General features: G+C 35.5%; 4 protein-coding genes, 1 long non-coding RNA gene and 1 other non-coding gene across 11 annotated transcripts in view; 3 read left to right on the top strand and 3 right to left on the bottom strand.

Annotated features, from left to right (window-relative positions):
- The first annotated feature begins 29,638 nt into the window (after positions 1–29,638).
- LOC145010308 (uncharacterized) lies at positions 29,639–30,088 on the top strand. The gene has a single exon (XM_078968867.1). It carries the CDS (start codon positions 29,639–29,641, stop codon positions 30,086–30,088), a length of 450 nt encoding a protein of 149 aa, XP_078824993.1.
- Positions 30,089–35,268: 5,180 nt separating this feature from the next.
- Positions 35,269–40,303, bottom strand: LOC145011798 (putative WRKY transcription factor 2). 3 transcript variants are annotated; one of them, XR_013664263.1, is made up of 9 exons: positions 39,729–40,303; positions 39,451–39,572; positions 38,398–38,846; positions 38,124–38,329; positions 37,251–37,340; positions 37,094–37,181; positions 35,806–35,888; positions 35,624–35,694; positions 35,269–35,458 (listed from the first exon to the last, which is right to left on the bottom strand). XR_013664263.1 is itself a non-coding variant. In XM_078970533.1 (5 exons), exons 3-5 carry the CDS (start codon positions 38,815–38,817, stop codon positions 38,163–38,165), a joined length of 492 nt encoding a protein of 163 aa, XP_078826659.1. In that variant the 5' UTR covers positions 38,818–38,846; positions 39,451–39,572; positions 39,729–40,303; the 3' UTR covers positions 38,055–38,162. The 3 variants fall into 3 exon arrangements, 2 of the variants coding, with proteins under 2 accessions (XP_078826658.1, XP_078826659.1); XM_078970533.1 differs by lacking the exons at positions 35,269–35,458; positions 35,624–35,694; positions 35,806–35,888; positions 37,094–37,181; positions 37,251–37,340 and having other exon boundaries at positions 38,055–38,188; positions 38,284–38,329; XM_078970532.1 differs by lacking the exons at positions 35,269–35,458; positions 35,624–35,694; positions 35,806–35,888; positions 37,094–37,181; positions 37,251–37,340 and having other exon boundaries at positions 38,054–38,329.
- A 3,653-nt stretch (positions 40,304–43,956) lies between these two features.
- Positions 43,957–44,059, bottom strand: LOC145013735 (U6 spliceosomal RNA). Its single transcript, XR_013665255.1, has one exon. It is a non-coding gene; the product is annotated as a U6 spliceosomal RNA (small nuclear RNA).
- A 2,937-nt stretch (positions 44,060–46,996) lies between these two features.
- On the bottom strand, positions 46,997–49,483 carry LOC145013227 (uncharacterized). The gene is made up of 3 exons (XR_013664880.1): positions 49,299–49,483; positions 49,181–49,226; positions 46,997–47,278 (listed from the first exon to the last, which is right to left on the bottom strand). It is a non-coding gene; the product is annotated as an uncharacterized LOC145013227 (long non-coding RNA).
- A 14,232-nt stretch (positions 49,484–63,715) lies between these two features.
- On the top strand, positions 63,716–68,973 carry LOC145010307 (disease resistance protein SUMM2-like). The gene is made up of 5 exons (XM_078968866.1): positions 63,716–63,812; positions 64,970–65,043; positions 67,119–68,076; positions 68,172–68,254; positions 68,914–68,973. Exons 1-5 carry the CDS (start codon positions 63,716–63,718, stop codon positions 68,971–68,973), a joined length of 1,272 nt encoding a protein of 423 aa, XP_078824992.1.
- The window catches only part of LOC145010960 (disease resistance protein At4g27190-like), a 6,267-nt gene continuing 2,348 nt past the window's right edge, over positions 68,171–72,089 (top strand). For 2 of the 4 annotated variants that reach the window (XM_078969554.1, XM_078969555.1), the window contains exons 1-4: positions 68,172–68,254; positions 68,788–68,818; positions 68,914–68,986; positions 70,180–72,089. The exon at positions 70,180–72,089 is cut by the window's right edge. In XM_078969554.1, the coding sequence (XP_078825680.1) occupies positions 68,974–68,986; positions 70,180–72,089 (1,923 nt within the window). In that variant the 5' untranslated portion in view covers positions 68,172–68,254; positions 68,788–68,818; positions 68,914–68,973. Of the gene's footprint in view, positions 68,255–68,787; positions 68,819–68,913; positions 68,987–70,179 lie in introns of all 4 variants that reach the window. The other 2 variants (XM_078969556.1, XM_078969557.1) reach the window with 2 other exon arrangements.

Genomic DNA, 72,089 nt, shown 5'->3' with positions numbered 1-72,089 from the left:
TTATATCTTGAATGACATCTAAGAACTCATTTTATTTCATAGAACATTTTGAGTTTTCTTAGAACCTTCTTTATCAACAAAATAAAAGACCAAAACCTAATTTTATTAATTTTAAATTAATAAAGCCTTTAACTAATAAATTATCTATTCAAGACAAAATTACAAAAATGGTCTCTATAGTTTACCAAATGTTAGAAACTCAGTTCCTGTTAAATTTTTTTGATGCAAATAGTCCCTGTGGTTTGCAAAGGTTGCATGGATAACCCTTTTTAGTAACCCCGTCAATATTCGGTCGTTAGGCCATATCACGTGCCTCCCATGTGGGGGTATTTTGGTCTTTTCAAGTGTAACAGGGACTGAATTCATAACATTTGGTAAACCACAATAACTATTTTTGAAGTTTATTTTAAAAGACAAATAAATGGCTGAAGAAAGGGGGGATAACCAATTGAGTTGAATGCTCACTTGGTTTATTTCTTCTTAAAATTAATTTATATGATAACAAAATCGATAAAACATATTGACCAAGTTACTAAAAAGGGTCATCCGTGCAACTTTTGCAAACCAGTGGGACCATTTCCATAAAACAAATTAGCAGGGACTGAGTTTGTGACATTTGGTAAACCATATCGACCATTTGTGACATCCCCAAATTCATGTTCATTTTAAAAATTTTATTTATGCTTATTTGAAAATCAGAGTATTCAATTTTAAAGAATAATATTGCGAAATTTGTTCCCAGAAAACATGATAAATATATTATCAAAGCATTTCCGAAGAAATGTATTTTGTTTATATTAAAACTTTGGGATGTCATTGTCAATACAGAAACATAAGCATAAATAGATCATACATTCATTTACACTAGTGATTTACATCTCCTTTAATCTCTTAGTGAAATGTAGCTTCATATCGACACTTGTGATATGAATAAGCTGAGCAGGTCAGGTTGGGAAACCTGGTGAATACATAGGGTTTTCAACCCACAATAATAAAGTTATTATGTTTCATCATCAAACAATTAACTCAGTTACCCATCCCCATTATCTTCTTTATTTCTTAAGGATCTACCCTAAGAATTATCAATCATTTACTCATTCATTCCTAAGGATTCTCCTAAGGAATAGGCATGAAGTCTGTAATTGCCAATGGCACTACTGCCAATATTATCTATTAGGCACAACTGTCAATATTATCATTTAGGAGCAGCTGCCAGGATTATGACGTTCTCTATTAGGCGCAGCTGTCGATATTATCCTTTAGGCGCAGCTGCTAGGATGTTTAGAGTACATCGTTGTTCAAAAACATGTACAGGTTATGGCGAAGCTGCCAATGTTCATCTATAGGGCACTAAGTCCATAGCTGTCAATGTTCATCTATATCATCTTTCATCCCTCATCATTCATCTGCCCATTTTTACACAATATTTTTAATGGTATAAAATACATATATAGTTTACATCAACTAAAACATGTAACTTCAGTTCATCCAATATATATATATATATATATATATATATATATATATATATATCAAGAAGACATATAATATGCACACATAGCACATAATTTATATTAAATACTTCATATCTATGTCTAAGATGAAAGTAATTATGCACTCACTTGTTAAGGTGATGAGTCCAAACCCAGGCAGCGCTTCGCTTCTATCAATTATAATTTTCTTCGATGAAACCTACTATCATTACCACTAGTTTTTAGTCTAATATTTATCGCGACTATTTACAAGCAATATTGTTTTATAAGTGTTAAACAATACATTTCAATCACTATGTACAGACAGGGGCCAAACATGAAACACCGGAAGGCATGACCATTTTGGCATTATAGCACTTCTGAAATCCAACAACCCAGACGACCCTTCAAACCGGATTCACCATACCGCGAGTAGTTAATAGATATTATAATAACACTTTTTATATCATAATTTATAATATATATTGTTTATAAATTCCTAAAAATCATAATAAATTTAAACATAAGCTATTCTTAAAGTAGGGTAGACATATCTCACTTACCGGGGGTTTGGCTAGGAACCGGGCTCTACGGGGGCAGAACTTCCGAGCCGAAAAACTCTTCTTCTCGGAGCCTTCGGGCGCTCCGGGACTTGCCTCTTAGCACTTGGGAAGTACTAGGGCTTGGGAGAGGTTTAGAGAGAAGTTAGAGAGAGATAAGGGTTAAGGTGTGAGGAAAATGAGTGAGCCTCGCATGGTATTTATAAGTTGAAAATGGGTCAACTCGGCGAGTTTTGAGCCTCCAACTCATCGAGTTGAGTGCTAAGTGTCACAAGCTGGTGGCAAGGCATGGGGAGAAAGCAAGGGCCAGGATTTGGCCACGTCACACCCTTCGCAGCATCACCCTTCCGACTTCTAAATTCTGTAACTTTCGCATACAAACCCCGTTTTTGACGTTCATTATATCCACACGTAGGTGACGACGTACTCTATAACTTTCGTTTAGACTCCGTCGGCTAATTCTCGACTAATTTTAAATTTAACAGTATAAGAAGATTACACTGTTAACGACCATGTAAAATTCAAAACTTTTACATACGAACTCCGTTTTCGACTGTCTTTTCATCGTTGAGATCCTATTAACGAGATCATCAATTATCGTCTAGATTGTGTCAGCTAAAAATCGATCGATCTAAAATTCGAATTTTGGGTTGTGCACTACTATGCTAAATCTTAGAAAATCATAACTTTCTCATACGAAGTCAGATTTGGGCGTTCTTTTTACGCACGCTCTCGGTTTAACGTATACTACAACTTTCGTTTAAATCGCTAAGACGAAAGAGTAATTTATCAAAAATTCACTTTTTAAGTTACACAGTGTCATGTCGGTTTAACCGTAAAACTTCGACGAGTCATAACTTATTCGTTATAAGTCGGATTTCAGCGTTCTTTATATGTATAGAATCCTTATAGCATATACTATAACTTGGTTAAGATTATTATTCTAAGTAATATTCAATCAAAAAGTCATTTTTGACGCTTATTGTCTCTAAATTGACTAGTCCAAATCTGCGGGCGGTACACCATTTTTGTAATTTTGTCTTTATTCAATTATGAGTAAATTACACGAATGGTCCTTATGGTTTAGGGTAATTTTCATGTCTGGTCCCTAACTTATTTTTTTAACTCAGACAGTCCCCAAAATGTATTTTAATTGTGCATTAGGTCCCTCACAGGCATAAAAAGACACGACTGCTCAAGCTGTGCTCTGATACCAATTTGTAGCGTCCCAAAATTTTCAATAAATTTAAACTTTTGAAAACATTTATATTTATAATAAAAACCGTTAAATCCATTAATTAACCAAAACCGTTAAGTTTCAATTATTCATGTAACACTCTAAAAATTTCAACCAATTTAAAATTTTCAAAAACAACCCAGTTTCATAAAGTTATTATAAAAAGGTTTTCAATACAATTATTATCAGAATCTTCCCAGAACCACATCATAAAACATGATCATGAGGAGCGGTACGATCATGCCTTTGCCTTGCTACGGTCTCCTGAAGAACCTGAAAAACATTAAACCACAACTATAAGCCCGAAAGCTTAGTGAGATACCCCCAAAATACCAACCATATATACCATACACGCACAACATGCCATATCATAACAGTACACAGAACAGCCATACACTTCGGGTCTACTGTGTGACTGGTCCGCCGTACTAAGTCTACAATGTGATTGGTCCGCCCACACTGGGCCTTCAATTCACCTAGTCCACTCTCTGAGTCTACAGTATGACTGGTCCGCCCGTACTGGGCCTTCAGTCGGCCTGGTCCACTCTCCGAGCCTCGGTACGTCTGGTCCGCCCTCTTGGGGCCTACAACCTATCTGGACCGCTCGCTGGGCCTTCAGGATAACCGGTCCGCCCTGGGTATGTTGGCCTACAACACAAAGCAGGACCCGCCTCAACCCAACCCCAATCAACAACCATGTGCACATAAACATATAATCAAATAACAACAAATCAACCAATCTAGCAGGTCACAAACGCAGCACATCCCTACCAGGATTCCGACCTAACCGGTCACTAGCATAGCATCATCCTATAAACTAGGATACCGACCCTAACCAGGTCTCTAACATATATTATCCTAACTACCAGGATACAAACATAACAAAACAATAACATAACAAACAACTACCCGGATTTCCATCCGATCAAGGGTCGGCCTTGGTGCCGTAGACCCTGTCGATATAGTGAGGGTAACTCACCTCGCAACTGTCGAAACTCTGAATTGAAGAAACAGATTCCGGAACCACCGCCTCACTAAAAATCCCGAACTATCTGAAGCAGCAAAACAATCATTAGTCCAAGCACAATATCCTTCCAAGGGTAAATTGACCAATTTACCCTTGACTCAATCTGGTCCAAGACTAAGGCCCACAATCAAAATATGAAAGGTCCAATACTAGACAAGCTCTCGAGCCCACTAATGGCCCAATTTGCTACATTGGGCCCATTCTCCTTATTGGGCCTTACCCAAAGCCCAATACACATACTTGGACCATCTTCCCTGACTCCTGATGGCCCATTAAGGCCCAAAGACCCAAAGTCTAAAGCGCAGCCCACACCGTGGCCCAAATACTCAAAGCCCAACTGGCAGCGTTACGCGGGGCGTAAGTCGATGTACGTTTAGCGTACCAGCTCCATGACGAGTACGCTGGGCGTACCCTCATTTACGCGGGGCGTAATTTCACTGAGCTATAACTTCTCATAAGGTCTTAATGGCTTAAGCTCTTAAGCCCAAACTTCAGATCCATAGACCAAATATGCCTAGGATTCATAAAGTCTCAAACTTTATTACTTGGGATGTCCATAAAGCTCTCAATCCAAGGTCTTAATCCCTTAAGACCTATCTTTATCACATATGGGACAACCAAAGCCTTTGGGACCTCATTTTTCTTACTCAAGACCTCTCCTAAGGTCTAAAAGGACAGCTAAATCTCAACCAACTCGAAGCATGCATCAAGATGAGGTTTTGGGACAAGAATGATGTCAAAACTTCATAACACCAAGATCCACAAAAAATAAATGTCAAGCAAGAGACTTTATACCTGAAAAGGGCTCCAAAAGATGATGCCTTTCCAGATCTATAAGCTCCAGCCTCCCCACTCCTTCCTTGAAAACTTCCTCTTTCTTCTTCTTGGCTCTCCTTTACCAAAACAAGCTTTCCAAGGTCAAACACACCCAACAATAGGGGTGGGACAGCTATCTAGGGTTTCTGAGGATAAGAGGGTGTTCATGGAGGCTAGGGTGAGAACGATTATGTTCCTTTTATAGTGGTTAACCCAAAAATTAGGGTTTTGAGACTCTGAGCGTACGCTGGGCGTACCCACGCGCTCCCCAACATGCATGCATGGTCTTCCATGCAAACTTTTCTCTATAAGGGCCATTCTTGCGAAATCTTCAAACTGTCATAACTCCTTCATTCTAGATCCGATTCTGATGAACTTTATATCCATGGAAAGGTGGCGAGAAGATCTTCGCTTCTAGCAACACACCCCGATCCGGAACCTTCCCGAATAATAACCCATTGCTCATGAAAGACCGAAACGCCCTTACTCTTGATCTCGGGAACCCATAGATCGATATTTCAAGAACGGGGTGTTACAATTCTCCCCCACTTAAATTAGGCTTCGTCCTCAAAGCCTGCGGCAACACAACTTCCAAACAACCCCTGCATTGCAGATTCTGATTACCCATCAACTCAGGTTCTTGCAACCTTACTACTGCGTCTTCTCTATCATGGTCTCTAGGCCCTTGGCCTCCGACCGAAATCCTTTATATCGTGTTTAGCATTGGTCCAACTACTCCCGAGTTTGTAAATCTGCTGCCTCACCTTCCTCTGTTCCAAATCTCCACTCTGGGGCCACTAACCTCCTCGTTTTCCAAGGAGACTGAAAATATGCCTGAGCATCACTCTAAATTGCCGCTACCTCAACGAGCAGCCAACCCGCAGGTACTTTCGTATATCCGGTACAATCTAGTACCTCCTACTAATGACTGAGGCACGACGTTCATCCATTTACTCCACTTCCTCCCCTCACGGAGGACCCACGCTCCTCCCGGAGCTACTTACGTTTTCCATTCCAGGAAATCCACTCAACAACTCTTACGCGCCTGCGCGTGCTGCTAAGCTAAACTCCACTCTACACTATCCATGTAGAGCAACTACTATTCTCAAACTTTACTTATTCTGATTCTGCCCGCATGGACTCTCGGGTCCATGCACTGCCTTCCACTAACATAATCAATACTTGGGGCCAGACCATATCAATTACCATATCCTGGCGACATATTCCCTCATTCTCTTCATACAGATCTATCAAAACATGCAGAGTCTTCAGCATGATTGGACCGCCTTACCAGGCCTTCAGCCAATCTGGACCACTCTCAGAACCTTCAGCAGGTCTGGACTGCTCTCCAGGGCCTTCAGCATGTCTGGTCCGTCCTCTGAGCCTTCGGCCTGACTGGTACGCCCACTGGCCTTCAGTCTATCCGGTCCGCTCAACTAGCATCCAACATCCCGAATAATCCCTCCAGGAAAAACTCTCCCATGCATACTGGTCTAGCCCTCTAGGGGCTCCGAACTCTGACTCCATCCTACATACTCAAACCCAGCCTGATCCCAGGTCTTCCACAATCAATCACCCTTTCTCCGAAACCCTTGGTCTGTATCCCGCCCTGGCTGCCTATCACTTGCTCATACCAGCCTACGCTCTTGGCTGACCAAACCGCTGCTGAATCCCCAATAACTAATCGACTACTCATGCTTATCGATCTTCTGGAGAATTTCCAATTCTCCCCCACTTAGAGAGTGACTACTAACCACCGGTCGCCATCACAAACCTCCCTTAACAACCCTACACAACATAATCCCTTACACGCGAACTGATTCCCACTAGGACGAGCAACCTTCACAAAATTACATATCAACACAGATCATCTCAGACATCGAAAGAAACCCGACATTCAGCAAACCATTCCTCAGACTGAAGATGTTACCCGACTTTCAGACCAAAAGACGGATTTCCCACTAATAATCCTCATGAATGATAACCAATGGAATTCCCATCACCAAGCCCTCAACCATACCATAACCCTCAAGGAACAACAATTACAATACCATAAATAACACAACGAGACTAAAAGAAATACAATACTCCATAATAATCACGACATAACAAGACATCAAGAAAGAAACATACCCGCAGCTGCATCCAGCAATGCTCTGACCTCCTCTACTGTAAGCTAAAAAGCACGACCCTGAGCCCTTGGGGGCTCTGCTCCACCCTGACCTCCACCCGTAATCCTCAAAGTGGCCGGTGCTGGAGCCTGCACCGGTCCTGCAGCAAGCTGTGGACAGTTGACTCTCAAGTGTCCAACCTGATGGCAGTAATAACAAATCCTCAAATCCTGAACGGGGGCTGTTTGCCGACAATCCCTCGCATAATGCCCCTCCTTTCCGCACTTTCGGCATGCACCACCAGACCTACAAACTCCGGTGTGACCCTTCCCACACTTCCCACAAGCGCGACTGCTCTGATCTCCCAATCTAGAATCAACGGTCTTGGACCGTTTCGGTGCCGGCAACGACTATGTCGGGGCCTGCCTCTGCTCTCTCAACTGCAACTCAATCTCCAACTTACGCCGCCTGGCGCCCTCCTGCAACTCTAACAAGGTCTCGCACCTTTTCATAGACACAAACTGCCTGATAACCCTCTTGAGCATACTCAGATATCCGGACATCTGAGCCTGCTCCGAAGCAAACTCAGGGCAAAACATCGCCCTCTCAGTGAATATCCTGGTGATCTCCGGTCACCGACTCCGAATCCTGCTTCAGCTCCAGGAACTCCTGAGCCAACCTCTCTCTCTCTCTCTCTCTCTCTCTCTCTCTCAACCCTCGGAACATAACGAGTGCTAAACATCTCCCGGAACTGATCCCATGAAACCGCAGCCCTCTGCGCATCCGAAAATGACCCCGTGGTCAATCTCCACCAATCCTTCACCCCGACCCTCAACAGGTTCAGAGCACACCTCACCCTTTGATCAGCAGGGCATGAACACGTGAAGAAACACCCCTCCACGTCTGACAACCATCTCATATCAACAATCGGGTATTGAACCCCATCGAAGTTAGGGGGCTTCGTATTATCGAAGTCTCGATATTGAAAACCTCGACCGACTCCTCCCCCTGCCGCTGCTACAGCCGTTGTAGCCGCCGCGGCAGCCGTCTTTGTTACAGCCGCATAGCGCTCATCAAAATACTCAACCATGGCGGTCTTGATCGACCCAAACAGTTCCGGAAACTCATCCCGGAACAACGCAGCAACCTCATCATGCAGGATCTCACGAATCCTAGCGTCCAACTCGCCTGTGCTCATCTGACCAATAACCTCGGGCAGTACTGACCCACCCTAACCGCCCTATCCTGCTCCCGATCCTGACCCGGATCCACTCCCAGCATGCCTCGTAACCACCATACTAAAAAAACATTGCGAGATCTCAAATACTTCCCACTATCCCGAGAACCAACCCCCAACCCAACCCTAGAGGTTGTGGCTTCTTTGATACGCGTATGGGTCCTGTACTTTCAGTAGTACGGGCCCATACTACCTTCCACACCTACCCATATTTATATCAATTATCACCACAACACCCTACTGAAGAACATACATAATAAACACTAAACCCTCACTCCTAGAGGAACACTGGAAATCTCCCACAGAAGAAACCCTAGGCTAGCAGGCATCATAAATCAGGCAACATAATCATGAAATCCTGAAGATCCCTATCCAAAAACAAATATCATGTATGGTATTTTGGGGTTACTTATTGGCTCCGACTAATCGTACCTCCGCATCCTCTTTTACTCCTTTGAAAACCATTTTAAAATTTCTTTTGAAAACTCTCCTTGGTTTGAGACTGGATTCACATGAATGTTCCTCCAATTCACTCAAACCTGGCTCTGATACCAACTTGTAACACTCTAAAAATTTCAACCAATTTAAAATTTTCAAAAACCACCTAGTTTCATAAAGTTATTACAAAAATGTTTTCAATACAATTATTATCAGAGTCTTCCCAGAACCACATCATAAAACATGATCATGAGGAGCGGTACGATCACGCCTTTGCCTTGCCACGGTCTCCTGAAGAACCTGAAAAACATTAAACCACAACTGTAACCCCTAAAATACCAACCACATATACCATACACGCACAACATGCCATATCATAACAGTACACAGAACAGCCATACACTTCGGGTCTACTGTTTGACAGGTCCGCCGTACTGGGCCTTCAGTCCACCTGGTCCACCCTCCGAGTCTAGCCATATACATCGAGTCTACAGTGTGATTGGTCCGCCCACATTGGGCCTTTAATCCACCTGGTCCACTCTCTGAGTCTACAGTATGACTGGTCCGCCCGTACTGGGCCTTTAGTCGGCTTGGTCCACTCTTTGAGCCTCGGTACGTCTAGTCTGCCCTCTTGGGGCCTACAGCCTATCTGGACCGCTCGCTGGGCCTTCGGGATAAACGGTCCGCCCTGGGTATGTTGGCCTACAGCACAAAGCAGGACCCGCCTCAACCCAACCCCAATCAATAGCCATGTGCACATAAACATATAATCATATAACAACAAATCAACCAATCTAGTAGATCACAACCGCAGCACATCCCTACCAGGATTCCGACCTAACCGGTCACTAGCATAGCATCATCCTATAAACCAGGATACCGACCCTAACCAGGTCTCTAACATATATCATCCTAAATATCAGGATGCAAACATAACAAAGCAATAACATAACAAACAACTACCCGGATTTCCATCCGATGAAGGGCCAGCCTTGGTGTCGTAGACCCTGTCGATATAGTGAGGATAACGCACCTCACAAGTGCCGAAACTCTGAACTGAAGAAACAGATTCCCGAACCACCGCCTCACTAAAAATCTCGAACTATCCGAAGTAGCAAAACAATCATTAGTCCAAGCACAATATCCTTCCAAGGGTAAATTGACCAATTTACCCTTGACTCAATCTGGTCCAAGACTAAGGCCCACAATCAAAATATGAAAGGCCCAACACTAGAAAAGCTCTCGAGCCCACTAATGGCCCATTAATAGCCCAATTTGCTACATTGGGCCCATTCTCCTTATTGGGCCTACCCAAAGCCCAATACCCATACTTGGACCATCTTCCCTGACTCCTGATGGCCCATACCGTGGGCCAAATACTCAAAGCCTAACTTGCAGCGTTACGCGAGGCGTAAGTCGATGTACACTTAGTGTACCAGCTCCATGACGAGTACGTTAAGCGTACCCTCATTTACGTGAGGCGTAATTTCACTGAGCTACAACTTCTTATAAGGTCTTAATGGCTTAAGCTCTTAAGCCCAAACTTCATATCCATAGACCAAATATGCCTAGGATTCATAAAGTCTCAAACTTTATTACTTGGGACGTCCATAAAGCTCTCAATCCAAGGTCTTAATCCCTTAAGACCTATCTATATCACATATGAGACAACCAAAGCCTTTGGGACCTTATTTTTCTTACTCAATACCTCTCCTAAGGTCTAAAAGGACAGCTAAATCTCAACCAACTCGAAGCATGCATCAAGATGAGGTTTTTGGGACAAGAATGATGTCAAAACTTCATAACACCAAGATCCACACAAAATAAATGGCAAGTAAGAGACTTTATACCTGAAAAGGGCTCCAAAAGATGATGCATTTCCAGATCTACAAGCTCCAGCCTCCCCACTCCTTCCTTGAAAACTTCCTCTTTCTTCTTCTTGGCTCTCCTTTACCAAAACAAGCTTTCCAAGGTCAAACACACCCAACAATAGGGGTGGGACGGCTATCTAGGGTTTCTGAGGATAAGAGGGTGTTCATGGAGGCTAGGGTGAGAACCATTATGTTCCTTTTATAGTGGTTAACCCAAAAATCAGGGTTTTGAGACTCTGAGCGTACGCTAGGCGTACGCCTTGAACACCCGCGTCCAACTTGCCCCATTACGTTGGGCGTAACCCAGCTTACACTGGGCATACCCACGCGCGCCCCAACATGCATGCATGGTCTTCCATGCAAACTTTTCTCTATAAGGGCCATTCTTGCCAAATCTTCAAAGTGTCATAACTCCTTCATTCTAGATCCAATTCTGATGAACTTTATATCCATGGAAAGGTGGCGAGAAGATCTTCGCTTCTAGCAACACACCCCGATCCGGAACCTTCCCGAATAATAACCCATTGCTCATGAAAGACCGAAACGCCCTTACTCTTGATCTCGGGAACCCATAGATCGATATTCTAAGAAAGGGGTGTTACAATTCAATTAATATTTCAAATCATACTCTTAACAATATCAATCCATTCATAATTCCAAATAAACAGCGGAAATACTAATGAGAAAAATCTCATATCAAGTGTTTGTGACAAGGAACTAATCTTTGAATAACGCCTGTGTACAGTCAACCTTTGGCCTTACCCTTATTCATACCTGATGTACCTGTAATAATCATTTTATAAAGGAAAGGGGAAGGACGAAGCTTAGTGAATTCCAACACAACATAACAAGAAAAGCATTTTACCGTACTCCTACTTATCATGCCATCATCAAATATACAAACATTCATATAGTATAAACATCAAGATCATGTAACTTGTTCCTATTTAGGAACACATCCTAAACAACTCCCAAATAAGGACTCAGTATTCAACCGTCGAATCCACAGACTTGGCGTTTCTGCCTTGTCCCCTAACTTGACATAATAGCCTTCGGTTAGTCAGCTCGGTATTCAGCCGTCTAGCCCAAAAATATCATGCATATAAATTCCACATAAAAAATAATAACATCAAAGATAACTCATGCAACAAGTATTACTTTTTTTGGGTTTTGAGCACTATAACAACCTTATGGTGCACATGCAACCCTAGATGCTTTGGATCTAAGTTTTCTCTAATTATACATGCAAATAGATTTTCCAAAGCATACATCCTAACTAGCATACAATATGACAATTTGAACAATACAACTAGCTAAATGACTTACCTCTTAGTAGGACTTGTAGTTCTTGGCCTTTAAAAGCTTTAGCACCTCAAATGTGATGTCTCTAATGTGTCACAAACACCAATATGCAAGAGGAGGCTTGAGAGAATAAACTAGCTATCACCAAAATCGTCTATCTCCCTCTAAAGAACACATAGGGCCGATTTTAGTGCCTAAGGGACTCCTTTTATAATGTGGCAAAACTAGGGTTACATCCATGCAAACCCTAATGCCCATGACCTTTCATATTACTTGGGCTCCATGGGGTAAACCTCCATATACTATCCATAGACTACCATATTAGTTTAGCCCATTCCAAATAATCATTGGTCCACATTATAAGAATCATTGATTTACTTAATCAGTCCCCATATATTTAATTATATTTAATCAGTCTCTTTTGATCACTAAATTAATTCTTGATCAATACTAATTAAATAATATGATCCCACAATTAATATATTATACTTATAATATATTAATAAATCATAATATCCTTATTCTCAAAAGTCCATCCTATCAAATTGCACTGGTGAAGGCAACCCAAAAAGACCATGCTACTATCGGGTCAAGTACATACCAGTTATAGTTATGGGATTAGACACCTAATCCAACAACTTTAAATATCAATCATATAGTTACTAGTAGGGATGAGAGTGGGTCCAAACCCGAACCGGTAGACCTGGACCCAGAAAACCCGGGAACCGGTTAACGAGATTTTTTAGGACTCGAAACCAAACCGGTATATAGGAACCGGTTCTGATTCGGTTCCGGGTAAGGTACCAGGTAAAGTGGGTCTAGCACTGGAAAACCCGAAAATATCAAAGTGGGTTGAATGGAACCGGGTAAAGTGGGTCTAAAACCAAAAAACCTGGGGAACCGGGTAAAGTGGGTCGAATGCATGTTTTAAATTTCACAAAATACAAAAATTAAATTGAGAAAAAAAACCCGCAGCTTTGATATCCCAACTTTGGGAGACTATAAATCAATGAATATGAAACCAAAAATGAAAAAATTATAGTTTAAAATCATGTACAAACTCTATACTACACTTTGGAAAAAACCGCATGCTATTCCGACTTCAAACGAATTAGATATGCATGTTTTAAATCTATCACAAAATACAAAGAAAGCTGAAAAACATAAAATTTTCAGCTTTGATATCCCGACTTTGAGAGAATATAAGTCAATGAATAAACACCCAAAAATAACAAATTATAGTCTAAAATCATGTACAAACTATAAACTACACTCTGGAAAAAAAAACCTCATGCCAATCCGACTTCAAACGAATGAGATATTCATGTTTTAAAACTATCACAGAATATAAAAAAAGCTGAAAAACATAAAATTTCCAGCTTTGATATCCCGACTTTGAGAGACTATAAGTCAATGAATATAAACCCAAAAATGACTATGTCAAATCCTGGCACCACTCCGCCCTTGTGGCCATGGAGGTTCGTCTGCAGTGACTCCAGGGCATAAGGCAAAGCTTTATGTTTGCAGCGGGGGATTAGTCGGTGCGCGAAAGCTGGCCCGGAAACCCTCGTTAGGGAAGTTCCCTTTCCAAAAAAAAATATAGATATTAAGGTGTATATATATATATAATATCACATTTTCATAGTCATTTTGGGTCATTTATTAAAATGCTTTTAAAAAATCGGCCAACTAAGGAAATAAATTTCAGGTCCCCTAAAAAAGATTAGTCGGAAGGAAACTATTTTCAACCAGCCATAAAACTGCTAACAAACATATAACTTCATAATAAAAACCCCAAACCATTAAACTACTAAAAAAGATGGACGTATTGTCTATTATTTGAAACACCACATACAATTTTTTAACCCAAAACAACGATGCAAACCTATTTTCGACCAAAAATAACGACATAATTTATTTTTTACAAATAAAAGCAACATACTAATCGTCGGCCCTGTTTGGCAATACTTGCCAACACATTGTCTCTTATTTTTAATATGACATATTTCTTCAAGCAAACAAATCATTGAATTGAAACTAATGATTGTCCATCGAAAAAAAACTAATGCTTAGTGATATTTGTCAATACATTGTGTCTTATTTTTAATATGATATGTTTCCTAAAACAAACTAATCGTTGAATTGAAACTAATCATTGTCCATCTAAAGAGGACATGTTCACATTCAAGCTAAAGAGAAAACAATTTCCAATTCGATTATGTTTCGCATTAGCAATCAATAAAGCTCAGGTACAAACAATTCCAAATGTAGGTACTTATCTTCTAGAATCTGTTTCTCACATACCCAACTTTATGTGACATTATCCAAATGGATATCACGTGTCAATACAAAAGTATTAGTGAACTCTGATGAACAATTCAATGACAGTGAAATATATCCTTTAAATATGTTGTATAATGAAGTGTTGCAAGATTAATAATACATAATTAAGCATGTGTTAATGTATATTTGTAAAAAATCTTAATTTTGATTTTTCATTCTTATTGATTCTGTTTCCGCTAGCGTGAATCTTATTGATGGTTGTTTAGATGTAGTTTGCACAAAATAACTAATCTCTTGTAGAAATTAATTTATGAAAAAACAATTTGCACCCGTCGCTTGGCGCAGGTAAATGGCTAGTGTGTGTGTGTGTGTGTGTATATATATATATATATATATATATATATTGTCTGAAGTTTTTTTGTGTGTATAATAAATCTTGTGTTTATCTAATTTGAGTTAATAATTTACTCAACCTTAACCAGACGACTATCTTTTGGATTTTAGTCATGGTATGGGTTTCTTGATCCCTTTAACCATTCTCATTTTGGTTCTAACTAACCTTTATTCCTCTTTCTATCTTATAGGACAGGAAGCCCAAAGTGAATCGATGATCTAAGTGGTGAGGATTTTAAGTGTGTTGTCTTACTTATTTTATATCTTTCTTAATTAAAATCCATCCATTTAAAACCCTTTTTGTACTGTTTTGTCTTTTTGTAGGAAAGTGGATTGGAAGTATGCAAATTTCATGCGACTAGCCAACTAAGGGTGTTGGTTTGGATGAGAAATATATGTAAATACCAAGGTTGTAAAAAACGTTCGACGTTAGCTAGTCGGTGGACTCGGATCAAAGGATTAATCGGCTAGGCGGAGATTTATCGCGGGATTAATAGGGGATCATTAATTGCTAATTTGTTGAATTTTACAAAATTAAATATGACTAATATCATATCAAAGTTTGTAATTACCACTAATATGATAACAAAATTGGTTAATATGATTAATAGAACACTAATCATGCCTCAAATAGCATTGAAATAAAACTTCTTCAAAATGTTAAAATTTCTTCGTTTTATAATGTTTCACTCATTATGTATGTCGGGATTAAACGCTAGCGCTCTAATCGGTCGAGTAGCGCCTAGGGATTAATCAGGACCTAGTCGGGATTTTTACAACAGTGGTAAATACCAAACATGTTGATAAATGGAACATTAAGTAGAAATTGATACACAAAAAATTGGGAAATTGTTAGAGCAAAATATAGATGTTAGCATATTAATGTATCCATTTTGAAAGTTTCTTTAATGTGTAGACAATGGTCAACAAAAAGACAAATGAAGACATCTCAGGCTACACAGCTATACAGGTTGGATCAAATGATCAATTGATACAGGTGGATATTATGAAAAAGCAGTCAAGAGTATTTCAGCTTGCCATAACCTAACCCAAAAAAAAATCCAAACCTTAACCGCAAAAACTGATTAACTGGTCCGGTAACTCTTGTCATCGGTCTTTGTAAATTGAAGTTTTAATCTATGATTACGTGGACTTATGTATTCATTTTTTGTGAAGAAACTTATGCATACATAATCTATGCTAGGAGTTTTCTCTTATAAGTTACAAGTTACAGTATCGTGCTCATGTCGAATACATTATCAAGATTTTGTATTGTTTGTGTCATATATCTCTTATTACTTAAAGTAACAACTAATTCTTCATTTCAGTTAATATTTAATTGAAAAGTATCGTTTTAAAATTCTTAGTTACTTCTTCTCATATAATATTTCTTTTTACTATTTGGAATGGTAAAAATCGGATAAGGAATGGAATTGGTTACTCTATTAGAATAAAAAAAATTGTTTTTTTTCCTGATGGGATGGAATAGATCATTCATGAAGGACTCGAATTTCTTCATTTTTCTTAATTTTCATACCTTAAGTGAGAGGTGTTTCTTTTTTCATTTTCATCATAGAATGCAAGTGGAATTTGTAAGATAAGCCATTTTTATTTAAAAGTTTATTTTATGAGAAATATTTTAGAATTTTCACGATTTTGATTGATAACAAAAAATGAAAGTACAATGCTATTTCATGTATCTTTTTAAATTCTTTGGCTGTTAAATAACAACACAAGTGACCAAACATTTCTTTATTTAAATGTTAACTTCTTAATCTTACTGTCCCAGGAAAAAGAATTGTCCACAACAGGATGTTATTATCCGGCTAAAGTAGGATGCTAAATAAAACAAAGAAATTTAAGATTTTCCTTATCGTTTTTTTTGTATTATAGACACCACTTTTTCTGTTTTCCTATTTGCAAGATTGTACATTTGTTTTTTATTATTATTAAGGTATTGTAGTTTGAAAAAACCTACCCAATTAGGATATTAATCTTTTAAAATGTTTACCCATTTAAAGTAGTACAAATTGCTTTGTATTTCCATGATATTCTTACAATTGATTAGATTTAATGTTATAATACACAAATACATGGACGTGTCTTGCTGTTTCTTGCATTTCACCGATCTAAAAACTTCCAATTACAAGAAATACTAATGTACTTCAATTTATTTGTGTATTTTGGCATCCTACTTTCAATTAATTCGTCAATTAAAGTTCGATGTTTCCCATCAATAAGGATTTTCTTTGTCGTAATGTAGAGACAAGTACACATAATCTTCTTCCTATTATTGTAATCATTTAAAGAGTATATAAGCACAATGTTGTAACAGAAAGAAACGAAAGTAGATTGCTATAATAACAATTGAAGGGAGAAATTGGGTGTTGTGTTTATTAGACTATTATTATATATCTTATATTTAGAGGGATTATTGTGTAATATTGTATCCTATAAATATCCCTTGTATTTACCATTCACAAATATAAAATAATACAATACAATTGTCGATACCTAAAGTCGTTTATGGTATCAGAGCCTGGTTAGCCTAAACTTGCCGCCAAATTCATCTTCCGACTCCAATCTGTAAGTCGAAACCATATGTTTCTGTTCATTATGCCTTTAAGCGATCCCACCATATACAGGCAATCACAATCTTCTAGATCCTTGCCGCCAAGATTCTCTTGTGATACAATCTGATAAAAACTAGCGTGGTTATAAATTGATGTTGCTGACCTAATCGATTAAAGTTCATCTGTTTGTTGCACTTCAATCGCAGCACAATTCAGCCCTAGATACACGAATCAACCTTCATTATTCTAATACAACGAATCAATGGCTATAATATGCTTTTCTACAACCGACAAAACAACACACAACTCACACAAGTTCGGCTTTACTCTATCCCCCACAAATTATGGGTATTGGAAAGCCATGTTTCAACCTTTTTTAGTCACAAACAGACTATTTGGTTATATTGATGGAACAATTCCTTGTCCGGAACCCACCCTACCATCAAAATCAACAGAAAAAGATGCAGACCATACTCCAAACCCAAGTTACTCAGCATGGCTTGCGAATGATGCACACATCAGAATGTTATTGTAGTCAACTGTCTCTGAGGCTGCTTTTCAACATGTGCAAGGTAAAACTTCTTGTGATCTATGGCTCTCTTTGGAACGTGCATATGCACCTCACACTTCTTCAAGGGAATATACCCTCAAGATACAGTTGCTCAAAATTGAGATGAAAGGTGATGAGTCTTCAGCAACATATCTCACCAAAGCAAAAGAATACTCTGCTACACTCGCCAACATTGGGAAACCAATGGATGACACAGATCTTGTTATGCTTATGATCGTCGGGTTGCGGGAAGAGTAAACTGGATTCAAGTCTAACTTAATTGGGAGGCAATCTCCCATTGCCTTCACCGATCTCTATGGTTTGCTCGATGATCATGACTACATGATTAAGAAACATGCCCCACCAGTAGCACCGGCCCAGGCTTTTATGGCTGCCATCACAAACTGCAGCTCAACCGCCTCATCTTCTGTACAACCGGAGACACTTCAGGCCCTACAACAATTAGTGGCTCATTAAGGCTTTCAACTACAACCAAGCTCACCACAAGCTTTCTACTCAAATCGAGTAGGTAACAATAATTCTAACAAAACTCGTTGTGGCTATAACAATAATAACAGGGGCCGAGGAGAACGTGGTGGATACAAAAACAACCGCTTTCAAAGTGATCGTCCTCAAGGAGGTGGAAACCAGGGTCAGTTCAGTTGGGCCTCTAATCAGGACATGATTTATGGCACTGATATGTGCATAATTAGTTCATATTAAGTATACATTATTATTCATTTATTAGCTAAATTATTGCATATTATGGAAAAAAGATACTTAAAAGTGTTTAAATTATGTTTTTCAGTCCAAAGATGAAGCTCGGAAGCGAAAGGAAGCGGGAGAAACAGTTAGAAGATCGAGGATGAAATAAAGAAGAAAAACACTAAAAATGGCACTGACTCGGCGAGTCAGATCGGGTTCTCGGCGAGTCCAATCGAAGAATCGAGAAGATAATGACTCGGGATCCCAGAGAGTTATCACAATACGGGGAATGTGAGAGGGACTCGACGAGTCACCACCTGACTCGACGAGTCGGTTCGTATATTTATAGATAACTCCACAATCGATAGAGGGGAGTTCTGGAACGATTCAGGAGAGTTTAGCTACGATTGAGAAGGCAGAAAAACCCTAAAAGACGACGAAAGAAGCTAGAATTCAATCCCGGAGAGTAATTGAGGCAAAATTTCATCATTCCACTTATTCTTTTGTTTTATCATTATGGTTAAGCAATTTGACTTTGTTTGTTTGTTGTTATTTACTTCAATTATGAGCTAAAACCTTTAGACTTCTGTTTAGGGATACAAAGTTGACAATATGGTTTGATTGATTGGTAGGATTAATTCTAATTTGTTATTTTAGCTTGCTAAAGAACCTTGTGTGTGAATAAAAATTAATTTTCTGTTAATAGGAAGATAATTGATTAGCATGAACATCTATTGATTATTAACCTCATGTCTAGGATTAATGAATATGAAACTAGGATTAATGTGATCACTATGCCATATGTATAGGATTAATGAATATGAAACTAGGATTAATAAGAAAATTGAGTAAATCCATGTGCAAGCTTGTAAGATGACCATCAAACAAGAAGTTAATTAAAAGAATAAATTAGTTAACTATTGCAGGTCTAACTTAACTTGAATAATTAATCTAGTGAATTTAATTAAATTAGACAATTGGCCACTATTTAAGTTAGTTTATTTGCTAAGGATTAGGGTAGTGAATACGAATCTAATCACTTGAATCGGTAACCAACGAAAGAATTAATCCATTGCACCATTACCTTGAAATCAACCATAGAGTCAACCAAGTTGAACTAAACAGAAGTTCCTTTCCAATTATCGAATCTAGTTAAGTCTTTATTTTCTAGTTCTTAAATTAGTAATAGTTAGTAAGTTTCTAGTCCTGTAAAACTATAGAAAACCCCTACTTATTAATTAACTTAGATAAAATTAGTTTTTAATTATAATTTACCGTTCCATGTGATCGATACCCTGCTTATTTAGATATACCACAATTGATAGGTTCACTGCCTTTTGTGTGTTATTTAATAATTAAAAGTAGGTTTAAAACTAAGTGAGTTTTCGCACATCAAGTTTTTGGCGCCGTTGTCGGGGAACGGTTCTAAAATTAATATTAAATTCTAGCTTAATCGATCCTTTGTGTGGGATTTATCTTACACAAAGTTATTTACAAAGTAATTCAGTAAGTAGAATTAGTTTCAATAAAATTCTGTTTTTAGAATAACTAGAATTTCTTTTTTTTTCAGTTTTTGCCTTGAACTCGCTGAGTGCCTTCGAGCAGACTCGGCGAGTCCGACGCCTTTTCAGCTTTATTTTATTATTTTGTTTTTGTTCTTTTTACGCATTTTGTTTCTTTTGTTTTGATTGTTTACAGTTGTTTCATGACCCGAGGATCTGATACACCTCTGGTCCCTCCTTTGGAAGACCCGGAATCCGCACTAAGAAGGAGCAAAGGAAAAGCCGTTGGAGAAACCACATCTTCAAAGAACTCACCACTCAAAAACTTAAAGTCCGTTTTCAGCAAGAAGAAGAGCAGCAAATCAGGAGCATCCAGTGCCTCGTTGACAATTGAAGAACCAATTCAAGAAGATATCGAGTACGAGACCGAGGAAGAAGAAGAGCATACTTACGAGCACGAAACCGATTCCGAAGAAGAGTTAGCTATCACAATGGCTAACATTGATGAAGTCCCCATGGGGGAATGGAAGAAAAGGATGCGTGATGACACCGGGTCGGGACTTGTGCAACCCGCAATTCCCGCGACTGCTACTTTCGAACTAAAAGGCCATATTCTCGCCCAACTCAAGGAGATTCCTTTTTACGGGAAGGATCACGAAGACGCTTACAAGCACTTGGACGAAGTGAATGATGTGGCCGATTACTTCAACATACCAAATGTTCCACGCGAGACCCAACTTCTTCGCATGCTTCCTGTCACATTTAAAGGAGCTGCAAAAGATTGGTTAAAGTCACTTCCTCCCGGATCGGTCACCACATGGGCCAAGATGAAAGAAGAGTTCATAGACCATTTCTGCCCGCCCTCCAAGATAGCCAAGCTAAAGAAAGCCATTGCCAACTTCGAGCAACAACCCAGAGAATCTCTTTATGAAGCATGGGAAAGGTACAAGAGCCTACATAGAAATTTCCCACACCATGACCTTAATAGCCAACAAGAGGTCTCCATCTTCTATGATGGAGTCAATGTCACCATAAGGAAATTCCTTGATTCTCAAGGCCCGCTCACAAAGAAGGCGCCCCCGGTAATTAAAGAATTAATTGAAGAATTTTCTAAGCACTCTAGAGAATACCACAATCCGAGAAACGAAGTAATTCGGGGGTAGTGAACGCGGCAAATGATAGCATGGCGGCGGTGATAGCTAAGCTTCATAGTCTAGATCGAAGAATGACAAAAATAGATCAAACAATCCATGCTATTAGGGTAGGATGCGAAAATTGTAGAGGTCCCCATCTCACAAAGGATTGTGATTTGGATGAGAATGGAAATAAGAAAGCTCAAGTCTTCTATTCAAGTGGCGATCGATATGATGAAAATTGGCGGAAACCTAAGAAGGAATGGCTACCATACAAAGAGTATAAGAAGGAAAAGGAGGAGAAATACAAGCAGAAGTCGAGGGGGCTATACCAAAAGGAAGAACCGGTAGAAAAGAAATCCGATTTAAAAGAGTTATTCACTAGATTCATAGCCGCATCCGGAAAAAGACACAGTGATCATGATGCTGCCATACACGAGACCAGAAACATGCTAAGGAATCAGCAAGCATCAATTCTCAACATTGAGAAACAGCTGGGGCAGCTTGCGGATCAAGTGTATGATAGAAGACCGGGTCAACTTCCAAGTAACACCGAACCCAATCCAAGAATGGAGAATGTAAGTGTAATAACCTCCAGCAGTGAAGAAACATTTATAGAAGCACTGAGAATCTCCAAGAAGAAGGAAGAAAAGGTAGAAGAATCGGACCCAGCAAAACCCGATTCGACTTGCCGAGTCACTCCATTGGACTCGACGAGTCCATGCGTAAATGATAAAACTGTCAGTTCTTTGAAGCCTTATAATCCTCCTCTGCCATACCCAATCAAAGCCATGCCTGTAGAAAAAGTAGAAGCATACAGAACCTTCATGAAGCATGTTAAAGCTTTACAAGTTAATGTGCCATTTGTGGAAACAATGCTCCAAACACCTAAGTACTTCAACTTGCTTAAGGGCCTTTTTGCTGCTAGGAAAGATTTGGCTGAAGTCGCGAAATATTGATGAGTGAGCTACCTGAAAAGAAGGGTGATCCGGGAAATATGGTGATTTCGTGCCAATTTGGTAATGAAGTTTTCACCCGAGCATTAGCTGATTCGGGGGCAAGCATCAATCTGATGCCTTTTTCATTCTTTAAGAAGTTGAATTTACTAGAACCAAGGCCGGTAAATATGAAGATTCATTTGGCGGACAAGACGATAATTCATCCACAAGGCGTTTGTGAGGACCTCCTTATAAAAGCTGACAAGTTTATTTTTCCAGTAGACTTCGTGGTAGTTGATATGGAAGAAGACCCCGAAATTCCAATTATTTTGGGGAGATCATTCTTGAACACCGTGTGTGCTTTAATTGATATATGTGAGTCTACATTGACATTAAGGGTGGGTGATGAGTCTGTAATGTTTAAAGATATTCCAGAAGCCAAGCAAGAAGAGGAAAAGAATGAAGAAATCTCATTTATCCAATTGGATGATGAGATATTACAAAAAGAGCTTGCACTTTTGCTAAAATAAGATCCAAGCAAGTTTTTGATACACTCTGAAGAAGATGGAGATGTTAACAAGGACTTGGAGGAGTTAGAAAAGCTACTGGAAGGAGCCAACTCAGAAAACACCCAAGAATTGATGGAACCCGATCATACTCGCCGAGTCACTTTAATGGACTAGACGAGTCCAGTCGAATTTGACAAAGACTTGGCCGACTTAGATCTGTTTGTTACTAGTTCTTCACATACCTTGGATTTAGATATTATTCATGATTCTTTAGAAGAACAAACAGTAGAAGGAGGAATGGGAATGAAAGTTCAATACGCCGATGTAGCATGTCTTGATACGATTCCGTTTAAAGATGGTTTGAGCACAGGAAAGGATGAAGAGACAAAGGAAAGGAGGGTGGAAGCTGATCAACCATTCACTACTAAACCTAAAGCACGAACCATCACGAAATATGAAGTAATTAAATTTAAAGAGAAGGAGGTGCAAGAGAAGGTGAAAAAGAATGGGGTAAAGAAGAAAAAGAGGAAAAGGGAAGCCCAAGCAGCTGAGGATGATGTTGTGAAAAAGAAAAGAGATGCATTGAAAAGGGCTTACAAGAAGAAGATTCACGCTTACAAGACCAAGTACAAACCACAAAAAGTTAGGCGTGCGTTCCCGATGCTCGAAGATGACGAAACGTAGATGGGAAGGAGTCTAGCTAATGACTCCTTAAAAAGAAGCGCTTGACGGGAGGCAACCCGTTGTTTAGAGTTTGCTTTCTTTATATATATATTTTTTTATTTTTGGTTTTGTTTGATTATTTTTTTTCCGAATCATCGAACATGTCTGCTTGAGAATATGCATGGACTAAGTGTGGGGTGAAATGAAGATTCTTTTCTAAATAAATGATAAAATTTTTAAAAATTTTTAATGGTTTGCAAGACACTCGCCGAGTCTGACCATGACTCGACGAGTCCATTTAGAATTCAGAAGGAAGTATCATCGCGACCAGACTCGCCGAGTCTGACCCTGACTAGACGAGTCGGTCTAATTCACAGAAAAAAAAAATATTAACTTTTACAATCGGTAATTAGGGTTTTCACCCTAAAGTTTTCAGTTTTCTTTCACACACACTCGTCGTGCCTCCTTTTCTCTCCAATTTCTCAAGCATTCATCTTTTTCCTTCAATTATTCTTCAAATCTTTCAAGTACCATCTCAAAAGGTAATGAATTTCTTCTTGTTTTCTGTTAAGAACATGATTATAAGGCTACCTATGATAGACATTGCATGAAAAAACCCGTTTTTGAAAAGTAGTAAATTTCTAGGGTTTTGATTTTTCATGAATTATGTTGTTTCGAAAGCTTATTCTGGCCTTAATACCTTAATAATATGTGCCTAGACAAAACCATTAACGTAATTTCCAGGTTCCATGGTCCAATTTCCATTGACCCACCGACTGACTCGTGCAGTTCTTGCGACTCGCCGAGTCGGCCATGGACTCGACGAGTCGAGTCGGGGACCATCTGCTTGATACGTTTTAATCTGTGTTTTCTAGGTTTTGCATTTTTGTTTTGCAGAAATCATGTTCAGAAGGGGGCAAAGTTCCAGTGGCCACCAAGGGGACTTTCCTTGGTTGAATTTCCCACAAATCGAGTCCGCTTCAACATTGCGGAAGTGGAAGAAGAAGTTGGCTGACATAAAGAAGAAAGAGATCTACGTGCCCAAGCGAATAGATTGGGATTGGTTGCAAAGTGTACGCTATGAGGAGGAGTTAGCTCCTTATCTTTTAAAGGAGTTTAACCATGAAGGTGAAACAATGATTTGCGACGGGTGGAGCCGGGTCTTCCGTATTCAAGAGCCGGTTTATTTGGAGCTGTGTTTGGAGTTCTTCTCCACGATATCTTTCACCGGGGGAATGGATGTTTATCACCCGTCAAGCTTTAGTTTCTGCCTTGGGGGAGAATTTCATCAATGCTCTGTGGTGGATCTTGCCTGTCGATTAAGGGTTTATGATCAGCCCTTGGTCTCAACACCCATCTTTCGGGCCTTTTTGGCACAAACCCATATGGTGTTTCCCGAAGGAGTTATGAGTGCGGGCTAGTGGAATATAATTGGTAACATGGTCTATATTCCGAAGTCGACATAAGAAGGGAGCATTCGATCCCCAACACACCACCTCATTCATCATCTCATTTCATCCACCATCAACCAAAGGAAGGATGATGACAAGGTTTCTAACCTTGATGTCTTCTATTTATGGAGCATTATCACACCCGACGTTTTTTGCAATATTCCTTGGTGTCTAGCTTCATATCTCTCGGAGGGTGCGGTCAAGGATCGCAAAACTTCTCGAATCAATGGTGGGATGTTTGTCACCCGGTTAGCCAACTCATTCGAGTTGATGAACCGCGGTGCATGGAACTTCATGACGATGATCCCTATACCTCCATTCAATCCAATTCTTTTCCGGAGAGCGAGGATTATTGAAGACTATGGTGGTGGCCATTATGCCATTCTGAATGATGATCCGGTGGTTGGTTCTGAAGCACCGGGAAGATGGGTTAGATCGAGGAGAGAGCGGGATGTTGAGGAAGAGTCGCCGGTGATTCCGGTTGACAACAACGAAGTACCAATGGATTGGTACAATGTGGAGATGAGGCGGCTACAAGATTAAATGGCACGGAGCTTGAATTTTAGTAACCAATCACATATCCGACTTTTCGACCACTTTAACATTCCGCACATCGATGGTGGTAACTTTCCATATACTCATCATGGGAAGAGGTGATAAGTGCAAGAAGAAGTGGTGCGGGAGGAAGTGGAGCAGGGCTAGATGATCATGATGATGATGAGGATTAGTTTCATTGCGATTTTTTTTAAACAATCTTTTTATTTTTGTGTTTGTTTTTATTTGGTTTGTTTAATGTTTTTATAACTTGCTTTTGATGTTTATTTGATGTTTGATGCTTTGACAATTTTTCAGAATTGAATTAGGAGTGCTAGCTTCAAAAGGGTTTAGAATCATAGAATCAAAGTGAGAAAGAGAGTCAAGAAAGAGAAGCGTTAGAGTTAAAGTATTGAGTCCGGTCCTTAGAGATGTTGGCAAGGGAGTCTAGAAGTGAATAGAAAGTATAGAGAGTTTATTGGAAGCTGGATCAGATGCAGAATGCTATTATTTTCATTCAGTGACCAACTCGTCGAGTGCATTAAGCTGACTCGACGAGTCGCCCTTAATTCTCAAAAATCCGAAGATTTCCCGAAGTAACTCGACGAGTCTGGTATATACTCGACGAGTCGTTTCGTTTCATGTCGAAGGGGCTGCTAATTTGATGCTGATTAGAGTACCACTTGACTATCTATTCTTTCCATATTAATTTTTGAAGATCTTATACTGTTTTCCGCGTATTTGGAGCTACCCACACGAGAATAGACACCCAAGGCATGGATGAGCTGTTCTCATGTCTAAAGTCAATTGAATTGGAGCTGAAAAGGAAGTGATCAATCTATCAACTGCTATCCCAGGGGAGTTTGTTCCAATTCCCTCCTTATTTTCTTTTTTTGTTTTTATCATGCATAATATGCAATGAGGGCATTGCATAAAATAAGTGTGGGGTAGGGGGTTGGTTACATCTTAGTAAAATATCCTAATAGGCTAATTTTTTTGAAAATTTTTGCATACCAAGAGTATTACTTAGGATTTAATTTAGAAAATTTTGGTAAAAATGATAATTAGGATTCCATGTTTAGAATTGTGTTGATAATTGCATGAAGACTCAAATGTTTAGTTGAGACTATATACGTTCTAGTGCATTTGTGGCTTCCTTATTCCAGTGAAATCATGGGACAAAAACACAATCTCGCTCAGCCTAAGGGATGCAATATGTTTAGCAGCCTAAACCTGAAATGTATCCAGGAAGATTGTTATCGTTAGCCAATTAAGGTTGAGATTGAGCGCCCCTGCTTAAGCATGTAGGATTTGAGTGAAAAAAGAGAGGTACATGTAAAAAGAGAGAGAGAGAGAGAGAGAGAGAGAGAGAGAGAGAGGGAGAGAGAGAGAGAATTACAAGAGAAGTTGTAAGAATTTTGGTGCAATCAAAGTGAAGATAAAAAGATCAAAATTCCGAAGATTCAAAAAGTTGAAGATACCAAAAATCAAACAATAAAGGTGGTGAATTCAAAGAGATCAAAGATCAAATTATTAAAGGAAGTGAAGAATTCCAAAAGAGCTCCATAGTGGTATCGAAAAGTTGTAATTTTAGATTACGTATGCTTGGGTTGCTCAATTAAAAACACCTTGAGGGTAAGAGGTTTTCTGAGGATGGATTCGGAGGGTTGCATAAAATGAGCATAGTTCGGGATGAGTGGGCAAGTGTTTATGAGGATTGTGAGTATTTGGAGTATGGGAGGTCTTTAGGAAAAAATTTAGACACAAATGCATGCGTTGCGGTCTTGGCATAATGGCTGGGTTAGATTGGAGTTGTCATATGTGATTCTAATATGTTTAAAATTTAGTTTTGCTTGGGGGCAAGCAAAAGACAAGTGTGGGGTATTTTGATATGTGCATAATTGGTTCATATTAAGTATACATTATTATGCATTTATTAGCTAAATTATTGCATATTATGGACAAAAGGTACCTAAAAGTGTTTAAATTATGTTTTTTAGTCCAAAGATGAAGCTCGGAAGCGGGAGAAACAGTTAGAAGATCGAGGATGAAATAAAGAAGAAAAACACTAAAAATGGCGCTGACTCGGCAAGTCAGATCGGGTTCTCGGCGAGTCCAATCGAAGAATCGAGAAGATAATGACTCGGGATCCCAGAGATTTATCACAATACGGGGAATGTGAGAGGGACTCGACGAGTCACCACCTGACTCGAAGAGTCGGTTCGTATATTTATAGATAACTCCACAGATCGATAGAGGGGAGTTCTGGAACGATTCAGGAGAGTTTAGCTACGATTGAGAAGGCAGAAAAACCCTAGAAGACGACGAAAGAAGCTAAAATTCAATCCCAGAGAGTAATTGAGGCAAAATTCCATCATTCCACTTATTCTTTTGTTTTATCATTATGGTTAAGCAATTTGACTTTGTTTGTTTGCTGTTATTTACTTCAATTATGAGCTAAAACCTTTAGACTTCTGTTTGGGGATACAAAGTTAACAATATGGTTTGATTGATTGGTAGGATTAATTCTAAGTTGGTGAATTTTTGTTATTTTAGCTTGCTAAAGAACCTTGTGTGTGAATAAAAATTAATTTTCTGTTAATAGGAAGATAATTGATTAGCATGAACATCTATTGATTATTAACCTCATATGCTATGTGATCACTATGCCATATGTCTAGGATTAATGAATATGAAACTAGAATTAATAAGAAAATTGAGTAAATCCATGTGCAAGCTTGTAAGATGACCATCAAACAAGATGTTAATTAAAAGAATAAATTAGTTAACTATTGCAAGTCTAACTTAACCCGAATAATTAATCTAGTGAATTTAATTAAATTAGACAATTGGCCACTGTTTAAGTTAGTGTATTTGCTAAGGATTAGGGTAGTGAATACGAATCTAATCACTTGAATTGGTAACCAACGAAAGAATTAATCCTACCAATCAATCAAACCATATTGTCAACTTTGTATCCCCAAACAGAAGTCTAAAGGTTTTAGCTCATAATTGATGTAAATAACAGCAAACAAACAAAGTCAAATTGCTTAACCATAATGATAAAACAAAAGAATAAGTGGAATGATGAAATTTTGCCTCAATTACTCTCCTGGATTGAATTCTAGCTTCTTTCGTCGTCTTCTAGGGTTTTTCTGCCTTCTCAATCGTAGCTAAACTCTCCTGAATCGTTCCAGAACTCCCCTCTATCGATCTGTGGAGTTATCTATAAATACACGAACCGACTCGTCGAGTCCCTCTCACATTCCCCGTATTGTGATAACTCTCTGGGATCCCAAGTCATTATCTTCTTGATTCTTCGATTGGACTCGTCGAGTCGCCATTTTTAGTGTTTTTCTTCTTTATTTCATCCTCGATCTTCTAACTATTTCTCCCGCTTCCTTTCGCTTCCGAGCTTCATCTTTGGACTGAAAAACATAATTTAAACACTTTTAGGTACCCTTTGTCCATAATATGCAATAATTTAGCTAATAAATGAATAATAATGTATACTTAATATGAACCAATTATGCACATATCAGGCACCTGCAATAGGTGTGGTATTGGGCACATTCCTTCTCAATGCCGAAACCGTGACCCCTCAACCCTTCGGATGAAACTACCATCGGCCAATTACGCTGACCATCACTCCCATACATTATCTACTACCTCGTGCTTCCCTGAAACGGGATCTAACAGTCTTGTTGCACATGATCTCAATGGATTCGATACTTCTGAGCCATACTACGGTGAGGACAACCTACACGTTGGCTTACAGCACGGAGTAGTACAAACTCAACCCAACCCACACGACATGTCGACATGTAACACATAAATACACATACAGATTACCAAACAGTATCACAAGTTATCCTACATATCTACCATACTAACATATCAAATTAGCATGCATATCTAATTCATACTCAACATATCAACAACTACTAGGATATCAAATCCAATGGGCCGACATTGGTGTTGTCGACCCCTAAGTATAGTGAGGAAAACTCACCTCACAAGCAGCACTGACTGACAAGATCCAACTCTCAAATCACAGCTCCGAACTCCACTACTAATAGACAATATATATATATATATATATATATATATATATATATAAAAGATATTTAACAGTACTTTATTTATCTTATTATAGATGGTACTAAAGTGTAATATCTAGTCTTATATATAGGACCTTTATTGTAATCTTCAAATCTCAAGAATAATACAAAAATCATTCGGTGGCTTATTATGGTATCCGAGCCACCACAGCCTCTGTAACCTTAAATCACCGATTTTTTTCTCTTTTCTTTCTTCTTTCAATCATTCTTCAATGGCGATGATCCAATCCTTTACCAATGTTGAGAAAACTACTCACAATTCTCATAGATTCGCCTTTAAACTCCCACCCACCAACTACGGATTCTGGAAGCAAATGATTCAGCCCTTCTTGGTCAACAAATGTCTATTCGGTTATATAGATGGTACCATCCAATGTCCTCCACCGAAGACTGTTGCAACTACTGACACAGCCTCCACTGATAACCCTAGCTATCTTCATTGGATTACCAATGATGCACATGTGCGGATGCTTCTTGCCTCTACTATTTCAGAAGCCTCCTATCAACATGTTCAAGGTACAACTTCCCGGGATCTATGGCTCTCCCTTGAAAGAGCCTATGCCCGTAACAACTCTTCTCGTGAATACACATTGAAGACTCAACTTTTGAAGATCGAGATGAAGGGTGATGAAACATCATCTGCCTATCTCACCCGGGCATAGGAATATGCAACTGCTTTAGCCAATATTGGAGAACCCGTAAAAGACAAAGACCTAACCATGCTAGCTATCTCCGGGCTATGTGATGAATATAATGGCCTAAAGTCAAATCTGTTGGCTCGTTTCCCTCCAATAACCTTCCATGAACTGCATGGGTTATTAAGTGATCATGAGTTTATGATAAATCGATCACTTCCAATAGTCCCCCAGGCCTTCATGGCTATTGTCCCACCTGTTTCACGCCTCCCAGCTGCCCCACCAGCACAATTGACTAGTTTACAGCAGCTGGCAGCACAACTTGGCTACCAAATCAGCCCCATTGTGGCTACAAACAATCACCCCCAAGCCTTCTATACCAACCGAACTTCCAACAATTACCGGGGCAAGCATCGTGGTAACTCCCGTGGCAATTACAACCGAAATAGTGATGATTCACGCGTTTTTGGTTCCGGTGATAACACTCGTCCACCTCAGTTTGCTTGGGCTTCAACTCAGAATATGGTGTATGGCCACTATAACCAGTGTGGCATAGGTCATCTTCCAGCCCAATGCCCAAATCAGCCCTTTTTAACTTTAGCTCGTGATGTGTCACAAGCCAATTATGCAACATTATCAGAAAATGGCTCGGCTGCCAGTTCAACATGGTTTCCCGACACCGGGTCAAACAGTCACGTTACACCCGACTTCACAACTTTAGACAATGATGATGCTTACAATGGCAACAATTCTCTTCATGTTGGTGACGGTAATCCTCTCCCTATTTTTCACATTGGTTCATCTAAACTATACTCTCCCACCAAAACCTTTAATCTATCTAATGTTCTTCATGTCCCTAAAATCAAAATGAACCTTTTATCTGTTCAACAATTCTGCTTAGATAATAACGTGTTTTTTGAATTTCATTCATCCTTTTTTGTTGTGAAGGACGAGTCTACACGTTCCATCCTACTCACGGAACCAAGTAATCAAGGGCTATATTCGTTGTGTCTCCCAAAATTGAAGTCTCTTCCTCATATGTCTTTCACCGCCATCAAAGCATCATCAACCACTTGGCATCATCGTCTTGGGCACCCTCATGCTCGTGTTTTTCAATCAATTATTTCTCGTAGTCATTTACCTATTTCTTCACATGTAATTTCTTCTTTATGTTCTAGTTGTCAAATGGGGAAATTGTCAAAATTATCATTGCCACTTTCAAATTATCGTAGTAATCATGTTTTGGATTTAGTTTATTGTGATGTTTGGGGCCTCGCCCCATCTACTTCTTTTAGTGGTCACTGATATTTTTTATTATGCGTTGATCATCATTCCCGATACATGGGGTTTTACCGATTAGCTCAAAAATTGGATGTTTATATCACTTTTAAAAACTTTGTTCTCATGGTTGAAAGACAATTTACAACAAAACTTAAACAAGTTCAAACCGATTGGGGGGGGGGGGGGTGAATTTCGCACTCTTGCATTTTTCTTCACCTCTCTTGGTATAATCCATCGCCGCTCCTGCCCTCACACAAGTGCCCAAAATGGCCTTGTTGAGCGGCGTCACCAACATGTGGTGGAAACGGGCCTTTCTCTCCTTGCTCACTCATATGCTCCTCCACGTCTTTGGGACTTTGCCTTCGAGACAACGGTTTACTTAATCAACCGTTTGCCCTCTCGTAATTACTCCAACAAATCTCCTTTTGAGCATCTTTTCAATATAACCCCAGATTATTCTTTCCTTAGAATCTTCGGGTGTCAATGCTTCCCGTATCTTCGCCCATATAACCGACATAAAGTGGATTTTAGATCCACCCCATGTGTTTTTTTGGGATATAGCCCTCTTCATCATGGCTACCGGTGTTTTGATCCAACCACTGATTGCATATACATTGCACGTCATGTTCGTTTCAATGAAGAAAATTTCCCTTTTACCCCTTCTCCTACACCTTTACCTACTGAAAACGAACCTCCTTATTTCTCCTCCTTTCCACAACCTCCACCCATTCCCAACACTCAAAATGCAACCCCGGGTCCACCTACTACTGCAGCTTCTTTTCAGCCCGCTGCAGCCCCGGTTACGCCCACTGCTGCCTCTTTTCAGCCTTCTAACATCCCACAAACTCAGCCTATACCTGCTACCCCTACACCCAATTTTCAGCCCCAACCTTCATCATTACCCACACAGCCCCGTACCCGACCTCCCAACCTTCGCCAAAACCCAAAAACCACCACTAGATATGACCCATCAGCCTACTTCTCTTCCAATTGTCTTGCTGATTCTATTGAACCATCCTCTTTTACCATTGCTAACAAATCACCAATATGGCGTCAAGTCATGACTGAAGAGTTTGATGCACTTGTCAAAAACGGAACTTGGTCTCTAGTTCCATTTGCTAAAAAACACTAATGTCATTGATTCAAAGTGGGTTTACAGGATCAAAAAGGATGCAAATGGGAATGTTACTCGCTACAAAGCCCACCTTGTGGCGAAAGGCTTCAACTAACAATCGGGTGTTAACTACCAAGAGACATCCAGTCCCGTTGTCAAAGCAGCAACAATTCGTGTTATTCTATCTCTTGCTGTGACAAATCAATGGTCTCTCAGACAACTTGATGTTAAAAACGCCTTTCTCCATGGTGATCTCAAGGAAACGGTTTATCTACGTCAACCACCATGCTTTGTTGATAAATCAAGACTTGATCATGTTTGCTTACTCCATAAATCCTTGTATGGATTGAAACAGGCACCGAGAGCATGGTTTGAACGACTCTCTACAACCTTACAGTCTCTCGGTTTTGTTGGTTCTAAAACCGATCCCTCATTGTTCATCCTCAAGAATACGGGTATGTTAGTCTATGTTCTTGTTTACGTAGATGATATTATTGTTACCGGGAATGATCCTCAAGCAATCACAAGTGTTATCTCTAAATTAGGATCAACGTTTGCTGTCCAAGATCTAGGGAACTTACACTATTTCTTGGGCCGTGAGATTGTTTCTCATGGTAAACACATCATTCTATCTCAGCGCAAGTATGTCTCTGACTTGCTAACACGTACTGGTCTAGCAGATTGTAAACCCATGTCATCGCCCATGAGCAGCTCTCAAGTGTTAACCTTGTCCGACAGCCCCTTGCTAACGGATCCAACCAAATACCACCAAACAGTTGGTGCTCTACAATATGTAACTCTCTCGAGACCCGATATTACTTTTGTCGTCAACAAAGTTTGCCAATTCATGCAAACCCCAACAGAAAACCATTGGTTTGTTGTTAAACGAATACTTTGTTATCTTAAGGGAGCATCGCACTTTGGCCTCTTTATCCGTCATGGGTCTGCTTCTACACTTCAAGCTTTCACTGATGTTGATTGGCGCGCCACCTTAAAAGCGTACTCTGATGCTGATTGGGCTGGCTGTCTAGATGACCGTCGGTCCACGGGGGGATTTGCCATCTACTTGGGTTCCAACCTAATTTCGTGGACTGCTCGCAAACAACGTACGGTTTCTAGATCTTCCACCGAATTTGAGTATAAAGCTCTTGCCGACATGGTTGCTGAGATAACATGGCTAGAAGCTCTCCTAAACGAGCTTGGTATTACATCTAAAGTCTCTCCCATGCTTTGGTGTGATAACTTGGGGGCCACATATCTTTCCGCCAATCCTATGTTTCATGCACGAACAAAACATGTAGAAGTGGACTACCATTTTGTACGCGAAAAGGTTGCTCAAGGAAAGTTGAGAGTTCAATTTATTTCCACACATGATCAAATTGCCGATGTGTTTACGAAACCGCTCCCATCTCAAAGATTTCTGATGCTAAGGTCCAAGTTGCAGGTCGTTCCCCGCCCTCAACTTGCGGGGGGATAATAGACAATATATATATTTAAGATATTTAACAGTACTTTATTTATCTTATTATAGATGGTACTAAAGTGTAATATCTAGTCTTATATATAGGACCTTTATTGTAATCTTCAAATCTCAAGAATAATACAAAAATCATTCGGTGGCTTATTAACCACCTACAACACCATGTGACTATCTCCATCAAAATCCCAAAATACCCTCAGAAGTCAGACTTGGTCAACCATGGTATATGTTAAAGTCAATCAGCCAAGGTGAACAGTCCATGTTGAACCAACTCGTCGAGTGCCTTCAATTTTTCAGAAAAACCGAGAAAACCCTAGCCAACTCGCCGAGTCATCTCAACAACTCGCCGAGTTTGCTTAGTATCCAGAAGGTTGACGAAACCCCGATCCAACTCGTCGAGTGTTCCTAGTCTTAGCACATTCAGCCATTTCCCAAATGAATCTGATGCCTCAAACCATAGATCTGGTCCCCTAGAGTTAAGATATCACGTAAAGTTGCTAACTTTATATCCATTCACGGCATTAAGGAGCTAAAATACTCAAGCAATGCTTATTAAGGGACTTAGAGCATGAAGGAGGGCCAAGACTTGATAAAGTTGGCAAGTTTAAGTCATTGGAGGCCATGAGGTGTCTAGATCTGAAGTTATAGCTTCATAACATGCTCAAATCCAAGAATGGTCCTAAATAAGCTAATAATAGCAATAAACTCTCATATGGAGAGATCTAGCAAATGAATGATCAAGGAATCGACTTTATACCTCAATATGGTTGCAACAACAGTGAAAATCCCGGATCTAAAGCCTTCCTCTCAATTAATCCTCTTCAACACTACTAGAAAAACAGCCTTTTACGACGCTCATTGCGCATCGTAAAAGGCTCAGACGACGCGCAAATGCGTGTCAAGGAAGGCCCTATCATAAAGAGAGACGACGCGCATTTACGACGCTCATTTACGATGCGCAATTACGACGCGCGTTTACGACACGCAATGCGTATCAAGGAAGGCCCTGTCATAAAGGAAGACGACTCGCATTCGCGTGTCGTAACCTTACGACGCGCGTGTTAATGACACGCAATGCGTATCAAGAAAGCCCCTGTCAAGAAAGGCCATGTCATAAATGAAGATGACACACATTTTTGTGCATCGTAAATTTAAATGTTTAAAAAAAATTATATATTTATTAATTTTTAAATTAAATTTGCATTTAATTTCTCATAATAGAAATAAATTACTTTTTTTGATAGATTTACTAATTTTCAAATTAAATAACACATTAAAAGTCTCATAATACAAAATAAAATACCATAAACAATAAAGATAATTCATTGCACTAAGGACCATGTTAACAAAAGAATATAACATTATATACCATAAGTACCCCTCAAGTAATCAATCTCTTACAATGTTACTAAAAATACCCTCAAGTAATCAATGTCTTACAAAGTTAAGAGACTTAGTTGGTATGTAATATGGCACTAAGAATCCCAAGAATTGTTTGTGTTTTTCCTGTTCCTGGTGGATCCTACATGGACAAAAGGTAAGAATTAACATTTTCAAAGTACAATGCCTCAATAAGGAAATCAATGGTAAAAGGCAAATCTGAATAAGAACAAACTTTATACATATATACATGGAAGTATTGTAATACACAATAACAGCAACAAATACCAAATTACCCTTTGCTTACCTTTTCTTATGGCCACCTCCAAAAGTGAGAATTTGATAAAAGATTTAGGTCACACATTCTCTCATCAAGCTCTGTATCCAAAAGTGAGAATTTGATAAAAGATTTAAAAAGTGGGAAAATCTCAAGAATATAGAGGATAATACATTAAGAAAAAAAATTACTCATAAAGAGCAAGTTTCAACCTTCTTCCCCAATAATGTTTCAAAGCAAAAAGCTCATATATATTGATCTCTGCTAAAAGGATATCTATTGCTTGATGATCTTTCTGCAAATTGAAGTACAAAATATATTAGGCATATGATAATTAGGAGAGAATTATATTTTTGTTTTCGTTTTTTATTTTTAATGCTCCTTTCACTGCAGTAATCCAACACATAACAGGATAAGTAAATAAATAAAAACTAACAGAGATTAATGTTCTCTAAAATGAAGAACATGATATTTGATAAAAGAGAGTTAATTCAAAATTGATGGATGTTTACCATTAAAAAAGGAAAAAAAGACCATGAAATATGTATATTCCTGATAGCAGAGAAGGCAGTGACAGTGAAAATCTTCATTTATCATGACAGATAACCATCCCCCAATCCTTCTACCCACTTATATACTCTATTGCAACAAACAAAATATATAAAGAATTGCCCAAAATGCCCCTCCCATTAATAAGCCCTTTATTCGTAGGATTTTCCCATAATACCCTTATCTAAAATATGTGGCAAGCTTTTTTGGTTAACTCATCAAGTAATTATGTCCAAATTAAGTCAAAAGGAAACAACTATATGTAGCTTTCTGGATTAAGTACTTAACCCATTAAGCCTATTAAGATAAAAAAAGAAACAAAGTAAAACTAATAAAATATCATATTATTTTCCATTCAGATTCTATATATATATATATATATATATATATATATATATATATATATATATATATATATATATATATATATATATATATATATATATCATTTCACTTTCAAGACTTCAAGTTTTTAAAAAAATAAAAAATGCCAGTTTACAAAACTAAGCAATTTTAAGTTTAATAAAATATGGGAATACAAATCATCAAACTCACATCTGGACTTGTATGGCAATGATTCTTCTCCATTATGTATTCCATGTATCCCATCAAAAACCACACTAGGAGAACTTGTATAGATAAGCCTCTTCACATTAAGTTTAGTACAAGCATCAATTATGTTCTTAGTACTTGTAAATCCAAAAACAAAAGGTAATACTGTCTTAGAAATTAACTAACTATGTTTATTATCTTTCTTTTTACCTGTAATTATTATTATTAAATAATAATTAAAACTTAGGATGTGAACAATAATATATATATCCACGGGACTTCTGTTAGCTAATATTAGTTCATTCACTTAAGCCCTGTTTTTTTTTTTTTTTTTTCGCATCAAGTGCTATCTGGATAAAGATGTTCAAAAATATTTGAAAAAAATGACAGCACACTTACGGAAGAAGAAGGAAAAAATAAAAATGACAGCACACATGGGAACAAGTTTGACTTCAACAGGATGTAAGAAAGCCATTTTTTCAGCCACCTGAACACAAAAGGTAGTGTGGTATTAGAAGAAAAAAGAATGATGTCATTGAACGTGAGTTTCTTATACCTTCTGCCAGTCAACAAAGTCAATGAGTTCAGGGTCCATGGTTTCTTTTGCAGCTATTTGAAGTATTTTTCCCCATCTTGTTTCTCAAACCTGCATGATAAGAAGGGGAATTCTTGAATGGAATCAAAAATTAATTAACTATAACAATTATTTAACTTTAACTTAAACTTTTATTATACTTCAAATGATTACAAAACAAGTAAGCAACAAGACCGAGAAAAATGTTTCAAAAAAAAAGTTGAAAATTATATGGCATGGGACAGGGGCATTTTAGGCATGAGAGAGAGTTTGATGATTTCCCAAATGCTCTTGATTCTCTTTACTTGATGATTTCCCAAATGCCCCTGATTCTCTTTACTGTGAACATATAATTCGATAAGTTATAATTCAAAACAAACCAATTAGCATAAAGAGAGAGCTTACCGGTGGAGTACTTACATTTAACATAGAACAAAGATTTCAAGCAAATAGATTTAAAAAAAAAAGATTCAAATCATATCCCAACATCAGATTTCAGCATGAGATTTTAGCAAATATATTTCAGAAAGTATGTTTGTTTCAACAGTTCATTAGTAAACATTTCAACACAAAAAATTAAAGGCAGCAAAATGAATTCAACTAGAATGTTTTATCTCAAGATGAAAATTCCAGCAGAGCAACATAAGATCGACCAGCATAAAAATGATTCAATCAGACAAGTATCTGTTGCATCAAGAAAATATAATTATTCAAAATCAACAACCAATCACTTTCTGTTGAAGCATATATACACACAATTCAGAAACAAATCAGTCAAACCTACATACATTTAGTCCATAGCTCCAAGTCTAGAATCTTTTTATTTGGATTTTTCATGTTGGGGAAAAGGAATACCTGTAAACAACCCATTTCATATCAATACAGATCATTGACCTAGGATTTCATTGTAGATGGTGAGGCTTAAAGGCAAAACAAGTGTTATTAGTGTCCTCAAAGAAATTTTCTTTAACCCTATTAGAGGAATCCAAGAACATCATGGAGCTTCTACCATTACCATTTGGAACAAATTGGAACTTTCCAGTAGTTGGAGATGGTTGAACCTACAACAGAAAGGATCATTTAGTATAGTAAATTACTAATATACCCCTAGTTTATCTAGTGAGCTTACCAATGAGTTGGAAAGGAAAACAGGTGATTCCAGAAAAGAAGTTGGGCTAACACCAGGTGAAAATAAATATGGAGATTGTTGAGTTTGTGAATTATCAGAAGATTTTATAATCTCTGTATTCAACCTAGGAGCATTATGACCAGCTCTAGCTGCCATTCTTTCAACAAGAGGTGCCCTTGAGCTCGTATTTTGATCACCAAACCCACTTGATTTTGTCGCATCGCCATTTTCAGACCCGATTTGGGGATTTGGTCCAGGGAAAGTGAACCCGGTGTCTTTATTGGTATCGTTTTTTGGAGGGTCGGGTACTGATCTTGAACCAGGATCATCCCCCAACACAGCTGCAAAAAAAGACCTAGGGCTAGGGCTCGGAGGCATCCAATCGCCAATTATCCCACCATGATCGTCAAAACCACCCATGAAAATCGAAAGCTTTCTTCCTTGATTATCTGTTCAGTGGTTTGTTAGTTTTTCAGACTTTGAAATTTCACACAAAATCGAAACAGTGATGATGGTGTTTTATGTACGAAATCGTAGTGTTTTGGTCGTGTTTTTTTTTTTGGAATCGTCAAGCTTTAAACAGTAATGATAGTGTTTTTATGTACGAATTAATCGATTACGAAATAAAAACAACAAATAAATGTACAGATTTAATTTCCGCTTTTGGTAAAACGATAAACCAAAAAAAACATTTGAATCGTCTACCCGATTGAAGTGGGTAGACCACAATAATAGAAGATAATATAGTTTTTCTAAAATGGGAATCGAAAATCGATGATATTCAAACATTCGCTTTTCACATATTCTTGTGGATTAAGCCCAATTTTGCAATCCCGAACCAATAATCGATATCCGAAAACGATCTAGCTAAAGGGAATTTATTAAAACCAGAGATCTGAATGGGATTGCAAAATCCAACCAACTTCAAATCAAATCTATCATTTCTTTCACACGAACAATTAAGGGTATAAACTACAGAAACTAAAAATGGAAATCCAGTTGAAGAATCGATGGAATGATTGAAAAAACATGATTAAGGGTTGTGATACGAACCTGGAAAACAACACGCAGACAGTCAAGGGTAAGCTGATAACAAAGGAGACCCTTTTGTCTCCTCTGATTAGTTGATTCTCTGTGATTAACAGGCCACAACGCAGAGCACACGTCTCTAGGTCCTAAAACATACCTTTGGCAAATTATATCTAATTGATAGACCATGGGAAGGCAAGAATTTGGAGATGTGGAGGACATCGGTCGGCCGAGCAAGTCGACGACTGTTGTTGAGAAGTGTCGAGATAAAGATAAGGTCGGTCATGTAAACAAAAACATACCTTAATCGTACTTAGGGCTTGCAAATTTGAGCAGTCGTTGTAGTCTCTGGTGACGTGAGGTGAGCCCGAGGTCGCTGGTGGAAAGAGATGAGCCGAGGTCGCCGGTGGAAAGAGATGGGCCGAGGTCGCCGATAGGAGGTGAGGTGAGGGAGCGAACATTACAGAGAGCACTCCTTGAAAAAGCCCTAGATAATGGTCCCTGCAATGGCAGGGTCTTCAACTTTTCTAATTTTTTTGAACACGAGGTTTTAGATTTGGTCGACGCCATTAATGAGGAGACCTCACATATCAATTACGATTCACCTTCGCTTTATCTTCTTGTTCTCCTCTTGATGATTTCAGACTCCGTCTCTACGACTTTACATGATATTTTTTAGAAAGGAGTCTTTGTGGAGCATCAGGGTTTTTCTTTATTTCATAACCCTCGCATGTACTGGGTTGAGAGAAAACGAGAGAAGCGGAAGCTTGGAAGAAAATAAAACCCTAGCACATGCTAGAGAGAAGGGAGGTGGCGATGGCTTAGGGTTTACAGAGAGACGGGAGGTAGAGAATGAAAGGAGAACTAGAGGAGAGAGTATCAGAGAGGGGAGAGTGGATTGCAAGGATGAAAGATAGATAGAAGAAAGAAAAAACAAGGCGGGTTTTCAAAATTTTGGAGATTCTGTTTCCCCCCTTGTCTACTAAAAGCGCGTTTCATTAAAATTATAAAGCAACAGCTACAGACGACGCGCGTTTAAGATAAAGCGCCCTCCGTGTTTTTAATTTTTTTTTCTTGAGACACTAAATTAAGGGCACTCAATAATGCGTGACGTAAATCCTTAAGTTTTTTTGGAGAGATGACACTATTTTAAGGGCACGTCCTTTTCCGTATCATTAATCAGTGCGTGTCGTAAAAAGCGCGTCATTAAAGGTCATTTTTCTAGTAGTGCAAGCTTCAAGTTCCTTCCAAAAGAGCACCAAAAATACACTCCAAGCTCACACACACTCAAAATGAGAGATGAGGCACGAATTAAGGTTTCACTGGACAGAGGAGGTGATAAGGGAGGCCAACAATGAGACTTAATGTTTTTAAATAGGGTGCAAAACCCTAAAAACTAGAGTTTCATAATCAGCCACCAACTCATCGAGTTGGGGCCTTCCAACTCGTCGAATAGGTCTTATAAAATACACGGCCTTCTTTGTTTCTACACGACGAGCTAAGGCCCTCCAACTCGTCGAGTAGGCTTTATAAAATGCATGAAATCCCTAGAATTTCATACCTAGAAATCAAGATGTTACATATTTGGAACAAATGATCGAAATAATTTGTTTACTTATAAAGTTTATTACTACAAAACTATTGATTTAAATAATTATATATATTTTTTTGAACAAACCTATATATAAGATTATAAGTTTGTCAAGCATATTTTTTTTAATTTAAATGATATTAGATTTGTTCACCGTATCAGCGTATCTAACCCATTTAATCTTTTTATTTCCTCAAATGTTTCGTCTATATAATAAAAAAAAATCGAGATATAAATTGATCAAAATTACTTACACCTTAAAACAAATGCTTACTTGTCTTGAATTATTGTACTTAGGACACACGAACAACAATATGCACAATAACGTATACTCAATAGTTTAATGAATAAAAGAAAGCACAATTTATAAATATGTATTGAATTTCTAATATGCATTAATAGTTTAATTGGTTTAAACATAGGTTGAACTTTTCTCTTTTTATTCAAAATCAAAATACCTTAAACAGGTTTCAAAACCCAAATACACCAACCAAACCAAAACTTTGTTACAACAAAATATCTTGTAAAATTACAAATACATAAATACTAGAATGCAAGAATTGAAAAGTTTAGGGTTGTTGAATGTAAGAAGTACCTACTTACATTATTTTATTTGTTTATCATCATAACATCATATTTCTATTTCCTCATATCACGCATTGTAGTTTGAAAAATTTACCCAATCTTAAAGTAGAAAGCAATAAGATTGGGAAAGCTAAATAAACAAATTGATGAAAGTACGTTGCTAGTTTTGTATTTAGCCTGAAAGGTAATCTCGCATCTTAATGATCACATGACATTGTAGCAAAAAAAAAAAAAATACAGTTTTAACAAGTTCAAAAACAGTAAACTATTATCATATAATAAGTTTTTCCATTTATTTATTTATTACAATATCCTAATTTTGTTTCCTTCATGTCAACATCATACTTTAGCAAACCTATTCAACTTCAGCAATGTTCCCAAATACAAAACAATTTCCATTACTATAAAGTTAGATTTTTCAAAGTCCAACCTCCTAACAAGGAAAAAAAATCTGAAAGTACAATGCCATAACTGGATACATTTTCTATAGTACAATGTCTTAAACTCTTAATAAGAAAGATACTGAAACCACAATGTCATAACAGGAGAGAAATGAAACTATCAAAAATCGTCATTGTCTTCCTCGATTATATGCTTTGTAATGCAAGACAAGAGAGGACAAAACATATTGTACTACATTTGGTGGGTCTAGAACTAGGACTGATGTTAATTGGACAAAAGTTGCATTTTTTGTTCCATTCAAGAAAATGTGTAAAAGACATAAATGCCCTCCTTATCAAACACATCCAATCCATGGAAAGCTTGTCCAGCAAATGAGACTTAAAATTGCACCACCAATGGGTCAAAATGAAAAACTTGGCTGAAAATGAAATTGGTCAAACAGGTCAAAATATGCCCAAAATACATACACGAACTTGTACTTTCACTAATTTATCGATTTATCCATTTACCTATTATGAGTAGTAATTAAAACCACTAACCCTTTAAACAACCATTCTTATTAGTTAACCGCTTTAGAATAAAGAAGAAAGTAATATCACCATTTTACCGATTCAGCCATGAACTAATACTTTTTCATGATTAATATAATAATAGTTTGGTGACTAAACCAACAAGAAATAGTACTTTGGTGGTTAAATGGATAACGAAAATACGTAGTGCTTTCTGTGATATCTCTCTCTTTTTTTTTTTTTTAATTAATAGAGAATGCCAGGGTAGTGAGACTTTTCAAACTAAGTCCTAGTTATTTGCAAAGTTGCCCTCATTTATGGATGTCTGCATTTAGAGCTAGAACAAAAGGGAAGAAGTAGGGGAACTTCAACAGTATATTACAAGTTGAAAGCTAAAAAACCATAAATGAATCAATTACATTTCGCATCTTTTTCATTTAATTCTAATCAAAATTAGCTCATATAAATCATTGGTAACCATTGTGATGTTAATGTTAACTAACTTGACTTAAAATGTAATTTATATGATGTTGATGGTGTAAGCATTTAATTAATAGAAAAATGAGAAATTAGGGTGATAGTATTATCTATCTTGCTTGTATAAGAGATGATAAACTGGAGGGTATAAGTATAACAAAAAAAAGTTACAACTTAAACTTTCTCAATTAAGGCATTCTTTATGCATCAAGTTAAAAAGAAACACCTAGCTTATCAGGTTAAAACTTCTCAAGTTAAAAAAAAAAAAAAAAAAAAACGTACCGAATTGCAAAGTGTTAGAACTGAATCATGTATCAAAACTTATAAGATGCATTTTTTCTTTCCCTCTATTTAATATTTTGCAGAAGTATACTTGAAGCTTTAATACAAACTAAACATTATAATTTCTAAACTACAAAGAAGATGAGTAAAGTATGTTAGAGTAAGCAACCTTATATACTGTTTGATTGTTAACTGCTGTTGAAGACATATGATAAATCAAGAAGTTGCACCAATTAGAAGAAAGACAACCAACAGAAATTAACGAATACAATCAGATAAACATGAAAAGTCTGAATCTCAACATGTAAAAACCAAACTTGTATCATAAACTTATGCCTGATTATTAATTGATTCGACCAAACTATTCAAGGATGTTAAGGAGCACATTTCCATCTATATGTGAATCATATACATACGCATCACAGGCTGCATAAAAACTAGAAATAAGTAACAGTTTTTATCAGAAGTCATTAACAGTACCTTGTCGTAGCTTGTGAATCGGAGAAACAATTCCCTAAACAAAAAATTTGGAAGCCGTTTTAGCGAGATAGGACAAACAATGGCACGAAGTTGAAGCGGACTTCCATTAGCGGTATTTCTTTGAAGTTGTTGAGTCAGAAATCAACTCAAAATCCAGACATAATGGAATTTGAAGAGCGATCGATCGAGCAAATTAGGGCAAAAAAAAATTTGGACCATTTCTCGATTTGTGCGTGTCATCCTTGCGCAGGGGCCATGCTAATCTTCTCTGTATCGTTCCAATTTTATCGGATGTCCCCGAAGGGACGAAATATGATCGAAGGCCAAGCAATATAACTTCAAAGGAAAGCGTACAAATCACCGATGTGGGAGGCCATGACATTGATTCAATCAGACGATAGTTAAAGTATTTGGTTGTAAAAGCCCTAATTTTGACTGTTCCTCTTTTCAGTTTTACCACCTCAAGGTGAAGATGATGAAATCCTATCAGGCACCAAACCTAAAAGACGACTCCTATTCATTTTAAGATGTATTGGGTGAACAAAAGTTATAATTTGTAAATATTTAAAGATTTTTTTTTTTTTTTTGAATTTTTTTGATTTTTTTTTGACTAATTTATAGCTTATTTGACCTGTTTTTACTTTCCACATTAATTTATCAATATGATCCTTTAATGAAAATTGTAATCCGAATACATTTGTCTATAAGTAAATTAAAGCTTTCTTATTTTAATTGTTCACCTTTTCTCGTTAAAATAAACCATTCTTGTTGCAAAATATATAACAAGAAAAACAATATACAAAAAATTAAATATGTTTTATCTTTTGAGTATTTACCTCGAATCCTTCAATTCTTGTAAATAATAATCCTTTTGATATTTCACAACATTTAATAATATGTAACAAAAATCCATTTTAAAAAGAAGGTAATATTAGGAATCTAAAAGAAGCCATACATTTTGTAGCAAGGATTGTACACTTTTGGTCATGGAGCAACGGACTCCGATAGCATAACATCAATTAAATCCACTTTGGGTTAATATTATAAAAGCCTTAAATTTTTAACGTGTAATTGGTAAAAGCTCTGATATTTTTTTTATTATTGTTGTGGCCACAACTTTCTTGCAGAATTATGACTCTAGCCAACTTAACGAGTTTAATGGTTAAGTTGGTTAACTTTTTTTTTGCAAAATTAGTTCTAAAAAGTTCAAATTTAGTCCTTGAGGTTTAAAAAAAAATATACCACATGGTTTTTAACTTTATTTTTCGTTTTTTGTATACTTTATTTATTTTCGGTATTGTTTATAAATATATGTACATTTTTTATTTTCTTTTTATATATATACTTTATTTATTTTCATTTTTTAATTTTATTTTTCAACAATTTTTTTTAACTTTTTACCTTTTGTTTTCTACTTTTTTGTGTATATATAGAGTATATTAGAGTTTTTTTTTTAGGTTTTTTCATATTTCTTTCCATACTATATTTTATTTTTTCCACCTTTTTATTTATTTTTTTATTTTTTTTCTATTTTTTGTTATTTATGTTTTTTCTAAGGTTTTTTCATATTACAATTTTTTTTTCTATTTTTTTCCTATTTTAGTTATTTATGGTTTTTTTAATATTTTTATTTACTTTGATTCAAGTAAACGAACTTGAATTCAATATAAATTACTATAACAAGTTTTTTTTTATAAAGATCAACTATTATTATTATTTTTTTTGTTTTTTTTAGTCTATTATTAAATGGAAAAATATTATCTTGAATTTAATCTATTGATATCACATATCGAAATATGATTTAATTTGCAAGTTATATAACACATTGAAACACAAAATCTTAGTAAATTGGACCGAAATTACAAATATAAATATAATTTCATTTTTTTTGTAACATAAATTTAATAGCACTAAAGAAAAAAAAAGAAAAAAAAAGAAAATAAATTGGACCGAAATTACAAATATAAACATAACTACTTTATTTAGTTGAATAAAAATAAAAAAACAATTACAAAAACTATGAAATTATAATATACTCTAATATATTAATACTTTTTATATTTTTTGAAAAATATCCATAAAGAGATAAAAATAGAAAAAAACAAAAACAAATAAGAAAATAATTGGAAAACAAATAAGAAAAAAATAAAAAAAATAAAACGATGAAAAAAAATAAAATATAATACGAAAAGAAATATGAAAAAACCTAAAAAAAACTCTAAAATACTGTATATATACACTAAAAAATAGAAAACAAAAGGTAAAAAGGTTTAAAATAATTGTTGAAAAATAAAGTTAAAAAATGAAAATAAGTAAAATATATATATATATATATATGTATATATATATATATAAAAGAAAATAAAAAATGTACATATATTTATAACAAACCGAAAATAAATAAAGTTTACAAAAAAAAGAAAAATAAAGTTAAACAACCATGTGGTATAATTTTTTTCAAACCTCAGGGACAAAATTTGAGCTTTTTAAGACTAATTTTGCAAACAAATTAACCAACTTAACCATGAAACTCGTTAAGTGGGCTAGAGTGATAATTCTGTCAGAAAGTTGTGGCCACAACAATAATAAAAAAAAATATTAGGGCTTTTTCCAATTACGTGTTAAAAATTTAGAACTTTTATAATATTAACTCATCCTCTTTTATCTATTATTGTTATAATATAACTCATGTGGATGTTGATTTATTTCTTACATTCATGTCTAGCATTATATCTAGATTCTCTCTTGTTAGCATGATGTGTACGACATTTTGGTTCAGTTTATTTTTTGGCTGCTTTGGTTCAGTTTATTTTTTGGCTGCTTTGGACCATGTTAAATTCATGGTATTTATGGTTTGATTTCTATTTCTCTTCACCATTTGAATTGTTCAAGTGTCTAGCCTTAATGATATTTAAGGAGTCTGATTTCCTTTTCTTAAGCCTAATTGTCACGGGGTTGAAATCTTAGTCGGATATTATTTTATTGTAAAACAAACACCGGATGATTTTTCCTATTTTCAGTTTTGTAGCCATTTAAACTTTCCAGTTTTGTAGTCAGTTGACTAGTTCCTGGATAAGTTGGAAATGGAGATGAAGTTTTTTTAGATTGAATTCTTGTATGTGATGTTCTCTATTATGTTGGAGGTTAACAGAATGATCATTAATTGCAAGTCTTTTCAAGTATTTGGTCATGTGTTAATGACAATTTTATAAAATGATACATCTTAATTATGAAGGATGAAAAGTTTTTATTACCAACTCAACCGTTACAAATCAAGAAATAAATGGTCCTGTTATAAAGGAATGGGAAAATACATGTTTGGTTGGTAATTAGAAAGTTAATGTTTGTATAGTCTTTAAGGAATCTCATTCCATTAAAACAGGTCTTTTTTAACTTTCACATTATACAGTTTCGTAAACTTCCAGATTCAGTCCTTCAAGATCAAAGCATTATCACTTTCAACTTCCTCTTTTTATCTTTGTTTTGACAATCAGCCACATCAACTATCCTTGCTTGAATTTTAGTCCTTACAACAAAGCAAAAAACAATATCAAAAATTCATAAATAATGACGTGCCCCTTTTCTATTCAAATACAAGATTGTAATCATGTTATTATTAGTTTTATCAGTTAAGCGTTTGGTACATTTAGGCTTCTCAAATACATGCTCTAATTTTTATTTTAAATCTAATAGCTCATTTAGTCCAAACTCTGATAACACATTATTAGCATCCTACTCTCATGCAACATGCCAGCATACTTCATGCTATGATAAACTAGCTCAAATTATATCGGGATTTTAGTTAGGCATTTCTCAAATGATACAAAATGGTTATGAAGTTTACAATAGTTCAAATTAGCATCATGCATTAATATTTGTTTTGCATAGTACAATGATTAATTGGCAATGAAACCTTGACTAAGATTGTTATAGATTTCATTCACTCCATAGTACAACGAAACCTTATATCCTATACTTCTCAAGTCTGCATGATATGTTTCAGTTGCAAGTTTTGGCTTACTAACTTAAGTTCTAAAATAAGAAAACTGCTAGAAATAGCAATGTGCTATTCCTTTCTTTTAATAATATGGGCAATGTACTTTAATAATAGCAACATACGTACCAATTTCTACCCATAATTGCAAAAAACTTGTAATGCTTAAATTCAAATTTGGTATTTGTAAAGCCGCATAAGCCAAAAAAAAGTCAAAAGGCAATTAGTTACCATTTCTTCAGGTTGAAAATTGCTACGATCAGTGTTGTAAAAATCTTAACTAAAAGATTAATCTCATCATGGTAATTATTGCAAAAGACTGTCGATTATGCACTTGATTTACCCATTTCAATCCATATCATATCAAGTCAACAGGACAAAAACTGCTATTTTTTGTCCCACCCAAAAAGTAGGTAGAACAAGATAGGACAGTGTGGTGACTCACTCTCAATCTATTGTTTGTGTAAAAGACATGAATGCCCTTTCAAAGTCATCCTCTTTATTAACTTATATAGACAAAGCTTGTCTGGTCTAGACCTTTCCCATGTAACAGAGGAACCCTTGCTGCACTACAACTACAACTTAACCTTATGTCATCTTAATTAGTTGACTAACTTAAGTTTTAAACTTCATGAAAGATGGTAGATTATTAAATTGATGTACATAACCCTCCTAAAAGTTATCATGTGTGTTTACTGCACTAATAAACTAACAACTCATACTTTTGTCCCCTTTTCATACAAAATTAACCTGCCTTCACTAACTAACAGCTTAACACAATTAACCTGCCTTCACTAACTAACAGCTTAACACAGAGACTTGTCTGTAAACATCATGCATAACTTCATCATCAACTGATGCTGCTATCATGTTGTTGTTGTATCTAAGAAGACGAAAAAAAAAACTCTTATAAACTTCCAACCTCTATCATTAAGGAGTGAATGATGTGTCTAACCTATCATATCACATTTGTAGCTTTATTCCAAACTAACCATAATACTTATTGAAATACCAAAGAAAACCATTAAAGTATATCAAAGCATGCAACTTTAGATAGTTTGTGATTGTTAATTGTTATTACACACACATGATACATCCAGAACTTGCACCAATTCCAATTAAGAAGAAAGGAAGCCAACAGAAGCTATTGAAGACACTACATCCAACAGAAAAAGAAAAACCCTGATCTCGACCTCTAAAGATGAAAGTTGTATAATTAATTTGATGCTTGATTATTAATTGATTTTACCCAGACTATTCAGACAAGGAGCTTAAGACAATTCATCTACATTCATTAGCAATGGATCATAGCATTTGTCATGTGAATCCATATAGGCTTCATGAATTGCAGCAAATAACGAGAAATCAATAAGTTCTTTAGCCAGATAAGCAAAAAATTGGCATTAAATCTAACAGGAATTCCGTTAGTGGTACCTTTTGTGGAGCTGTTGAACAAAATAACTAGTGAAATCCGCCGAAACTGAAAAAGAAATGCAGCAAATCAAGCAATCGGTCGAGCGAACTAGCGCCCAAAAAAAAAAAAAAATCGGACCATTTTGCTATTTTTATCAGATGTCCCCGAAGGGACGAACAATGGCGAAGCAATATAAACCCAATAGCTTTCGTTGGAGCCACCGATGTGGGAAGCCATGGCATTGCATTGCTTCAATCAAACAATACTTCTGTATTTGTTTATAAACCCTCATTTTTAGTGTTGTCTTGGTTTCCACATCAAAGTTGAACACATCGAAGCGATATCAGTCCTCCAATACATTCTAGATAGAACGGACCTCGTAAGAAACAATGACTATTTCGATTTCCAAATAAAAATAGGTAAATTGTTGTTTTGGATTTTAATAAAAATCACAATATTAAAAATCATTATAAATTTATTTATTAAAACAACACAGAATGCTATTTTTTTTAACATATGATGATTATTCAAAGTTATTTTAGACAATATTTGACATATTTTATAGCTTACTTGACGAATCATTCTTTTTATTTTTTTTACATGCGATTCATTAAAGAAAAATATAATTTGAATATATTAACCTTTAAATAAATTGATCAAAATTACCAACATACTAAAATAAATGATTAGTCGTTATGACTCGCTATCTTTATTTTTCCTATTCAAAATAAATCATTCTTATTATAAAGTCACAATACTAGATAATTTAATGAGTTCGCATCATTCAAGTTTTCTTTATTTATCTAAAATCCTTCCATTCTTCCAAATTATAATCCTTCCATATTCCTTGTGGGAGTTATGCTAGACCTGAGGACCTTGTTATGCATATTAAAGCAGATAACGATATGAGAATCGAAGGTGGCTTGTGGTTCGAACGCTCATAGTGGGCTAATTCATTATAGCCCCTCAACGTAAAAGATGTTACTCTTCTAAGCAGAGTCTTGGGTGTATTTCTTTCGGTTGCGGCGAAAGTAAAGTTAGTGAGGGCAATAAGGTCATTTTCTGATAGATGAGTTAGGTCAATGCTAGTAGCCTAGGTGATATATCCTTGAACTAATCTTTTCCTTTTTCGAGTTCAATCATTCAATTCATGTTCTATCATCAGTTCAGATTTAGTTTTAGTTTTAGTATAAAAGTAAAAAAGTTGAGATGGAGTATTACAAGCAAATCAATATTCGTCATCATATTCTTCATCGGATGTATCGCTATCGCTATCGCTATCGCTATCGCTATCGCTATCGACCTGTTGCTCCTTATGATAATTTGGCGGGAAGCGAAGGGAACGTACAGCCAGATTATGCATATTCAAGCAGAAGGCAATTCTAGAATTGAAAGCAATTTGTGGTTCGTTTGTTGAATAGTGCTCCTAATTTTCAAGTTTAAAGGGTAACAACGAAATCACTAACGATAGAAGGTACTATCATTCATGATAGATCCATGTGAGGTAGGATAGTGCGTCGTTGCCGAGAATGAGGTTGAGTTACGACTCTTAACGTAGTTTTGAAGACATCTAAGCAACGAAGATGTTGTAAAACTATGCCTATATGATATAGAGGTGGTGCCGCCTCAAGTGAAGATTAGTGGTTTATCTTCTAAAGGGTCATGAAAAGGATTTATAGCGCATGGCCATAATAGCGCTCAGGGAGAAAACAAATATGACTTGTGGTGTGTGGGGGTAAACCGGAGAGGTCATTGAGGTTCATGGTTTAAACCTATAAGGATATCATTGAATGGGTCTCTTCTTTGTTCTCATTAAACTAGGGTTTAATCTTCGTTACACCCAAGTGACATCATCTGTCTGAGTGAAAGGAAACTTACCAACTTGGTGGGGGATTGTTGGAACTTTATATATAAAGGAATTGCAAGTTGGCAATTTTCTTTGTATCCCACATTGGTGGGGGGAAGAAACTTTTGTGGGTTTATAAGCCTATTTCCTTGTTAAGCTTTCAAAGGCTTTAGTGGATCAAGGGAATGGGCCAAGCCAACGCGCACGCCTAGCCTAGCCTAGCACTAGCCGAGTGCGCGATTTAGGCGCACTTGGCACGACGCATCGGGAGCTGAGGAGCTTTTATTTTTGACGAGTTCGGGTCAACCCGGTTTGACCGATCCGGTCAAATGGTTGACCGTCGTTGACTTCGTGGAGGCCAAGTCAAGGTATTCTAGAAGGATCAGGAAACAGCTTGCTTGGAGAGCAAGCTGTCGCCCTAGGGTTTCTGGGGCCGGCCTATGGGGGCCCGTTTGATGCCTTCTAGGGTTACGATACCTATAAATACAGCTCCCTAGGAGCCATATAGACTCACGAAAAATCTGAAAGCTGTCCATCTCTCTGCGTTTTTTCTTCTAGTTTCCGAGTAGTCGCTTTGTGTTTGTCGATTTCCAGTGCTGTTGGAATATCGATCTAGCTGCATTAAATCCTGGGCATTTACTCTGTTGCTTACAACCAATACAAGCGACGTAAAAACCTTTAAGGACAGGAATCTGATCCGTGCAGTTGCTTCAACATCAAGTCAGCAATCAACAGGTCGGTTTTACCTTTCTGTCTTGTCTTTAATTCGTCCAATAACAGGACAGTCTTCTTCTACCTTTCTTATAATCGGATCTAATCGAGAAGGATAGATCTGGTTTCTGGACGAAACTCGGTAATATAATAATAATAATTGGATCTATTATTCGCAACTAATTGACATATAATTCTCAATATTATTTGTCGGTTTCCTTGCACGTCTATTAGTTTGTTATTTACAACAGGTTCTACATCAAAGTTGAACATATCGAAGCATATATATTAGTTTGCTATACAAGTTGAACATATTATTTGACATTTTTTGACCCGTTTATTAAACATGTTGTGTTCGTGCCATGCATTTTCAACCCGTTTAAATTTTCACACAACATGACTCATTTGCCATGTAGTTACAATTGGATTCTCTTTTGATTCACAATTATATTTTTAATCTTCTTCTCTTTTGATTCCATTTTTTTCAATTTGGCTTCCTGATTTCGACATATTGGTCGATTCGGAAAAATAGAAGTAACATCTTTAATAGATGAATTGGTGTCAAGGAAAGTGGATTCAGAAAAATAGAAGTAACATCTTTAATGGACAAATGTGTGTGTTTGGTGCGGTCAAAAGCAGATTCTAAAAAGTAAAAGTAACATCTTTATCGGATGGATGTGTGCATTTGTGTGGAGATAATCGGCTGATGTGATGGTAACGGACGATGACAATGATGTTAATGGTGGGGGAGGTAAGAGGTAGGAGGTGGGAGGTGAATTAAAGTTTATAATAATAACAATAATTATTTTAAGAATTGTAGAAAATATATAATCAAATATAAAAGGTCTTATGGACATCATGTAACACCCGTTGATAAGTTTTGCTTCTTAAAATGTCATATCACAAGCCGTATCAACTTTACGACATGTTACTCCCTTATTCCTTCTAATAATGACTTTCTTATACGTAAAATGACACTTTAAGAATGTAGAATGCATAAAAAAAATATCAACGACCAAATAAAATAAAAGTAAATAATTGGTTGGTCAAAAATAACATTAACCTTATTTAATATTGATGTAATGTAGAAGATCCTTAAAGTGATTTGGTGAAAGCGATATATATATATATATATATATATATATATATATATATATATATATATATATATATATATACTAGGAACCTTATTTTGGCCGTGATAATCACGGCTCTAAAGAATTGATTAGTAAACTTGTTGTAAGTGATTCCAGGAAAAATACCGATAATATTTGGATCACATTCCATTAATTGGTAAATTTTTAGATGTACTATATAAGTAGGATGCTCTAATAAATAATTAGTTAAAGTAGATTGGCATTTCTTATATTTAGTTGAAGTCCTAGGCTTTTCCAGGAGTCACTGATTGCAGCATCAACACGGATTCATGAATTAAGTACTTGAGCATGCTTTTTGAGGCCTAAAACTTTTATGCTTTGATAAATTATTTGTCTACAATAATCAATAAACTTGATTAATCAAAGTTAAAACTTGAGAAATCAACACCTTAACGATCATGTTAGCATTTTTACAAACACCTAGTGTGCATTGAGTTTGTGGTATTGTCCTAATACAAAATACCTAAAAATATAATCCTTTTTCAATTGCTAATCTTATAAAAATCATTGGTCTTTCGATAAAACTAATAAGTAGTTTCCTCCAAGGCCTCAATATGTTGTCAAGATGAAGACTACGTGTTGTTATTAAGCCCCATCATAATCTTTTAACAAAGAAGAAACAATTGAAACAACCCACAATAGAAACAATGATATTGCAGAGAACAGAGAAAGTTGAAGGTGGTTATAAACTCTACTTCCGAATCTCTCTTATCTACTTGGCATTGGATTTCTGCTGGTACCCAAATCCAACCTGAAACTGTGTTATATCATTTTTATGCTTCCTAAACCATCAATATCACCCATTTGTTAAAATTCCATAAAAACCGCCATCTGTATAAAGATCAAACATATTAGAGCTAACAAATACGAAACCATAAATAATTTATAAAGCTAATAGCTTCCCACTTTCTAAGTGGCTTTCGCTATTGTGTCAAACAAATGACCATAATTCAACAAATTCATTAAATAACAAAATGCATGCCATTAGAAAAAATAAAGTTAAGTACTTGAAATCTACCAAATCCCAAAAAACTATGTAAATTGTTCTACAAAAATGATTGATTATCGATTGCTTGTATTTTAGAATTAAGTCGATAGTAGAGATTACCTAAATCAGGAAAAACGAAGACAGAAGCTGCCCTGGCAGGCGACAAAGTCGTATGTCCCCGACCACCATCAGATGAAAAGGAGAATGTCCTTTCTTGTTTAATCCAACGTCTCAAATTAAAACTTTTTGTGAAGATAGAGCCATAATCCAGCAAACAAACACAACAAAACCATAAATCCCTAATCATGTAGCTTCGATTTAAGGTCGAAATCACTCACCCAAAGCATTGTCTAAATAAAGAGATAGCAAAAAAATATAATAGAAAGTGATGAAGGAGATTGAATTCGGTATATAATGAAATCAATATAAAAAGATTACCTTGAAAACCACGACAATAGGTGGCCACCAGAGCTCATAATAGAGTGTGACTCGACAAAGGGAAGCAAGGCGACGAACGCACATTTCATCGGTGCTTCAAACAAAGCAGTAGGTGGAAGCAGCTTTGAAGAAAACATCACCGCCAAAAGGAAAACCCATAGCCCAAGTAGTCGATTTCTTCAATTAGACCATCGCTAGCGGGAATCATACGTCATAAACGTTTGTAAGGTGGCGGCGGAAGCAGGCACCCTGGTAATACAGCCAGGCACCTCGGTGATGTAGACAGCCAAGCTGCTCACCTTCATATACGTTAAAAATGCCCGCTTCAGTCTTTCTATTGGGGGAGGGAAGCAACTCATCGACGCGGAACACAGAACCCCTCGCCCCCTTTTTGAAATTTTTTAGTACTACCACCATGATGCAAAAGAGAAAAGAGATTCCATGCAGATAATGAGTGAGAATATATAAATAAATAAACTTCGGTGGATGATTAGGGTTAATGTAACAACTTCAAGCAGCAATGAACAAAAAGAAAATTATAGCCGAAGACATCAACTGAAACAACAGGGAAAAAATAATCTGCAAATTGAGTTCTTGCTGCTACTGGTCGATTCTCATATTTTAATTTACATATATAAACAAGATGCATAAAAGGATTTGGTGTACAGAACATTTAGTAACTATCCATTGATACCAGACCAAAAATCTCATGTTGTAGATAACTACTAAAAAATAGAACTGATTACCTGGATCAGGAGATATCGGTGGTTAAAGAAATCTAAGGCGGTTACTTCTCAAGAAGAAAGAAAAATGAGAAGAAAGAGTGGCAAAAAGAAAAATGTGAGAAAGAAAGAGTGACTCGCCTTAAGAAGCTTAATTGAGGTGGCAAAGATCTCTGGGGGAAACACCGACAGAGAGTAAACCCACCTTTGAAGTCTGTTGCGTTGGCCTGATGCAATGATGGATGGAAACAAGCAGGCAGATTGGTGATGCATGCAGCCAAGCAACTAACGGAAGGATGATGAAGGGTATAACGGAAGAACATAGCATCATTTAAAATTGGCCGCCCATTAGTCTTCTGATTGGAGGAGGGAAAGCAACTATCGACGTGGACATAAGCCCAACTCTTTAACATATAGGTAATGATATATATATATATATATATATATATATATATATATATATATATATATATATATATATATATATGATTAGGTTATTTTGTTTTCACTATCTATTGTGTGCATGTATGATTGACTCTGGACCAATCATTTTAGTTATTTTAAGAAAGTAACTAATGCATATTACATGTTGAAGATATAATGGATATTAATTACATCTTCAGCATTTAATATGTATTAATTACTTTCTTAAAATAACTAAAATAATTGGTCCAGAATTAATCATACATGCACACAACAGATAGTGAAAACATTTGAACCTAACTCTATATATAGGGTTAGGTTATTTTGTTTTCACTATTTATTGTGTGCTTGTATAATTGACTCTGGACCAATCATTTTAGTTATTTTAAGAAATTAATTAATGCATATTACATGTTGAAGATATAATGGATATTAATTACATCTTCAGCATTTAATATGCATTAATTACTTTTTTAAAATAACTAAAATGATTGGTCCAGAATTAATCATACATGCACACAGTAGATAGTGAAAACATTTGAACCTAACTCTCTCTCTCTCTCTCTCTCTCTCTATATATATATATATATATATATATATATATATATATATATATATATATATATATATATAAGTTCAATTGAGAAAATTAAAAAAGGTTGAGAATTGGGGAATCATTCTCAGCCAATCATTTATCTAACATGTTCACCTTAAAAAAAATACGCGTGTCCATTTTTCATTAAGGGTATCTTTGTAAATTAACAACTTTTTTACATAGAACTTACTTGTTCGTTGTTATCAGTTTCCAACTTGATGATATCTTTAGCTCGTTTGAATCGGATATGAGGAATTCATTATCAAGATTATTTTCTTTATATAACTCGTTAGCAATTATACGTATTCATTCCATTAATTGTGAAGTTTGCCAACTGTGTTTCAGTTTTCTTCTTCGTATTCAGTTTCCAATTTGATCAGGTATGTATATCGTTTGAATCGGATAAATCGGAGTTCATTATCAAGATTATTGCTTTATATAATTTGTTTGGAATTACACGTATTATCTTCGTTTTGGAGTTGTTTCATCGGAGTTCATTATCAAGATTATCAAGTTTCGAATATGTATTGTAGTGATTTCATCGGATTTTTGTTATGTAGTTTGAGATATTTATTTCAAATTGGAGCTGATTTAATTTTTAATCGGATATATTATTGTAGTTTTTACGCTCTGAGAGAGATTGCTTAATTACATCATCCGATCGGTCTGATTTAAGTTTCTTTCAGATATTTTGTACGTTGAGGTGACATATATTCGAAATTAACCAAGTTTTCATCTTTATGACTTTTTGCTATGAGATATATTCGATATTAAGATTGTTTTTGTTTATTTAAACAAATCATTTGGATTATTATGTCGAATTCTAGTGTTATTGATGGTGATTTGTATTCTTCTATGAGTGAGAGTGAAGAAGAAGATGTTGAGAACTCATTTTTTGAAGGTATCAGTTATTGAATTATTTTGTTGTTTTTAATTTTGTGGATTATCATTTATTGATATATGAATATGTTAATATGAATAAATTGTTGTCTTATTCATATATGAATAAACATGTGATAATTGTAATTTCGAATTTATTATTTTTTTTTCGTTTTATTCATATATGAATAAGTTATGTTTATTTTATATATTTTGAATCCTCATGAATTTTGTGTATTCATATATGAATGTTTTTTGTTTTATTTATATGAGTTTCATGTATTCATATATGATTGTTTTATTCATATATTATTGTTTTATTTTAAGTTTATGGGTGTTTTATGCAGACATGCTTTTATGATAATGATGAGATGTGGTGTTAAAGAAATTCCTGAAAGGTACATTTTGAAAAGACGGAGAAAGGATGTTATATCAAGAAATTATCGTTTTAGTTCTCTTCAATCCGATTCAGGTGATTGTGAGAATGTAAAGCTAGTCAATGATTCATATTATAGTTTTGAATCATGTTTGGATATTGTAAGAGATGACAAAAAGAGATTGGTTTTGTTTGTTAAGAGAAAGGACACGTATGGTTATTAATATATTATAAGTTCTAATATATTAATAATATTATTTAATTAGTATTGATCAAGAATTAATTTAGAATTAATTTTGTGATAAAAAAGAGACTAATTAAATATATGGGTTGATTGTGTAAATCATCCATTTTTATATAGTGGGCTAATGATCCATGGTTTATCAAGTTCGGCTAAAACCCATAAGATGCTCCATGGTTGTTTTGAACCCATGGATCCAAGAAATGAAGAGTCATGTCATTTAGGGTTTACATGGTGTAACCCTACTTGTGACACACTATAAAAGGATTATGTTATTCACGAAAATCAGTCACTAAGTGAGAACAAGAGGGCATAGACGATTTTAGAAGTGTGACTTTTCTCTCAAGGTTATTCCAAGTGTATTTGGTGTGGTGTGAAGCATTTGAGGCATCACATTTGGGGTGCTAGGCTCACAAGGTTCTCAAAGGAATTCAAGCAACAAAAGGTATGTTTTTCTTACTAGCTTTTATGTTTAAAGTTCCCCATGTATGCTAGATAGGTTATAAACCTTGGAAAATCAAATTTGCATGTATCATAGTAAAACATAGATCCAAGGTTTCTAGGGTTGCATGTACACCTTAGGAGTGTTAAAATGCTCAAAACCCATCAATGAGATCTAGAAAAAAGTTGAGAGTGAAGGTCGGAGACGAAAGGTCTTTCACGGTGAGCTGCTCTTGGAGGTCCGAGGAGTCTAAATCTAGATTAGGAAAGCAGGTCTTGTGGCGGTGAAACAAGAGCGGGAAACGATATTTTAAAACCGATGGAACTAGATCTGAAAACGCGATCTTATAGCCGGTGAAATGAGATTCAGTGACAATTTAGGAAGAGGATGGGTGGAGAATGTGGTTTTCGACAGTTGAAGGGAGAGGGAGGCGGCGAACAAGCAAATCCGCAAGGAGTGAAGAGGCGGTCAGGCGAAGGTTCCGGCGACGTTATGGTGGTTCCGACGGTCCAGACTCTAGACTTACCTATGAGAGAGAGATGGAGAGAGAGAGAGAGAGAGATCTGAAGAGAGAAAGAGATACAAAAGAGTCTTAAACAAAGATATATTTAAATTTCAATAATAACGAAATAATTTATTTTAACTTTAAATTAAAAAAAACTAATGGCCAAGAATTGTTCTCAAATGTTCACGCTGTAGAAAATGTTCTCATTTAAACACACATCTATATATATATATATATATATATATATATATATATATATATATATATATATATATATATATATATATATATATATATATATATGGTTGAGTTATTGTGAGAACTAAAAAAAGCATGTGAACTTGCGACCTCATAATCAACTCATCATTTTTCAAAACCCAAAATATCAATCTTCTCCAAATGGTACGTCTAATTCATATCTATGCATGGTTGTAGAACTCGCTACTCGGTACCTACTCGGCCGACTACCGAGTAGCGAGTACTCGGGGAGTACTCGAGCATACTCGGGCGTACTCGGATTCGTAATTCATATAGAAATATTTTTAGGGAAATTGTATATGTCAAAATCATAAGTTAAAACCATAAGTTGAATGAAATATATAAGAAAATTAGATACATGTGAATACACAAAAACTAAAAAAACACACAATGGTCCCACTTCATGAATAATTATTGAAAATTTAATATATATATGTAGTAATAATCACATATGTATGTGTTAAATAATAAATCATTAAGTATACTATACATATTAATCATCAAGTTGGCCGAGTTTTATAACAGTGCTCGCTTCAATAAGGGGCAGATCGGGGAGTACTCGGATTTTGTTACTCGCCTCGATAAGGGGTTGAGTAGCGAGTACTCAGACAAATCGGTGAGTTTTACAACATTGTATCCATGCTAAAAAAAGATTTGACAATTATTTTATTTATTTTTAAAATTTGCACGTATGCACAATCAGCAGTCTTATGTACTGGTGATGAACACAATCAACAGTCAAACAAAAAAGCCAAAAAAAAAAAATGTCAAATCTTTTTTTTAACATAGATATGGCGTAGACGCACCATTTTGAGAAGATTGGTGTTCTTAGTATTGAAAAATGATGAGTTGATTATGAGTTCGCAAGTTTTCGCAAATCTTTTGGTTTTCAAAAGAACCTGACTATATTTGTGTGTGTGTGTGTGTGTGTGTGTATATATATATATATATATAATAATAATAATAATAATAATAATAATAATAATCATAATAATAATAGTTTTAACGGGGCCATGCGGGTTCGGGACGGGACTACTTACCCCCGTCCCCGCCCCGGAAACTAAAACGGGAGTTAACATTGCCTCCACGCTACCCCTGTCCCCGGTTTTTTTTAACAAATATCCTCATATGGGATCGGAGTCCCACGAGACTTTTTGACATCCCTTGTTGAAGGTAAATAATGATTAAATTGTTAATTTTAGATAAGGATAGTAGATTTACAAACAAAGTTTCCAATGTTGGGTACAAGGAAGTTTTAGAAATTTATAAACCATTTGTAGTTTTAAATTTGTAATTTATTGTATTGTGTTTATTTAATTTTATTACATTTATATTATTTTTATTTTTCTTATATCAATGTCATTTCCATTATTGATTGCGATTTTATTACACTCTATTTGAATTTGTGTTCTTATTTATAAATCATCATTATATTAAATGTCTTTACATGCATAACGTATATCATATATTCAAATAAAAATCTATATTAATTTTCAATAATCAATAAAAAAAATTTAAAAAAAAAGACTTAAATCTTTTTAGTAGTATATATGTTTTATTAATCTTTTTCCCATGGTTCCATAACCTAGTAAATAAATGAACTTTAAATATTATCATGTAGTTATAGCAAGTGTTTTAATTTGAAGCCTATATTATCTTAAGGTTAAGGAGAGTGGTAACACTTCTAACATCTTATCACGTCAGATTTTGGAGTGTCATCTTATTTTTAAACATTTAATACTTAATCTTTGCATTTTGTAGGGAGGTGGTAACACTCCTAGCACTCTATTTTTTTTTTTTTTGAATTTTCTTTTTCTAATTTAATTAAATTACTTTATTTTAATAAAGAAACATTTTTGTACATAAATATTAAACAAATTTTATTTTTTAAACCACAAATGAATTTGTTTTGTAATAATATCACATTCAAAACAACCACCAATCACCATCACTTTGACTACCGCCGCCACCATTCCCCCATATTTACCAAGTTAGTACCAAGTTCTTCAAAGTCTACACACACCATCAGACCACAATCATCACTGGCGGACCACCGACTTCTCTGTTCTCTTCCAAATTCAATGTCTTAGGTCATTTTCCGCTGATAGGACTGGATGTGCTAAAGAGCTCGTTAGGCGCTCGCTAGGAAGAAAGAACACCGCCCCTAGCTCTCACTAGGGGGTCGCTACCTTAAGCTTGTTAATGGCGTAACGAGAGGCAGAGAGAAGGTTGCTTGAATATGATTGGCTATTGGAGAATCTTCACCATTCATGTCCGAGTTTATTTCGATTCCTTTTTATTCCAATTGGATGGAAGTTTCAAAATCACACCCTTATCTTTTCTTAATAGTTTAATATTTGTTAGAAAAATATAGATAAAATGTATGTTTTTGTTGTAAAAAATTTAATCATTAAGATCTTGTTAAAATTTCAAAAAAAGATCAATTTTTAGCAACTACAACTTTTAATATATATATATATATATATATATATATATATATATATATATATATATATATATATATATGTATATATAAATTTGAAATAAAGAATGAAAAAGTTACAAGGAGTGTTAGGTATTTTAAGTTTTAATTTATTGTAATTTTTTAATATGAGGTGCTTTAAAAATATAATTGATATTATATTAATTGTTTGTGGTTAAAAAAAATAAATTTTGTTTAATATTTATGCAAAAAAATGTTTCGTAATTTAATTAAATTAGAAAAAAAAAATTTTAAAAAAATAGAATGATGAGAATGCACACACTCCCTAATCCCTACCATTCCCCTCACCTTTAACCTTATATGCTTATATGCACCAAATTAGGGGTTAGCATTTGGACCGGTGAATCGGATCGGACCGTTTTTTTGGACCCCCGGATCGGTTCTCGGTTCTAGGAATCTATCCCGGTCTGGTCCAGTTTTTTTCTCGGTCCAGTCCAGTTTTTACCAGGTTTAGAACCGGTTGGACCGGATTAAAAAACAAAAATTTGTAATTTGTTAAATTTTTTAAACAACCATAACTCATTCGTTTTAAATCGAATGATTTTTTCCAACGTTTAACTTACAGTTTGTAAATGAATTTAGACTATAGTTTTGTTGATTTTGGTATAGTATTCAATGTGTTACAAACTTTCAAAGTTGAGCTATCAAAGCTGAAAAATTTAAGCTTTTCAACAACATTTTTAAAATTTTGTAATTTGTGAAAATTTTTAAACAACCATAACTCATTCATTTTAAGTAGGATTGACATGCGGGTTTTTCCAACGTTTAATTTACAGTTTGTAGATGAATTTAGACTATAATTTTGTTGATTTTGGTATAATATTCAATGAGTTATAGTCTTTCAAAGTTGAGCTATCAAAGCTGAAAAATTTCAGCTTTTCAGCAAGTTTTTTAAAATTTTGTAATCTGTAAAATTTTTTAAACAATCTAACTCATTGTTTTAAGTTGGATTGACCTAAGGTTTTTTCCAACATTTAGTTTATAGTTTGTAGATAAATTTAAACTATAATTTTGTTAGTTTTGGTATTATATTAAGTGAGTTACAATCCTTCAAAGTTAAGCTATCAAAACTGAAATATTTTAGCTTTTCAGCAAGTTTTTAAAAATTTTGTAATCTGTAAAACTTTTTAAACAACCATAACACATTATATGCCCCTCTTAAACCTCAAAATATCATATTTGCCCAGCTTAATTTCTTAATATCATATTTACCCTTCATAAACCTTTAAAATATCATATTTGCCCAAATCATTTTTTATAATGTTTTTAATATTTTATAATCGTTTTTTAAAACTTAAAATTACTATAATAATTAAAAATTTTAACGATATTATCTTTACGTCTATGATAATGGAATGTGAACTTCTAAATTGTTGAATGTCGTCATCTTGACAAACAAAAATATTCATCTTCAATCCTCTCTATGGAATCTATATTTTGATTGTTTAGTTTTTTTTGTTGTAGATGAAGGATATTTTAGATATTACCATTGATATTTGATGTTTAAAAAGTGCATATACGATATTTTGATATTTAAGAAGGGCATACATGATATTTTGATGTTTAAAAAGGACATATATGATATTTTGAAATTTTATGAAGGGTAAATATGATATTTAGAAATGAAGTTGGGTAAATATGATATTTTGATGTTTAAGAAGGGCATATATGAAATTCTCCCTTCTTTTTAAGTCGGATTACCCCAGATTTTTTCCAACATTTAGGTTACAGTTTGTAGATAAATTTAGATTATAATTTTGTTGATTTTGGTATTATATAATCAGTGAGTTACAATCCTTTAAAATTGACCTATCAAAGCTGAAATATTTCAACTTTTTAACTATCATTTTATACTATAATTCTGAATTTTCTCTATCTTTGATAGATAAATCATATGAAATGAATCTTGGTGAACTTGATTTATATGTTAGTTGATTTTATTTGGAAAATTAATTTCTCCACTTATAATATTATAATATTAAGGTAGATTAGTTATGCATGAAACAGAAACATAATCATTTTTACAAGTTGTATCGTATCAAACCTAAAAACTTATTTTAACGACTTGTACTCTATGCAATTAAAGTTGTACCGGTCCAAACGGGTCCAAGAACCGGAAAACCCGGACCCGGACCTGGACCTGGACCTGGACCTGGACACGGACACGGACACGACTCATCCGGTCCAGTCCATGGTCCACAATATTCTCCATAACTGGCCCGGTCCAAACGCCGATCCGGTCAGTTCGGTACAAATGCTCACCCATACACCAAATAGATGTTTTTTCATCAGGTAAGTTACAAACCCACCATTTTGAATCCCCCTTTTTCGATTTTTGAAATCCATTTCCCCCGCTGGCCACCACACGTGCTCTGCCATGAGCCTCCAACTTTCTAGTCGACTATATCCATCATCATCACCAACACCACCTATTAGCACCATAATATGACCGTGGCACTAGAAATACTACCATGAAGCTTTTTGAAGTTGCAAACAAGGTTTTTGTGGTTGAAGATGATAATCATATGGTACAGGCTCTTTATGCTCATGTTTCTGAACAGGGGATTGGCAAAAACTGATGGTATATAGTATGTTATTATTATTAGAGTACGTTGCTTATAAACTGTTGGATGAAATGTCTCACTGAAGCTGTATTTTTTAACCAATTTTCTTCTTGCAGAACCATGTTGTTCTTGCCTTCTAGCATGTATTTTGTAGGTTGTGGGATTATGTAGTTCTCTTGGAAATGTGTTGTACTCTTACGGTCCCTGTTGAATATGGAAACATTGGCTCAGATGTGTTGATATATTTTTTCCAATAATAATTTGGATGTGTTTGATATAATTTCTCCAATCGTCAAAGGTAGTGGAAATTTCTACATTTTGTTTACTTTTTAAATTGGTGGAAAACGGAATTTATGCATGCTTATACTTCTTGAATCTTATTTATCATTTTCCTTTCTGCTACAGTGCTATGCATTTTGACTTTCATTACACAATTTATAATCTATTCTTCAAGAAAATTCGTTGTGTGAAGTGGGAATGGTGAAACTATGAGTTTACCTTTTATTCAATCTATATTTTATATTCTGACTCAGTTTTTTGGTAGTTAAATACAACAGTTGTAAAACCTCAATGGAAAGCAATAATTGATTTCAAGTGTATTCTAGACAATAAGTCGGTAGTGGCAACAAACCTCAAGAACAGGAATTCAGGTACTACTTGCATGTATTTTTCTTTTCCATTAAACCTTTATTTTAATATTCTTTTGTTATATGAACCAAATTATATTCCATCTCACAAAGTAGATTTGGATTCTGTTATAAAATTGTTTTTTTAATTAAACAATCCAAGTGTGTGTTGACAATCTGTTTGTATGAGATCTTAGCTATGTGCCTTTATTTTGCCACAATTTTGATGGGTAATGGCTAGATCACTGGTCTTGATTATATGAATAAGGTTTTTTGTTTTGTAGGGGTTTTGGTGCTAATATATTGTAGGATTGCACGGCTGTTGTCTCTTTTACCCATAAATTATCTTAATGAATGATTATGTGCTTATTTAAACTTGTTAATTGGTTTGTGGAATTTCAATTTCTTGCAATATTTTAACAAATGGTGTTTGAGAGAGAAAGCATGTAAGGTATTGTAAATGGCATGAGTATCTTTGAAGATTCGAATATGGTTTCATCTTTTTTGTGGTTATTTATTTATTTATTTTTAACAGATGTGTTGGTGCGATTTTGTAGAAGAGTAAAGGAACGGGAAAACATGTGTAAGGTTGTTAAAAAGAATGTTCCTGTAATTCGTCTTTTTGACCTGCTCTATATTCAATTCTTAGGAGAATGAATCTGATTCTTAAAGAATAATGATCGATTTTTTTTAGAATTATGCTTGTAGTTTTTGTTTTTTTCCTTATTCTTAATAGATTTTTTTTTCAAAGGCATTTATCCTTGAATGTAAATGTTTTTTTTTTTTTTTTTGCAATAATAATAATAATAATAATAATAATAATAATAATAATAATAATAATCAAATCCTAAGAATAGTCAAAAAAATCCATCAAAGAATTATTTAAAGGGTAAATGACACAAAAAAAACACTCTTTTTACACGGAAATTCGATTTTGACACTGTGTTTTTTTTTGTGTTAATTTTGATACTGTTTTTTCCAATTTGTTACAATTCTGACCATTTAACCGGTTAACCAGGTTACATGCTGACGTGGCATGATGACGTGTCAGTTTTTGATGACGTAGCATGCTGACATTATATGCTGACGTGTCAAAATTGATTTTTTTTTCTCACAAAAAACACTAAGTTTTCATTTTTATTTTTTTTTATTTTGACACTAAGTTTAATTTTTTCTTTCAACTTTGACACTATGTTTTTTTGTTCCAAATCGAACATCATTTTTTTCCAATTTTGTTCAATGTTGATAATTTTCCATTTGAAATCGTATAAATTTTTTTAAATACATTTAAACCGTATAAATATGTTTCTTTTCATTTAAAAACCATACTTTTGTTTAAATACAATTTTTTTACACTCAAACCATATTTTTATATATAAATATGTATTAGTTATTTAAAAATTGTATTTTATATTAAGTATGCAACTTTAAAATGTGTTTGGAGGTTTGAGGCATGTAGTCGATCAAAATTAAGATATCAAGTTTGCAACCAATCAAATTTTTACATTTTATTAGAAACTTATGGTTAGGTTGATTCTCATTATATACCTAATGTTTTGAATATAAGAAAAAAAACATCTTGTATTTATATAAAAATGTAGTTTTTAAACGAAAAAAATATGTTTATATGGTTTAAAATATAATAAAAAAAAATATATTTATACGGTTTCAAATAGAAAATAGATAAAATTGAACAAAATTTGATAAATGATGTTCGATTGGAACAAAAAAAGCATAGTGTCAAAATTGAAATAAAAAATTAAACTTAGTGTCAAAATCGAAAAAAATGAAAACTTAGTGTGTTTATGAAAAAAAAAAAATCAATTTTGACACGTCAACATATCATGTCAGCATGCCACGTCATCAAAACTGATACGTCAACATGCTACGTCAGCATGTAACCTGGTTAACCGGTCAAGTGGTCAGAATTGTAACAAATTGAAAAACACAATGTCAAAATTAATATAAAAAAAACACAGTGTCAAAATCGAATTTGAGTGTAAAAAGGTAAAAAGGTGTTTTTTATGTAATTACCAATAAGATAGTAAAAAAATCCATCCACGGGCAAATGTCAACTATAAAGTTCCATTTTGAAAGAGTTCACTTCGATACGGTCTAGTACAGAAAATATCATTTTCAACCCTCTTAGTATTACAAGCTACCAGGTTCAGTCCCTACGACTTTAAAATTGAAATAAGATTTTTTAATTCAGTGCATTAGTTTTTTTATTTATTATATATATATATATATATATATATATATATATATATATATATATATATATATATATATATATATATATATATATTTTCTGTTCTTTATTAAACCTAAACCCGATGATATAATAACTTACTATTTTATAATAGAATTTAAAAAATATAATGAGTGACCAAATTTGTACTATAACGTTTAGCGTTATGATAAAAAAAAAGGTATCTATCATTTTGTGTACAGTAACTCTTATCTTATCTTCTTTTGTAAACCAATCAAACACTCTGAAAGTGTTCAATAGATTCACTCTTATCGTCACTGCTTTTCTTTATGCAGCTACCGCCTTCCATTCTTGCTTTATCATACTCTTCTTTTGTTAGCCAAACAAACTCTGTTATCTTTACTTTTGTGCAATTCATAGTCAGGGCCTTCGGTTTTTGGGTAATCATAATCTTTTTTTTTCATATCTAAAGAATCCAAACCATCAGAAAAGAAGCAACCTATCTAGAATGGGAGAGGAGGCCACTAATATTGTGGTTGGGAAAATAGTGGACTTATTGTTTAGTTCGGCTAAACGGGAGATTGATTATGTCCGAAATTGCACTAAAAATGCTGACATCTTGAAGAATGAAGCACAAAAGCTCAAGGATATGAGTGATAGGATTCAACAACGAATCAATGCAGCTAAAGAAAATGGAGAAGCTCTCTTAGCTGGTGTGCAGAACTGGATGGACAAGGCAGACATTGAAATATCCAAAGTTGAAGAGTTTCTTGAAGAAGAAGCCAACGCCAAGAAGACGTGCTTCAACTTACGACCTTGTGTCAATTTGAGCAGCCTCCACCATTACAGTAAGATGTCGATAAACAAAACCCTTTTTCTTCTGCAGCATCAAGAAGATGGTCAAACTTACGAATCTTGTGTCTCCATTCCCACTCCCACCCCAAGATTTGTAGACCTCTACCAAACAAAGAATCTTGATGATATTGATACCCACAAGTTGGTGTTGAGGGAAATCATTGAAGCGATCAAAGATGAGAGCATAAAGATGGTTGGAATTTATGGATCAGGAGGTGTAGGGAAAACCACATTAGCCAAGGAAGTTGCTGCAGAAGTGAAGAATCTATTTGCAGAGATTGTGTTTATAACTGTCTCACAGACTGTAGATGTTAAAGAGATTCAAAAAAATGTTGAAAAAGCAGCAAAGCGTATAATCATTAATAAGGAGAAGGTTCTAATCATTTTAGATGACATATGGAAAAAGCTAGTCCTCTCTGATGTGGGCATACCGTGTGGGAATAACCACATGAATTGCAAGATCTTGTTGACGTCTAGAAGCAGAAATGTATGTGAAGGGATGAACGTTGATAGGAATATCTGTGTAAACATATTGACGAAGAAAGAAGCGTGGGTCCTCTTCAAACGTATAGTTGGTAAGCATCCTCATCCACGTCTACTGTATATCTGAAGCTTTTCCTCAAACATTTAATATTGAATTCTTATGGCTCGCTCAATTTGGTTTCAACAGAGACAAGCACAGAGGAGACACCATATGCTCTTCTAGCTTTTTTCTTTCCTCATAATGCGCCTTGGCAATTCATCAAACAGTTGGTAAGCATCAACATTTTATCATTTACCTATTAACACCATCCCAAATCATAACGGACATGCTTTATTTTATTAAACAAAGGAACGCCACACAAATTTCAACGAACCCGAGTCAGAGACTGGGTAGTCGGGGTAGGGGTTTTGATCAAATTCCACCAAAATATCTTCAAATTGAACTCTGGATGACGACAAAACCCTATAAAATCTCCCTTTTTTTAAAATCAGCAAACAAATTTATATTTCTTTGATTTTGTAGATATAGGGCTTTTGATTGTTAGCCTAAACTCTCGGATTGTCTTTCTCATCGTCAACTTTATCAACCCTCCTTTCAATCTTCTCAATATGACATAAAGAATTACAAGTACCACCACCTTTATGAATTATGATTCTAAAGATTGATTATGTATTTTCATAATTGGGTGTGGGATGAGACTTAGCCACTTTTTGGATTTTAGTCATCGTATGGGTTTCTTGATGCCCTTAACCATTTTGGTTCTGAGTTTTGACTAACATTTATTCCTCTTTCAATTTGATAGGAAGCACAAAGTAAAATCAATTATTTGAGTGGTGAGAATTATAAGTGTATTTTTACTTATTTTGTATCTTGTTAATCCAAATCCATCCATATAAAGGCTTTTTTGTACCGTTTTATATTTTTATAGGAAAGTGGATTGGGAGCATGCAAACATGATGCCACTAGGCAACTAAGGGTGTTGGTTTAGATGAGAAATACAGGTAGATACCAAAAATGTTGTCCATAAATCTAACATTAAGTAGAAATTAATACATAAAAAGTTGGGGATTTGTTAGAGCAAAATATGGATGTTAGCATATTATTGTATCCATGTTGACCGTTTCTTTAATGTGTAAACAATGGTCAAGAAAAAACGAATGAAAACATCTCAAACTATACACATTGGATCAAATGATCAATTGATATCGGTGGATATTATGAAAAAAGCAGTCAAGAGTATTTAGTTTGGCCTAAACTCTAAACTTAAACGAAAAAAATTGATAAAAATAGGTAGTGGAAGAATAAATATCCATATCCATATAACAAATGAATGAAAAGTTGAGATACTTTTTACTTTTTTATTTACAAGAACTATAAGTTTCATCTTAATAATTACGACATAAACATGATTTGATACAAATAGAATTGCATATGGTTTTAGGTTTACCCAAACACCATTCATTTTGGAAATAACCTAAAAGACATATAGGTAGTAAGTCTAAAGATGGACAAGATGAAAAAAGCTTATCGTTGTCTTTTATCTTCATAATAAGTAAAATTTGAAGATTACAACAAATCTTTTATTTCCCCATTAATTTTGTCAATCCTTATATTTTTGTTTGTGTTATATCTAAATTAAAAAGGAATAGCTAAGGGATTTATTGTCAAAATATTAAAAAAAAAGTAAAAAGAAATATGGTGGTGTAAAGTGTAAACAGTAAAGTATGAGCAAAAGAACTGTCAATACATTGTTTTTGGTATAATCGACTTACAAAAAAACAGTACCAAAAAAGGAACTAAAATCCACTACATATTTAAACAAAGGGTATAGTTGTCATTGCATTATAAATTTTAGTGGATTAATTAAACTCTTCGAGGGTAGAATCATCACCATTACCAAATTTCTTTGACTCTTGTGTGTGCCAAAAAATGATAGTGACTGCCAACTTCAATTTTTCTTTTCTTTTCTTTGCCTTTTCCTTTTTCTTGGTCTTGGTCTTGGTCTGCCACCAACCACTCTCATCTTCATTTTGTGTACAATCTTAGCAATCAGGGCCTTCGATTTTTGGTTAATCATAATATTGTTTTTCATATCTAAAGAAAGACTATCTTCTTCTCTTTTCTGTTTTAGCATAAACGTTTCTTGTTTCAAGATCTGCTATATTGTCGACTAATTTGCCATCCAAACCATCAGAAAAGAAAAGTAACCCAGCTAGAATGGCGGAGGAGGTTGCTAATACTGTGGCTGGGAAAATAGTGGACTTGTTGTTTAGTGGGGCTAAACGGGAGATTGATTACATCCGAAATTACACTAAAAATGTTGGCAAGTTGGAGAGTGAAGCTCGAAAGCTCAAGGGTATAAGGGGTAGGATTCAACAACGAATCGATGCGGCTGAAGGAAATGGAGAAATTCTCTTAGCTGGTGTGCAAGAGTGGATGGACAAGGCAGAAATTGAACTATCCAAGGTGGAAGAGTTTCTTGAAGAAGTAGCCAACGCCAAGAAGACGTGCTTTAACTTACGACCTTGCGTCAATTTGGGCGCCCTCTACCATTACAGTAAGATGGCGATAAACAACACCTCTTTTCTTCTGGATCAACAAAAAGATGGTGAAACTCATGAAAATCGTGTCTCCATTCCCGCTCCCACCCCAAGATTGGTAGACCTTTACCAAACAAAAAATCTTGAGGATATTGATACCCACAAGTTGGCGTTGAGGGAAATCATTGAAGCGATCAAAGATGAGAGCATACAAATGGTTGGAATTTATGGATCAGGGGGTGTAGGGAAAACCACATTAGCCAAGGAAGTTGCTGCAGAAGTGAAGAATCTATTTGCAGAGATTGTGTTTATAACTGTCTCACAGACTGTAGATGTTAAAGAGATTCAAAAACATGTTGAAAAAGCAGCAAAGCGTATAATCATTAATAAGGAGAAGGTTCTAATCATTTTAGATGACATATGGAAAAAGCTAGTCCTCTCTGATGTGGGCATACCATGTGGGAATAACCACATGAATTGCAAGATCTTGTTGACGTCTAGAAGCAGAAATGTATGTGAAGGGATGAACGCCGATAGGAATATTTGTGTAAACACTTTGAAAAAGGAAGAAGCGTGGGTCCTCTTCAAACGTATAGTTGGTGATGAAAAGTTAGCGAATGACTCCGGTCTGGAGAAAATTGCAAAAGAGGTGACTGAAGAATGTGGTGGATTGCCACTCATCATTCAAGCGGTGGGAAATGCTTTAAAAAATAAAAAAATTGATATATGGGAGGCGGCACTTGACCGACTACGAAAGCATGCACCTCTAGAGATCGATCAAGAGATAAGGAAAGCATTTACTCATTTGAAGCTGAGCTATGACTTACTTGACAGCAAAGAAGCTAAATCATGCTTCCTACTGTGTAGTTTGTTCAAGGAGGATGGAATCATATCTCTGTTAAGCCTAGCAGAATATGGGGTAGGTATAGGGATATTTAAAGATCTGGACAGCATTAACGATGCAGAAAAAAGAGTCCGAATGGCAGTTGACACCCTCACATCCTCTTGCTTGTTATTGTCTAAGCTGGGAGGTGCAGTAAAAATGCATGATGTTGTGCGTGATGTGGCTTTGTTAATAACTTCTTCTTCTGAAGGTGAAGAGAAGGAGAAGTTTTTAGTGGAGGCTGGAAAAGGTTTGACAGAATGGCAACCAAGAAACAAAACCTCAGACAGGTACACCAAGATCTCACTCATGGATAATAGAATTGAAAAGCTTCCACATCATCAGCTTCATTTCCCACTCCTTGATACTTTCCTTATACGAAGAAATTATTTGTCTGTTATTCCTGATGAATTCTTTGGAGGCATGAAGGAAGTTAAAGTTTTAGATATGTCTTACAATAAAATCACATCCCTCCCACAATCGCTGAAGCTGCTCACAAAACTCATCACGCTCGATATAAGTTACAATAAGAATCTCATTGAAATTTGTATAGTTGGGGAGCTAAAAGACCTTGAGATTCTAAAGGTTAGAAAAACCGGAATTAAAGTGATTCCTGAAGAGATCGGTCAATTGACCAACTTAAGGCTGTTGGATGCGGGGGAATGTGATGATTTATCTCAT

This window comes from Lactuca saligna, chromosome 8, assembly GCF_052625555.1.
Source record: "Lactuca saligna cultivar CGN05327 chromosome 8, ASM5262555v1, whole genome shotgun sequence".
Taxonomy (NCBI): Eukaryota; Viridiplantae; Streptophyta; class Magnoliopsida; order Asterales; family Asteraceae; genus Lactuca; species Lactuca saligna.
The sequence above is the reverse complement of the archived record's forward strand: the minus strand, read 5'-3'. Positions and strand labels throughout refer to the sequence as shown.

What these genes read in the sequence shown, in the direction of transcription:
- LOC145010308 (XM_078968867.1), top strand. Translation starts at nt 29,639, where the DNA reads ATGGCGATGATCCAATCCTTTACCAATGTTGAGAAAACTACTCACAAT.
- LOC145011798 (XM_078970532.1), bottom strand. Translation starts at nt 38,817, where the DNA reads ATGGGTGGTTTTGACGATCATGGTGGGATAATTGGCGATTGGATGCCT. An exon ending in TTTTCCTTTCCAACTCATTG is followed by an intron (nt 38,330 to 38,397) that starts GTAAGCTCACTA and finishes TTTCTGTTGTAG; the next exon opens with GTTCAACCATCTCCAACTAC.
- LOC145010307 (XM_078968866.1), top strand. Translation starts at nt 63,716, where the DNA reads ATGAAGCTTTTTGAAGTTGCAAACAAGGTTTTTGTGGTTGAAGATGAT. An exon ending in TGTTTCTGAACAGGGGATTG is followed by an intron (nt 63,813 to 64,969) that starts GCAAAAACTGAT and finishes TATTTTTAACAG; the next exon opens with ATGTGTTGGTGCGATTTTGT. An exon ending in CCTCTTCAAACGTATAGTTG is followed by an intron (nt 68,077 to 68,171) that starts GTAAGCATCCTC and finishes TGGTTTCAACAG; the next exon opens with AGACAAGCACAGAGGAGACA.